At 41.2% G+C, this 72089-nt stretch overlaps 1 protein-coding gene across 1 annotated transcript; it reads left to right on the top strand.

Annotated features, from left to right (window-relative positions):
• The first annotated feature begins 21501 nt into the window (after positions 1–21501).
• Positions 21502–67640, top strand: LOC126199484 (lipase 3-like). Its single transcript, XM_049936406.1, has 10 exons — positions 21502–21594; positions 46000–46159; positions 48803–48918; positions 52686–52890; positions 57613–57727; positions 59144–59390; positions 60834–60992; positions 64936–65020; positions 65238–65380; positions 67476–67640. Exons 1-10 carry the CDS (start codon positions 21502–21504, stop codon positions 67638–67640), a joined length of 1488 nt encoding a protein of 495 aa, XP_049792363.1.
• Positions 67641–72089: the final 4449 nt, after the last annotated feature.

Here is a 72089-nt window from a genome sequence, read left to right as displayed (position 1 = left end):
TATTAACAGTAATGGAATCCATCACGTTGCACTATATCTCAAGCACCACCCTCTGTCTGAATTCAGTCTCGACACTGTAAAAATACTCCCTGTAGCCTCCTCATGTCGAGGTGACTGCAATGAGACATCTGCCCTAGAAACATCCACGCAATGTCTTTGAAATTTTTCTCAACATTGGTACTTTGTTTCCATCAAAACTGTATGGATAGCAGCAAATGTTAATCTTGTTGACGCCATCGCTCCATCTCACTACCTTTCCCAGAAGATTCTGCCTCACGAGGGACTGGGGACTAACACCGAAGCACTGACTGGTACAAAAATTTAATTGACGCCACATAATACCCAATGAAGGATACTTCACGCATCACATATTGCAGACAGATTGTCTTGCGCAAACCTTCCTTAGATAGGCAAGCATGTCAGACGCGTTTTCTCATGTGGGAGTGTATGTAGGACCGTTAGCACGCGGCCGGCCAGAGTGGCCGTGCGGTTCTAGGCGCTGCAGTCTGGAGCCGGGCGGCCGCTGCGGTCGCAGGTTCGAATCCTGCCTCGGGCATGGATGTGTGTGACGTCCTTAGGTTAGTTCGGTTTAATTAGTTCTAAGTTCTAGGCGACTGATAACCTCAGAAGTTAAGTCGCATAGTGCTCAGAGCCATTTGAACCATTTTTGAACCGTTAGCATGCGAGTGAGAAGGGATGATTCAGACTCGTGGGTCACCGTTTTGCATGACGTTTTCCAACGACGTTCTATATTGCAAATAAGGAGACACGTTTTAGACTTTGTCTAGACATTCTTAGTTCTTTAAAAAAATCGAGGTCAAAGTTGATGACAGAAAATCGTATTTGCAATGCTGTACATCGGAAAATGGTCTGAAAACCAACATTTTTATTAATGACGTATGGGGTACAAAGTTAATAATGTTTTAGTTATTAACGTTTTCGTGTTTTTCGTGCTGTAGCTTGGGTACCTGTCATTCGACGTGTCTAGCAGAAAGAGGTTGTCGGTTGAGTGGTGCACGCATTAGACTGTGTTTGACTCTGGGTCGTGGCATTATTTTTTTCATTTGATATTTTTGTTCGATGTTTGTGATAATAATAATCTGATTATGCGAATACCTTTCTTTCTTTTTTGAAGTAAACCATTGGCAGGTGTGACTGATGATCAAATAAGTATACATAATATACTGACAGCTATTTTGATCGTGATACAAGGCGCGTTACTTAGGATTTCCACAGAAACCGTAAAAGTGATACCCCTCTTTTTCAACTGTATGATGTTTACTTTTGGCGACAGATAAAGAACTTCATCGCACGACTTCAAAACCATACGACATCAGAGCATAGGAAATAATTAAAATACAGGGCGGCTGCTATCGAAGTTCATGCGTTGATCCATAACCAGTTGTCCATGCCTTTCTTTCAGGACATACTTTTATACGCTTGGTGCGCATCCAAACTGTTATCTGATAAATCTGTTCGTAGCAACGTAAGTCAAATGTATTCTCCACGAAAAATGTACTGGATGACATGTCAATGGGTCAACATTTCGTTTGCGTGTTGCAATAGAATTCGAGTGTCAGTCCATCTGGTCTAGGAGATTCACGCATCGCTGCCTTCTTGAGTGTTGTCCTTATGTCATCTTCCGTTACGGGTTCCAGTAACGTAGCTGCATTCGAAGCATCCACCTCAGTGTGCACCTACTGCAATACGTCTTCTCCCATCCGATCTTCCGTCGGCAGACGGGCGGAAAGAAGGCGATAACGTGCCAGAAACCCAGTAGCAGTGTCCTGTAGTGACTTGAAGGGCCGATCGTCCCCATCATGGAACGCTGTGATCAACGATACGTGCATGTCCCCTTGACACATGATGCATGGGAATACATTCTTCATCGACGTTGTCAAAGCACCTAGCACGGATCGAAAGGCTCTCTAATTAACGTCTCGTTCCAGTAAAATGCGCGACTGAATGCGATCGCCTTCCGGTTGATGCTCGGGCGATGGAGCACCGTTTAGGAACATTCAAGTGTATATGGGAGCCATCCCGCTTTTATTTCTTGCCATAAGTTATGAGAGCCCTTGCACGCTGTAGCCACCTTGAAAGAACTGTACGGTGTACCGGCAGACGGTGAGTGCATGTTTGCCACGTCTGTAGGGGACATTCGGGATCCACCATTAACGATGAATTCAGTTTCCAAAACTATGGCTTCATCAGACCTGCTGTCGTGGGAGGGCTAACGTGTATAAATACGCAAGGTGATTCGTAAAGGCAGTGGGCCAACGTTCGGCAGTCAGCACGTGATCTCGTAGTCTTTCAGAAGCATAAATCCGATCCAGTCTGCCCCCAGAGTGGCTAGTAAAAAATGTATAGCCCTCACGCTGCACAAAGATCTTTTTACACGTGTCCATCAGCGTCACGTCTCTGTAGATCGAGAGCAATGCACAACTGGAGTTAAAATTCCGGGTTTGATCCTTCGGCGTGAGATGTGATCATATCTGTGCCACGGAATAGGGGGGCAGTCTCCTCCGAACAGAACTGCGTACGGCTCCGTCGATTGTGAGATCTGGAGTGTGCGTAATTGTTGACAGTACGAATGCCGTTCACGGTCATCACTAAACGTAGGGTCGAAAGAAGATAATAGAGGTCGCACGCCGGAATCCCTTCCCAGGTCCGGGTCGCTGTGCCACGTTCTACTCTGGAATGGCCCTCGGTAAATGTTATAACCACGCACTTCTAAGACGGCAGCATTGCTGGTTTCCTGTACCAGCAGTGTATCCACGTCTGTGGCGTAGATCATGTACAGTTGCAATTTCATAAGCGATCGTGTGGCATTGATGTTCACTGTTCCCCCCTCGTATGCTTAGTTTGTTGTCGTCGTCATGCTTATTTCATTATAAACCCATAGGCTATAGTCCGCTATTCGTGCTCAGAGGGTTGCCCGCCAACGGACTTCCCTCCGCTGCTTTCGTCTTGTGGCGTGCTCCTGTAAGTGAGCCGTCATCGAGTAGGATGCCAACTTCAGTACCTCTTCGACTTGCACTGCTCAGTGACATCGGTCATCAAGTCCAGAAATACCATCTTCTGTATTTCTATGTGATTGCCGGGGCGCTGCCACTGACACCTCCATCGACGTTACCAGGTTAATCGTTGCCTAAAAGGCAGGACATCTGGTCGCCATAGGAAGGAATCCTTTCGACGTCTTCTAAAGGCACGTGATCCATGTCAGATTTCTCTTTGACTGGATGATCTTCCGTGTCCCTTAGGATAGAGGAGGACGTGTCGCCCGAAGCATGACAGCACTTGTTGCAATGGTTCGGTGAGCATTGTTTCCGCGTCCTGCCTCTTCCGCCGTAGGCGACGCCTCAGGTTGTTCTTCGGGCGCTAGTTGATCCATTGCTGCACCACCTTCTCTACCTCCAGTTCTATACTGCGTGAGGCTGCATAAGGTTACCCCCTCTTCTGCTGTGACGGGGGTGTAGGGGGTGTCCTCCCCTTCATCTCCCTGCTCGCCGCTCTTGCACCAAGATGTCTGCGTCACGCTCCGAACTCGGCAACACCTCCCGGCTGGCCACCGACATGTATGTCATCCGCAATGAGAACTTCTCACTGTGACGCTTTTCCACGTGGCAGTTGCATGATACGGCGTTGCGTGCACTCTGCGCGGGTATATCCTTCTGGAACCTAGCCAGGACATGTCCGCGGCTGGCTACCGTAAATCACAGTAGCTTGACATACTCCAGTGCGTAAGTTTGAGTTAACCTGTCGGATGCCGTTTAGCACGGGGTATCTCAAACGGCAGTCGAGAGATCCGAATGATCCTCACTCTCAAGCCTGAAGGAGTCACCATTACATCGTTTATATGGCCATCAGAGTGTCGAAATTTAAATCCTCTTTGTACAGCGGCGATAATGCTTTCACGTGCAGCTTCATTGGTCATCATGACGTATATTGTGCTGCTTACAATGGATAGGTGTATCCCAATGAGGTTTGTAGCAGTTAAGTGAATTTCAGCCCTCAGAAAACGCCCTAGCATATGCGTGGTCAAACATAAAAGTTATGTGCCGTGTCCATGGGTAAACATTTCCCGTTTCACGGCCGGGAACAGGTCCGAGCGGCGCCACTGCTGTGCAGACTGACCACCCGCCCACCGCCGTCTCTCAACTTGACACGTCTAAGCTACCGTATGAAAACACGAAAACGTTAATAAGGTAAACATTATTAACTATGAACTACATATTATATTAATAAAAATGTTTGTTTTTAGACCTTTTTTTAAAAGGACGAAGCACATCACTCTGCTATTTTCAGTGTAGAACTTCAGAGCAAAATTTGATCAAAATCGGTGACCCATATGTCACATCCTCCCCTTGTGAGTCATTCCACTTGGAAACCTCGCGCCTTCACACTATCCCACCTGGAGACATGGCCTAAAATTTGCTAAATTGTTCACATGTACAGGAAATTTGTATCTTTTCCTGCCTATCATTATGGGCATGCAAATAATCTTAAAATTTTTCGTATTCTGTGAATAGTCATGTGCCACAATAAAATAAGTGACCTTTTTGTCATTATACTTTACTTCGTGCAGCTGCGCACTAGAACTGTAGCGCTATTGACCACAGATTACATTTAGTCCGATTCAGAGTCTCCACACTGCTGTCTTCTTCATTCCAGTAATCAAATTAATTGGTAACATTCAGATACACGCTCCACCCGAGAATAACTTCTCCCGTCCTCTGAAGATACAATTTCCCATTTCTCCCATGTAATGAAGTTGATTTGGTGCCTCTGCCACCGCACGATTACAGACGTACCATTGGGAAGAGGTGGTTACATTCAGATACATTAAAGGACTGGTGCACTGAATCATCCGCGCAACTACAGCCGCCTTCCTGGAATACTACAAGTCGGCAGATTGAAAGTCTGTCCATACTACGTTTGTTTCACGTCAGTTTATACTTTTTTCCACCAAAACCTAGTACTGATACAACAAATCATGTTTCTTAGAAAAGTAACAATTATAATATTGATAATAATTGTGGTATTTTCGTGGCGTGGTACAGTCAAGATATACTAACAAGGTGTAAAGATAGTTATCTGTCGATGTAGTCATGTGTGTATCGTGGAGAGGTCGTATCGGGCTTTAGCTGTTTTGAAAGAAATGCAATGAATGGGAAGTCTGTTAATTACATGTTACATCTAACAAGGGAATGGTGCAGTTCAACATGTCGGAACCAGCCCTGAAATTTTGTATGCAGGAAGAATACGACTAAAATTTTAGCAGCTGAGGGGCACTGCAAGTATTTTTTAAAAGCTATTCAAGTTGCTCTTTTTGTCGGATGAAGAAGTGCTTATACAAGCGATTTGTACAGCCCTTCCACCTAGCGCGCGATCGGCTGTGACAAGAGGGCGTAGCACAGCGTAATGTAATTTCCGAAGTGACACACGCGAATTTGAAACTCCTAAACCATACAAAAAATGTCACGTATCATTAATGTTTTGAATAAGAGGCAGTTCGTATCGACAGCCAAACTGTTGCATATCCAATTTTTACAAAGGTGACGCAGAGAAAAGTGAATCAAGGCAGTGTTGATGTCCATTCCGAGCGGTCTAAGGCGCTGTAGTCATGGGCTGTGCGGCTGGTCCCGGCGGAGGTTCGAGTCCTCCCTCGGGCATGGCTGTGTGTGTTTGTCCTTAGGATAATTTAGGTTAAATAGTGTGTAAGCTTAGGGACTGATGACCTTAGCAGTTAAGTCCCATAAGATTTCACAGACATTTGAATCTTCTGATGTTGCATTACAACCGACTTCTATCAGTCATGACTTTAACTTACTGAAATCATATGTTTCTTACACATACATCAGTTCATACCACTTCCTCTAGTATAGTTCTTACGATACTTTTTGAATAATTTACGTTTTAATAACAATGTAACAGATACTGGTATATTTCCAACAGTCGTCACAATAATTCGAAGTAATTACATAAGACACGCCAGACGAAAGAAAAATTAATGCTTTGAGGCACATCACAGTAATTATCAGTTTTATTTAGAAGGAATTGCGCGTCCGCAGCTCGTGGTCGTGCGGTAGCGTTCTCGCTTCCGACGCCCGGGTTCCCGGGTTCGATTCCCGGCGGGGTCAGGGATTTTCTCTGCCTCGTGATGACTGGGTGTTGTGTGCTGTCCTTAGGTTAGTTAGGTTTAAGTAGTTCTAAGTTCTAGGGGACTGATCACCATAGATGTTAAGTCCCATAGTGCTCAGAGCCATTTGAACCATTTGAACAGAATTGCGGAGGACTAAGAAATTCCGCAAGGAGGACTAAGAAATTCTCCTTCCCCCATGAACCATGGACCTTGCCGTTGGTGGGGAGGCTTGCGTGCCTCAGCGATACAGATGGCCGTACCGTAGGTGCAACCACAACGGAGGGGTATCTGTTGAGAGGCCAGACAAACATGTGGTTCCTGAAGAGGGGCAGCAGCCTTTTCAGTAGTTGCAGGGGCAACAGTCTGGATGATTGACTGATCTGGCCTTGTAACATTAACCAAAACGGCCTTGCTGTGCTGCTACTGCGAACGGCTGAAAGCAAGGGGAAACAACAGCCGTAATTTTTCCCGAGGACATGCAGCTTTACTGTATGATTAAATGATGATGGCGTCCTCTTGGGTAAAATATTCCGGAGGTAAAATAGTCCCCCATTCGGATCTCCGGGCGGGGACTACTCAAGAGGACGTCATTATCAGGAGAAAGAAAACTGGCATTCTACGGATCGGAGCGTGGAATGTCAGATCCCTTAATCGGGCAGGTAGGTTAGAAAATTTAAAAAGGGAAATGGATAGGTTAAAGTTAGATATAGTGGGAATTAGTGAAGTTCGGTGTCAGGAGGAACAAGACTTTTGGTCAGGTGAATACAGGGTTATAAATACAAAATCAAATAGGGGTAATGCAGGAGTAGGTTTAATAATGAATAAAAAAAATAGGAGTGCGGGTTAGCTACTACAAACAGCATAGTGAACGCATTATTGTGGCCAAGATAGACACAAAGCCCATGCCTACTACAGTAGTACAAGTTTATATGCCAACCAGCTCTGCAGATGATGAAGAAATTGATGAAATGTATGACGAGATAAAAGAAATTATTCAGGTAGTGAAGGGAGACGAAAATTTAATAGTCATGGGTGACTGGAATTCGTCAGTAGGAAAAGGGCGGAGAAGGAAACATAGTAGGTGAATATGGATTGGGGGGAAGAAATGAAAGAGGAAGCCGCCTTGTAGAATTTTGCACAGAGCATAACTTAATCATAGCTAACACTTGGTTCAAGAATCATAAAAGAAGGTTGTATACCTGGAAGAATCCTGGAGATACTAATAGGTATCAGATAGATTATATAATGGTAAGACAGAGATTTAGGAACCAGGTTTTAAATTGTAAGACATTTCCAGGGGCAGATGTGGATTCTGACCACAATCTATTGGTTATGAACTGCAGATTAAAACTGAAGAAACTGCAAAAAGGTGGGAATTTAAGGAGATGGGACCTGGATAAACTGAAAGAACCAGAGGTTGTACAGAGTTTCAGGGAGAGCATAAGGGAACAATTGACAGGAATGGGGGAAAGAAATACAGTAGAAGAAGAATGGGTAGCTCTGAGGGATGAAGTAGTGAAGGGAGCAGTGGATCAAGTAGGTAAAAAGACGAGGGCTAGTAGAAATCCTTGGGTAACAGAAGAAATATTGAATTTAATTGATGAAAGGAGAAAATATAAAAATGCAGTAAATGAAGCAGGCAAAAAGGAATACAAACGTCTCAAACATGAGATCGACAGAAAGTGCAAAATGGCTAAGCAGGGATGGCTAGAGGACAAATGTAAGGATGTAGAGGCTTGTCTCACTAGGGGTAAGATAGATACTGCCTACAGGAAAATTAGAGAGACCTTTGGAGAGAAGAAAACCACTTGTATGAATATCAAGAGCTCAGATGGCAACCCAGTTCTAAGCAAAGAAGGGAAGGCAGAAAGGTGGAAGGAGTATATAGAGGGTTTATACAAGGGCGATGTACATGAGGACAATATTATGGAAATGGAAGAGGATGTAGATGAAGATGAAATGGGAGATAAGATACTGCGTGAAGAATTTGACAGAGCACTGAAAGACCTGAGTCGAAACAAGGCCCCGGGAGTAGACAACATTCCATTAGAACTACTGATGGCCTTGGGAGAGCCAGTCATGACAAAACTGTACCATCTGGTGAGCAAGATGTATGAGACAGGCGAAATACCCACAGACTTCAAGAAGAATATAATAATTCCAATCCCAAAGAAAGCAGGTGTTGACAGATGTGAAAATTACCGAACTATCAGTTTAATAAGTCACAGCTGCAAAATACTAACGCGAATTCTTTATAGACGAATGGAAAAACTGGTAGAAGCGGACCTCGGGGAAGATCAGTTTGGATTCCGTAGAAACGTTGGAACACGTGAGGCAATACTAACCTTACGACTTATCTTAGAAGAAAGATTAAGAAAAGGCAAACCTACGTTTCTAGCATTTGTAGACTTAGAAAAAGCTTTTGACAACGTTAACTGGAATACTCTCTTTCAAATTCTGAAGGTGGCAGGGGTAAAATACAGGGAGCGAAAGGCTATTTACAATTTGTACAGAAACCAGATGGCAGTTATAAGAGTCGAGGGGCATGAAAGGGAAGCCGTGGTTGGGAAAGGAGTGAGACAGGGTTGTAGCCTCTCCCCGATGTTATTCAATCTGTATATTGAGCAAGCAGTAAAGGAAACAAAAGAAAAATTTGGAGTAGGTATTAAAATTCATGGAGAAGAAGTAAAAACTTTGAGGTTCGCCGATGACATTGTAATTCTGTCAGAGACAGCAAAGGACTTGGAAGAGCAGTTGAATGGAATGGACAGTGTCTTGAAAGGAGGATATAAGATGAACATCAACAAAAGCAAAACGAGGATAATGGAATGTAGTCAAATTAAATCGGGCGATGCTGAGGGGATTAGATTAGGAAATGAGACACTTAAAGTAGTAAAGGAGTTTTGCTATTTAGGGAGTAAAATAACTGATGATGGTCGAAGTAGAGAGGATATAAAATGTAGACTGGCAATGGCAAGGAAATCGTTTCTGAAGAAGAGAAATTTGTTAACATCGAGTATAGATTTAAGTGTCAGGAAGTCGTTTCTGAAAGTATTTGTATGGAGTGTAGCCATGTATGGAAGTGAAACATGGACGATAACCAGTTCGGACAAGAAGAGAATAGAAGCTTTCGAAATGTGGTGCTACAGAAGAATGCTGAAGATAAGGTGGGTAGATCACGTAACTAATGAGGAGGTATTGAACAGGATTGGGGAGAAGAGAAGTTTGTGGCACAACTTGACTAGAAGAAGGGATCGGTTGGTAGGACATGTTTTGAGGCATCAAGGGATCACAAATTTAGCATTGGAGGGCAGCGTGGAGGGTAAAAATCGTAGAGGGAGACCAAGAGATCAATACACTAAGCAGATTCAGAAGGATGTAGGTTGCAGTAGGTACTGGGAGATGAAGAAGCTTGCACAGGATAGAGTAGCATGGAGAGCTGCATCAAACCAGTCTCAGGACTGAAGACCACAACAACAAGAAATTCTCCAGGCCATTGCTCTGCTTGTTGTACCGTATAGTCAGCATACTTAAAGCAATTCATAAAATGTGCCAATGCTAATTGACAATGCACACGCGACTGAAATTTAAGAATACTGTTCTCCTGATCAATCTCAAATGACATGGAGCTATCGGAAATTATATTGTCAGACAGTTCCCTTAGAAATACTTTCCACAATCGAAAAAGTTCTTGATCTAGAGTCAGACTGGTCGTTCTAGGTGAAAACTGAATTACATGAACGGTCTTTTCAACATCAACCTAAAGACAGAGGTATCGATATGTCCAGACCAAGAATGCAGTAAAGCCAACGAATTAATTTCTGCAGTTGGTAAAAAACCGTTTTGAATGAAATGTTGAAAATTAATCTTTCCTATTTTTCCAGATTTTGAAACGTTGATTGTAATGTTTTTGACACTAAAAGGTTCCTTTTCTATTTTAGATCCTACTATGCCTTGGTGTCCCTGAAGACAGATATAAATCTGCGGAAACGGTAATCCATTAATACTTATCAGTGTCATTGTTATGTATGAATGTAACCGCTTGCGCAACAGACTCTGTCTTTTTTCACCTCGGTTTCAAGAGACCTGACTAATCAGCGTTAGACACAGCAGTGTGAGGATAACAGCAATCTTTGTCTTCACATCGGGTATGAATCTCCTCCACACTTTTACTTGAAGTGCCACTTCCAGTACTGTATGATTCCTTGAATCTGCTTAACCAGATCGAAGAAGACCTGAAATCAGCAGTGTTCATCTCAGTTGCGATTCGGAGGTCCCTGTCTCCTAGACCTCCATTGTTAATGGTGCATTGCCACTCACAAGCAGCGCTAAAATGGTTCTTGTCTAAAGAAAACTCCTCTAAATAAGTGTTCTTCGTGTTATTTATACAATTTTGGGGGTTTATATTGGTTAGTAATGGGAGTAACAGCCTTTGTGGCCATCCTGTGCACAAAACCTTTCGGATAGTTTTCCTTTCACAGTATTGCGAGTTTCATATTGACCTGTATTTGTTACTTCGTATAAGTCTTGCTTCGATTTATAAATCAGGGTCAGATTGTCAGAAGCAAAACGGGTTTGAACGCTGCTTAACATTAATATTAAACACAGTGATTATTAATTTAGTTTTATCTCCATTGTTAACACTTACTCTACGCAAAAGCAACTGGGGACTATTATGGATATTTAATGAGTTGCCAATTTGAGTGAACAATAAATGCAGGCAATTGTTTCAGAGAAACTATCAGCGAAAGCTGAAATTCGTTTTACACATTACTATCGCGCCACGTCGTGTTGCCGTGACCGAGAGCAGAGGCGTTTGCGTGGAGTTTTCAGTGCCAATAGATTATCAGCACTGCGTTAAATAAACGCAGAAATCAATGTGGGACGCACAACGAACATATCCGTTAGGACAGTGGGGCGAAATTTGGCGTTAGTGGGCTATCGCAGTAGACGGCGTGAGTCCCATTGCTAAAAGCACGACATCTCCTGGAGCGCCTCTCCTGGGCTGGTGATCATGTCGGTTTGACACTAGACTACTCGTAAACCGTGGCATGGTCTGATGAGTCCCGATTTCCGGTTGTAAGAGCTGATGATAGGACTCGGGTGTGGCGCAGACCCCACGAATCCATGAATCCAAATTGTCAAGAAGGCACTGTGCAAACCAGTGGTGGCACCATAATTGTGTAGGCTGTGTTTACATTTAATGGATTTGGTCCCCTTGTCAAACTCTACCGATCATTGACTGGGAATGGTTATGTTCCACTCCTTGAAGACCATCTTTGGAATTTTTATGGATGACAGTGCGACATGTCACTGGGCCACAATTGTTCTCAAATGGTTTGAAGAACATTCTGGACACGTCGAGAGAATGGTTTGGCCACACATATCTCACGACATGAATACCATCCATCGAACGTTTATGGAACTTAGTCGAGAGGTCCGTTCGTGCACAAACTCCTGCACCAGCAACACTTCCGCAATTATGGACAGCTATAGAGGGGACTTCCAACGACTTGTTGAGTCCATGCCAAGTCGAGTTGCTGCGCTACGCCGCGCAGAAAAAAGTCCGATACGATATTAGGAGGTACACCATGACTTTTATCACGTCAGTGTATCATTACTTTCTGTTTCAATATCTCAAGTGTAAACCTGCCAGATAATGTCAAATTCACTGCTTACTATGAAAGCCAACGTAGTTGCTCTGTGAGTCGTGAAGAACTAGACTGAAATATATTGTGGAGGTTTACTGGTGCATGTGTAGCAGATTACATAGTTGCCACATCCCCTGTCACAGATAAAATTTACTTTTCCAGGGTCCAGTTTTGCAAAAGCCAAGTATAAGCAATCATATGGCTGCTCGATACAAACTGTAAATTGACAATGGTTACAAGTAAGGTGGATCGTGCTAAGAGCTGGTGGCAAATGTTGGGGTGCCTGGAGGCTGTACTCCGATTTGGTCCCAGGCAGGTAGCTGGCTGAACTGTTGTCAGCACCATCGTGTTGCTACTACCGCTACGAAAATCTTTGTGGCTGCCGAATACTCCTATTGCGCGTACTTTCAGTTTCCTTACTATGTGCAACAGAAAAAAGCCAAACGGGAAGGCATAGGGAAGACGCACTATGGATTTGTACCCCAGACGAATTTCGTAACTTTTAGTTGTTTTTTGTAGTATATGGAATCGTAAAGCATGGCACTAGTTATGAACTAAAAATTGAGGAAACTGCAACAAAAAAAAAAGATATCTTCCGAAGACTTATTCATATAAACGCAATGCGATACGTGTCTTAGCTAAGATCCATTGCCGAGTGAGGTAGTTTAGTTGTGTGCTAAAGGAAGTATTTCAGTGACTCTGATAGTTTTCTAAATATGACGTGACAAAATTTGAAGCTGTGTCTCGCACGGGAAAATTTCACCCATCTCAAAAAAATTAATATAATGGAATACAGTATTAATGTTCCACATCATTTATTTCATATTTTGTTGTAAACAACCTTGAGCACGCAGACACAGTAGTATTACCAGTGAATTCCTAGACTCCTGCTACCATTCCCTTCATGGTTCATTAATTACTATCTACATCACAGACCAAATCAGAGTTTGAAAATGAATGAAAATAAACAAAAGGAATTGGATGCAGTAATTGACAAAATACTTCGTAGAAAGAAGAGAAAGGATAACAGCATTTCTGTAGCCTCCTCAGAAGGCACTAAATCACACTGACAGCAAATGGTCTCTTGTGTCATATGTAGGTAGAACGTCACAGATACTTTCGAGCAATTTAACATCCAGGAAATGTACACCAGCTTTCAATATTCCACACATTCTGCTCTACAGTAAAGTTGAGATCCATCTCTAGAACAGAGTGGAATTTACAGGATTCCTAGCAATTTTTGGGAGAAATTATATGTACATCAATCAGGTAGGGCTATAATCTCTTCTACTGACTGAACGTCAATCAGGTAGGGCTGTACACTCCTGTACTGACCGAACCTCAAGAGAATTGGGGTATAAAAAAGGAAGATTCCACATTTACTGAGCATGCTCTGAAAAAATTTCGTACTTGTGATATTAAATGTAATGTTCTCCTCAGAGCAAAAAAGACGGAATGCAAGTATTGCTTAAGATTCTGGCTATTGACAGAAACCAATCACAGAATCGTGACTTAATCCTTAATCTTTAGTGTCCTAATAATCAACCTTGCTAAAGCAGCAGAAGTAATTAAAAATTTTTTTCTCACCGTGACATAATGTACCTCATATAAATAGTGTAGCTGTTCCCCATTTCCCACACCGCATTGACTCTTTCTTCCCTTCTGACACTCCTCTTTATCTCTGTTCATAGCTTTCACCAATAATTTTTTCCATATAACATAGTATCTGTCTCAGTACTTACTTGGTGTATTGTTGTATCCTAATATTCTTACTATTTAAATTTTTGAATATAATATAAGACTTATTTATTCTTAACTTCTTTGTATCTGTTCAATACTAATGTGCTTAATGATAGTTTATCAGTTTGCGTATCGTTAAGAGACCATAAATAATATGTGTATTAATTGTTTAGCACAATACATATACGAGATTGGGTTTTAGGATTTAAACATTAAAGATAAAACATGCAATACATCATACAGAATGTTTCTTATTTTGAAACCAAATAAAACTGAAGCTTTGGAATTATTTCCCGTACATATTGTTGTAAAACTGCCTCGTCTCTTTGGAAAAAAAACCTCTTTGTACGACAGAAGTTGTTTCTGATGTTGTGTGGACAGTCTGTTTAGTCTTAAGTTCTCTGATGATGGACTAGAAAACAGAACGCCGGTTTGCAATGAAATATAAAATAAATATGTTTAACTGTCAACTGACTAAAAAAAATTGAAATAAAAAGGGGTGTCACCCAAGGAAGCACCTTATCCATGCCCATGTTCGTTATATCGCTGGAACCTTTCCTGAAACAGCTATAGCACAGGCTGACAGGCATTACCAATCATGGAACAAAGACCAAGGAACAGAGACCAAGCACATGCGACACAACTAGAGATGGTAATTGCAAAATATTGTTCCGCATCAGGTGCGAGGGTAAATGAAAACAAAAGTAAATTTCTAAACATAAAGCGGCTTGCTACCCGCCAGGTTAGCCGAGAGCGCTAATGCGCTGCTTCCTGGACTCGGGTAGGCGCGCCGGTCCCGGATCGAATCCGCCTGGCGGCTTAACGACGGAGGCCGGTGTGCTGGCCAGGCTGGACGTGGTTTTAAGGCGGTTTCCCACATCCCACTAGGTGAATACCGGACTGGTCCCCACGTTCCGCCTCAGTTACACGGCTCGCAGACATCTGAACACATTCGCACTATTCCATGGATTACACTAAACGCAGACAGTTGGGGTGCACTACTACTGTCCCGGGGTGTACAGGGTTGCGGAAAGAAGGGCATCCGGCCACCCCTTAAATTAACCTTGCCAAATCAGATTAACCATGCCGACCCTGCGTCATTGCGGGAAAAAAGGCACAAGCAAAAGAAAGAAAGCGGCTTGCTAACTTGTGTATTGAGTGGGCGAACCATGTTGATGAACACAAGGCTCTTGGAATAGCATTTGCAATTTCCTTTTTAAAAATGATAGCAATAAATTGGTGGGAGGTGGTAAGAAAAATCAAGGGAGCTTTGACTGAAAACTGTCAACGTAGCATAGACCAGTTCCAGAGAATACTGTTTATCAACGCGTATATTTTATCCAAGGCCTACTACATAGCACAGGTTCTCCCCATGCCATCATTGGTGGCGAAGACGATCAGTCCACCTTGTCAAAGTTTATATGGAAAGGGGAATTGTTTCTAGTGACGGTGAAGACAGCAGTGTTGGATCCAACTAATGGAGGAATGGGACGGCCGGTGTAGCCGAGCGGTTCTAGGCGCTTCAGTCTGAAACCGCGCGACCACTACGGTCGCAGGTTCGAATCCTGTCTTGGGCATGGATGGGTGTGATGTCCTTAGGTTTGTTAGGTTTAAGTAGTTCTAAGTTCTAGGGGACTGATGACCTCAGATGTTAAGTCCCATAGTGCTCAGAGCCATTTGAACCATTTTTTTGAGGAATGGGACTAACCGACATAAACTCTAAAGCAATGGCATTGTATGTCAAACGAACATGGAGTATAATGTGTAACGATCCGGGGTGCATTACAGGAAAACTATACGACATTGTCAGGCCAGAAAGTGTAGAGCCGTCGATAAATATACAAAAAATAAGTTTTTAACTAAAACACATTAAGGAGTTTTATCTTGAGATAAGCTATCTCAGCAAAAAGCTTTTAAACTCCAAAAACGATATAGCAAAAGCGATTTTAGCAGAAAGACGGAAACATGAAAGGAATAATAACATAGGAATTAAATATGCTGGAATAGCATGGAATGTGGTGTGGAAAAACATCAGTAGTGATGTTCTTTCGTCTGACGTGACAACAACATGGTACAAGGTAGTCAACAACATCATCAGCACTAATGAGCGTCTCTTTGTCATCGGTTTAAGTGACACAAACCTCTGCAGCAAATAAAACCTCGTTGATAGTGTGCCTCATCGGTAGACGTGTGGAGATCGGATTATCAGCTGGATGTGGACTAGGGAGAAAATTGCTCTGATATCTAGAACTTCAACAAACAATGTACCGACTAACATTTTCTTCAGGCCAGAAGAAACTTACTACCCTCAGGCAAAATAACGCAGTGATTCGGTGAATGGGCAGATATACAAGTCACATTTTTAACAATGCTGGGAGCGATAAACATATTGAATACAAGATATAGGCCTATGTGGAAAATGAATTCGAGAAAATACTTAAGTATCAGAATCACAATTAGAAAAATGGTAAAATTCTCCAAATTATCTTCAACAGAATGGGTATAGGTTAGGAACACGTAGATTCCTCGGGGAGAGGGGATGGATTGTGTCACGTTCCCGACCCTAACCTCACCTGCAAGTCACACATGAAAAATAAATCAATAGTACAGCAGATACAAGAGTATAACGGCAAACATCTGGTGTCTGTCATAAAGGAAGATCTTGAACTCCCTAAGGATACGTTTAGAAGGCTGGAACTGACAAAAATAACAAGGCAGTGAAGGACTTTGCGACGTCGCTGTTGGGGACTGCTCTTCTCCCCACGTAATTTACCCTGGAAGAAACACACATCAGGGATTTACTGAATGATTAATCTGGGTCTGGGAAATGATGATGAGGAACCTCAGGCTACAGAAGAAGAAAATGTGCATGCTGAATTGTCACCAGTTGAAGGTTACAGTGAGGATGCTACAAGTGTTCTGTGAATGTTGTAATTTGTGAGTGCAATTATCTGTAACCTTATTTATGTCATTTCATTGTAAGCTAGACATTTTTGTTACTGTTTTTGCTGTTAAAAAAACTTAGAGAAGGACGTGGAAGGAATTCGGTCGAGTCCTTTTCATAAGAATCATAATCGTGTCCTCGAGCGATTTGGGGAAATCACTGAAAATCTCAATTTGAATGGCTCCATTCCCGAACGCGAATACAGTGTCTCATCAATCTGGCGCCTCTTTCGATAAGTGTGTATGTGTTTGAGTGTGGAGGGAGGGGCAGGGTAAAACTTGTACAAGAAGACGAAGGTTCAGACTGATGTAGGGTGCAGTAGGTGTGAAGATAGGATAAACTATCGTGGAGAGGTGCATCACATCAGTCTTCGGAGGAGTACCATGAAGGACTTAACAACAACTCAGGTATGTTATTAATATGGCGGATGCTTACTTTTTAGAGGAGCATTCACAGCGTTCAAATCTGTAGCATGTTAAATCTTTTGTGGCCGGTTGGAAGGTATGGAGAGAGAGGAAGCAGTATTAGAGTAAATGTTTGGGTCTCTCTGGGAGTTATAGTTCGACAGCTCTCTGTTGGCAGCACGAAGGGAGTCGTGTTCGGCTCCCGGATCTATAAACGTCTTCAACTAGTTTTACATATGTTTATCCACGTTAAAGATGGTTGATTTCCTTGTGTGTGAACTGAATTACTCGAAGAAATACGGAAACCAGCCACAATTATAATACTTTTATTTATACCAAACAAGTTTTTGGGCGTTCTCCCATCTTCGAGTGGCATAATATATTTATACCTTCGTCAGTATAGCGTTTTTATCAGCTGTAGTTTGAATGCTATAGTTGCGTTTTGTTCTGTAATATGTGGCTCCCTTTTCGGCCTCGATATGCACACCACAAATACTTTTTGTTTAAACACTTTCTTGAAGTCTAAGCGGCAGATGGTAATTATTTTATGAAATATGTGACACGCAGCTCTATATATGCCGCTTGTTATCACTACCGTTTCTATTAAGAACCATCATCACAGAGTAATGGTCATATTGGACTTCACCCTGACACACCACCTCGCGGATACCAGTTTGTTCTTCTGATGCAACTGTAGTAATAAAACTGCCATTCTGATCTACATCTACATCTCTACTCCACAAACCACCTTATGGTGTGTAGCAGAGGGTACATCGTGCATCACTATCTCTTTCCCTTTCCCTTCTCCGGTGGGGAAAGTTTCGCGTGAAGAAAGACTGCTGCTGACACTCGGTGAGAGCTCGAATCTCTCATTTTATATTCACGGTCTTTTAGCGAGATATACGTAGAAGGAACGTACATTCTCTGTACTTTAACAGTGGTGTAGAATGCCTCTCTTCAGGGTATGGTTTGCTAGAAACTCTTCGGTCCAATTACACAGTTGGCTGACATTCCGTGCACTCGTATTTTGTTCATTAGGTGGCAGTGGGAAATTGTGCCGAACGCCTTCCGAAAGTCAAGAGACATGGCATTAATTTTGGCACCTGTGTCTACTGCTTTCTGTGTCTCGTGGACGGACAGAGCGAACTGAGTTCGACACGTTCGTGTTTTCGCTATCCAAGTTGTTTCCTACAGAGGAGATTTTCGGTCTCCCGAAATGTCATAATAAGCGAGCATAAAACATGTTCCAGAATTCTACAGGATAGTATAACATGACGTAATACATAATTATATTTGAACTTTTATACTGTGGTGATTGTTATTAGCCCAGACGGGTAGTGACATTAAAGAATACACAGAAAGCTGCGTGTTATACGTTTCATTAAATACTTGGTAATTGTTCGCAATCGCTGTCAAAAATGTTTAAACACAACAAAGTATTCAACGTTTACTTTCATCTAAAAGGAAATCCAAACAGCAGAACCAAAAGCAATACAGGGCTCAAAATGCAGATGATAATAATGTTTCATTGACCAATACATGAAATACGTATTACGGGAAATGAAGCTGGATAATAGCCTGAATCCGTCTTGGCGTAAATAAAGCTATAAAACCAGCTGGTTTTCTTTATTTCTTCAAATAATGTTTTACATAGCCTTTTGAAGCTTTCTGAATGGGGTGCTACAGAAGAATTCTGAAGATTGTTTGGGTAGATCGCGTTACGAGAGAGGAGGTATCGAACCGAATTATGACGAAAGAAAATTATGGCACAACTTAACTAAAGGAAGGGATCGGTTGTTGTGGCAAATTCTGAGGCATCTAGGCAATGTCACTTTGGTAATAGTGTAGAGGGTGGGGGTTGAAACTGTAGAGAGAGGCCAGGGGATGAATACAGTAAGCAGGTTGAAATGGGTGTAAGTGGAATAGTTATTCAGAGATGAAGAGGTTTGCACAGGATAGAATAGGGTAGACAGCTGCATCAAACCAGTCTTCGGATTGAAGATCACAACAACAGAGTTTTACATATAGTAATGTTTCTGTGCAGCTTCTACCCCTTCTCTCACATTCCTGGAAGGCTTTTATAGCTCCAAGTTAATTAATCCTCAATATGGTATAACTGGAACTAAATTGTTCCTTCCTCTGACAGACGTTTTCTGCAGATCTATGTACTTGTCTGTACTTTATACGAGGGATATTCAACAATTAAGGAGACAAACTGATGTAGAAGAAAGCTGTTGTTTCCGAAATGAGACTTTTACTGCTTCTCAACATAATCCTCACCAATATCAATAAACTTGTCCAAACGATGACCTAGCTTTTTTTATACCTGATGGCAAAGAAGCCTCTGTTTCCTTTTTTGAGCCACTATCCCACAAATTTGGACGTCTTCGTTCTTGTTGAACTTTTTTCCACGCAGTGCCTCCTTTAGTGGACGAAACAAATGAAAATGCGAGGGAGCCAAATCACTCACGACTGTAGGGAGGATGACGTAGTACGTCCCAACCCATTGTTTCAGTGGTTTCTTGGATCTGCTGGGCTGCATATGTCGAGCATTGTCGAGATCCGCTATGTTTTTCCCTCATTGCTGGCTTCACTTTGCCCAGTAGCATGTGTGAGTAGCAGGCACTTTTTAGCATACGCCAGTCTCCCAAAAACTACAAAAAACGACTCCTAAGGCATCCCGAAAGTCAGTCAACGTCACTTCTCCCGCTGTTGCTTACGTTCTGAATTTCTTTCGAACAGGTAAGCTGGTGTACACATGCTTTGTCTTTTGCACTCTGATTCAAAACGGTGCACTCAAGTTTCATGACACGTTAAACTGTTGTTTAGAAAAAGCGTCATGTTTCGTTTCACATCGCTCTTTCGAGTGTGTAAACACTTAAGAGTTTGTTTCTTTGTGTTATTGCGTTAACTCGTCCTGTAGCCACCTTGCACGTGTTTTGATAAATTTGAACTTGTTACTGATAATGTTACGAACTGTGCTAGTACTTACTATAGTTGGTTTTGCTATTTGTGCAACTGTCACACATAGGTTTTCAGGAATAATGTAAGCCGGCCGCTGGTGGCCGAGCGGTTCTGGCGCTACAGTCTGGAACCGCGCGACCGCTACGGTCACAGGTTCGAATCCTGCCTCGGGCATGGATGTGTGTGTTGTCCTTAGGTTAGTTAGGTTTAAGTAGTTCTAAGTTCTAGGGGACTTATGACCTCAGCAGTTGAGTCCCATAGTACTCAGAGCCATTTGAAGGAATAATGTAATCAAGCGAAGGAGTTGACGCTTCAATTGTCCGGCCAGTATGTTCATACAGTTTCCACCACACTGTAAAGTCATTCGAGAAAAGATTTTAGTCGATTTTTTATCTTCAGCAAGCAAAAACTGGATCACTAAACGTTGTTCAACTGATGTGCAAACTTCGAGTGCACACGCTATCGTAAAATCCAATACTTTAGGTTATAAACAAAACATTTTTATACGTCAGCTACTGTCAGCTCATCCCAGTGATGCCAACATAAAGTAATGGAGGTACGAAATAACTCCTACAAACAGTTTCATTTCTACATCAGTTTGACTCTTTAATTATTGAATGTTCAAAAAAAAAAAAAAAAATGGTTCAGATGGCTCTGAGGCCTATGGGACTTAACTTCTGAGGTCATCAGTCCCCTGGAACTTAGAACTACTTAAACCTAACTAACCCAAGGACATCACACACATCCATACCCGAGGCAGGATTCTAACCTGCGACCGTAGCGGTCGCGCGCTTCCAGATTGCAGCGCCTAGAGCCGCTCGGTGACTCCAGCCGGCTATTGAATGTTCCTCGTAGTAGTTCTACATTTCGCACATGCAGTGATGAGTTACTTTTTAAGCTATTAACTAGTTCGTACATCTGAAATATATCGAACGTAATATTATTTATATTAAATTTTTAATTGTCGGTTACTTGGTGAAGTATTTTAAGTAAATCTGTGGGGAGAGAGTTTTTTTCACTTTGAGAAAGCAGAAACCGGATCACTAAACGTTGTTCAGTTGATGTGCAAGGGGACATGCTATCGTTAAATCCAATACTGATGTTATAAACAAAACATTTTTATACCTCAGCTATTCTCAGTTCATCCCAGTGATGCCAACCGAAAGTAATGGAAGTACGAAACTCCTCCTACGAACTGTTTCATTTTTACATCAGTTTGACTCTTTAGTTATTGAATGTTCCTCATAGATTTCGCACATGCCCTGGCCAGTTACGTTTAAGCGATTAACTAGCGCCGGCCGTAGTGGCCGAGCGGTTCTAGGCGCTTCAGTCTGGAACCGCGCGACCGCTACTGTCGCAGGTTCGAATCCTGACTCGGGCATGGATGTGTGTGCTGTCCTTAGGTTAGTTACGTTTAAGTAGTTATAAGTTCTACGGGACTGATGACCTCAGATGCAGAATAAGTAAAGAACGTTGTCGATTGGTTCAATTTAGTTTATCTGTAAAATATGTGGCAGTACTGTAATGACGTATCAGCTCCGAAAGAAACTGACATTTTTGTTCTAGTCTTTCTTTGATGACGAGAACAAAGATTAGCTCTAATTGTAGAAGAGCGACATTGAAAATGGAAAGACACGAAGTAAACTGACTACCTAGATGAACGGTGTACGGAAACAGCACAGCAGGAGACAAATGCAGACGGTGATGGGCCAGACAGCTTTTCGTGCCACGCTGCACGTGGTTGTTCGGGTAGGCGCTGATTGCAGCGGATCAAAGGTCTCACAGTTGCCGTAGCAAGGGTCGGTGCTGACGACTGCGCAACTCTGAAACTGTACTGCCTACGTCACCGCTGTCAGGCGCCCGCCGGCCTCGGCGAGAGTCCCCTGCGGACAGCGCTTTGGGGGCACTCTCAGTGCGCTAATGAAAATAACAAATATGGAAACAACAGCGATCGCTACAAAGCACCTCAGGAATATGATCTACAATTCAGTATCAGCGTCGTCAAGGGCGTCAAGCTACTATAGCGGCATTCATGGAACGGAAATATGATAGCATTAGATGCAGTGCCCAGCATGTTTAATATCTGTCTTGTTGATACTCGCAGCGAATGCAAGTCGCATGGGAAACGGCAATCGCTTTAAATCAAAGGGCATACTTAAATGACTGGGTATCAACGGAATGGCGAGGAATGGAAACTTCCTAATCTGTGGCATACCTCGTGACGATGATGGCCTCTGTTACTTTCTTCAGTAGTTTCATGACGGCCAGCCTTGTTCCGTTGCATATCTAACAACGACAACTAATCAATAAATAAGAGTTTGTAATGATGTTTCCGTCAAATGCTCGAGCTTTCGCTCGTCCCGCGATCTAGTGACATTTGATGGTACTATTGTATTGCCGCTGTAATTTACTCTCGCGACAGCAGTGGTTCAAATGGCTCTGAGCATTATGGGACTCCACATTGGAGGTCATCAGTCCCCTAGAACTCGGAGCTACTTAAATCTAACTAACCATAGCGGTCGCGCCGTTCCAGAGTGAAGCGCCTAGAACCGCTCGGCCACAACGGCCGGAGCGACAACAATCATAATCAGGTCACCACGATGTATTCCTGCTGTTAGTAATTTAATTTTTCACTAATTTTCTTCAGTACTTCTTTTGAAATAAATCGGCCAAGAACTTTGAAGTCAATCGGTCAATTACTTTTAGAGCTGTTTGGTAACAATGTTTCTCCTATATATTGTGTAAATTTAAAAAAAAGAAATATGTAGCGTATGGCCGTCAAAAAGTTCGTTAGGGGATCGTACAGAAATTTGAAACAATCAGTCGAGAACTTTTAAGGAATTCTGCTACCGACCTTTCCCCTTTATATACTACATACGAGGGTAAGTCAATTATTATCCGCAAATTAGTTATAAAATTTTATTGTAATCAAATAGGAAACGTACAAGAACATCAATTTTCGACATAGTCTCCTTGCGTTTCAACGAACTTGGTCTATCATCGTACAAGCTTCCTGATACCCTCATAGAAGAAGGTTTCGGTTTAGCTGCATGCTAGGAATGCACCACTTTTCTCAAAAAATGGTTCAAATGGCTCTGAGGAGTATGCGACTTAACTGCTGTGGTCATCAGTCCCCTAGAACTTAGAACCACTTAAACCTAACTAACCTAAGGACATCACACACATCCATGCCCGAAGCAAGAATCGACCCTGCGACCGTAGCGGTCGCGCGGTTCCAGACTGTAGCGCCTAGAAGCGCTCGGCCACTCTGGCCGGCCAGCTTTTTTTGTAACTTCGTCCAAGGCAAATCGAAGGCCCCTTAATGCCTGTTTCAGTGGACAAAAGAAGTGATGCTCAGAAGGGGCAAGATCGGGACTATGTGGAGGAAGATCCAGTACTTCAAATTTGAGTTTCTGGAGCGTTTCAGCAGTGTGGGCAGGAGCATGCGAACGGGCATTGTCGTGCAACAACACAACACCTTTTGACAGCAATCCTCGGCGTTTGCTTCGAACTGCAGGCTTTAGCCTGGCAGTAAGCATCTAACTGTAACGTACACTGTTTATTGCTGTGCCCCTTTCACCACAATGTTCCAGTACTGGACCTTGTGCGTCCCAAAAAACCGTAAGCATCAGTTTTCCTGAGGACGGTTGGGTCTTGAACTTCTTCTTGCACGGCGAATTTGGATATCCATTACTTCCTTCTTAAGGCTGCTGTATGTTGTACCGTCCATCATGTCATCAAGTATCTCGAATCTCTTCCTTCCTCGCTTCCTTTTCCCTTCTACAAAACCTTCTAAAATTGTTTTTATCAGTCCGTCATTCTTTCTTAATATATGCCCAATCCAATGTCTTTTTTTCTCTTTATTACATCTAGTAACTGTCTTTTCTCTCCCACTCTTCTCAGTACCTCTTCATTTTTTGCTCTGTCCATCCAACTTATTCTTTCCATCTTCTGCCATGTCCAGATCTCAAAAGCCTCCAGCCTTTCTCTGTCTTTTTTCCTCATAGTCCACGTTTCAGCGCCATATAGAAGAACACTCCATACAAAACATTTTATGAGTCTCTTTCTGAGTTCTCTGTCCAGACCGCTGCAGATAATTCTCCTTTTCTTATAAAACGCCTCTTTTGCCATTGCTATCCATGCTTTAATTTCTGTGGTGCACTTCCAGTCGGTGTCTATCCTGCTTCCAAGATACTTAAAATTTTGCACCTGTTCTAGTATTTCTCCATTCAGCATAATTTTTATTTCCTTATTTCCTCCTAGTGCCAATACTTTTGTTTTATTTGTGTTAATTTTCATTCCATAGTTTTTTCCGTTAGTTGCAATGGTGTCCACCAAATCCTGTATTTCTTTTTCCCCTGTGGCTAGAAGGACCATGTCATCAGCAAATCTCAAACACCCTACTCTTCTTCCTCCAATTTCTACTCCTTTGTCATCTAATGAGCATTGGTCAATCATATTTTCCAAGTAGAGATTAAAAAGAGTAGGTGATAAACAGCATCCTTGTCTTACTCCTTTTCCTAGTCTGATCCAGTCTGTACTTTCTCCTCTCACTTTAACTGAAACTTTTTGATTAAGACATAATGAGTTTATAAGTCTTCTGGTTTTCCAGTCCACTCTCTTTTCCCTCATTATAGTCGCCAACTTGTCCCAAACCACACTGTCAAATGCCTTTTCTAGATCGATGAAGCACATATATAGGTCTCTTCCTTTTTCAATAAACCTTTCTCCCAAGATTCGTAGGAGCCCTATTGCATCTCTGGTGCCCATATTCCGTCTAAAGCCAAACTGCTCCTCGCCAAGATTCTCCTCCATTACTTTTTCAAGTCTTTTATTCATTATTCTTAACATCACTTTGGCTGCATGTGAAATGCAGCTGATTGTCCTGTGCTCACTGCCTTTCTTGGTTCCTTGTTTTTTCGGTAATGGAATCATTACTGTTGTCGGAAAGTCCTCAGGCCATTCACCACTGTCATATACTTTATTACATAACCTCAATATTTCTCTTATTGCATCGTGGTTCAAGCATTTTAGTATTTCTCCCGGTATTGTATCTGTAGCTACCGCTTTGCCATTTTTCATTGCAGCTATGGCAGACTTTACTTCTTCCATTATGATGGTCGGTCCTTTCTCGTCATCACTTACACTGTTGTGTGATTCAAGTTCCAGAGTTTCTGGTTTGCTATTTGTGTCATATAGCTCTTTTATATATTCTTCCCATCTCTGGAGGACATCGTCACGATCTTTGTACACTACCTCTTCGTCTTTACTCAAAATTTCCATAGTAGCACTTCCTGCTCTGTTTTGTTCCCATGTCATAGTCTTTACTCTGTTGTATAGTAAGTCGTATCTTCCCTTCCTGTCCAGTTCTTCAATTTCATAACATTCCTCTTTTAGCCATTTTTTTCCTAGCCTGCACTGTTTCTCTTCGCAGTTCATTATTTATCCTTCGGTATATCTTTCTTGCATCTTCAGTGTTCTTGTTTTTCAATTTTCTTCTCTCCTCCATCTTGGAAATCATTTCTTGTGTGACCCATGGTTTTTTTACCTTTTCCCTTTTACATATCCTATATTTTGCTGTCCTGCTTTAATGATACCTTCTTTCAGCATATTCCAGTACTCGTTGGCATTATCAGGTGCTTCTTTGTCTCGTAATGTGTTTAGGAACTCCCGAGACAGCATTTCTGTAATTTGTTCTTTGTTGGATCTTATCTTCTCTAAATCCCACTTCTTCACCATGGTCGCCTTCTTCAGTTTTTTCATTCTTATTTCTATTTCTGCCATAAGTAAGTTGTGGTCACTATTAATATCTGCACCTGGTAATGTGCGCACCTTCTTTATTCCATTGCTGTATCTTTCTTCTACCAGTATAAAATCGATTTGGTTTCTGTATTTATCCCCTGGTGATTTCCAAGTGTAGAGCCTCCTCTTGTGGTTCTTGAACCATGTGTTTGCCGCTATCAGCTGTCTTTCCCTGCACAAGTCAATTAACCATTCACCTCTGTCATTTCTCTTTCCAAGACCATGACTGCCTACTATGTTTCCCTCTTTCCCTTCTCTCACAATGGCGTTCCAGTCTCCCATTACTATTTTGCAGCATTTTTTTTTTAATTTTCGTCCATTATTCTCTCTATTACATTGTACGTTTCCTCTACAATTTGGTCATCATGTTCTGAAGTTGGCATATACACCTGGACAACCAGTAAATCTTTTTGTGCTCCTTTCAGCCTTATACCAATAACCCGGTCATTTGCATAGTCTACATATTCCACACATTTAGCCAATTCCTTTGTCATAATCATTCCTACTCCATTAATTCCTTTTACTTCTCTTCCTGAGAAGTAGAATACATATTCATCTGACAGCAACTCTCCATGTCCATTCCATCTTACCTCAGCAACTCCTATGAGGTCCATATGATTCTTTCCCATCTCTCTTTTAAGGTTTTCTAGTTTTCCTGCTTGTAGCAGAGTTCTGACATTCCAGGTACCAATTGTCGTTTTGGTTTTTTGCCTCCTTTCAAGTTGTCCCCTCCCCCCACCCCACCCCACCCCTGGAGATACGAATGGGGGACTATTTTACCTCCGGACACTGATTTAACATGAGAGGAAGCCATTTTTTGTGCATAAAATGGAGACTGCATTATGCAGGGAAGATAATCTGCGGAGGTATTCCGTTGCCTTCCGCAGTTCTGGAGGCCGCCCCTAACATGGGATACAGACGCTTTTTGCAGCCGGCCGCTCCGGGTCAGACCCTGCATGAGAAGTATAGGTTGGAAAATGAAAGACCCCTAGCCCTCGAAACCTAACAGCATCAGGGTCGGAAAAGAACAAGAGCTGGCCGAGGGTGGCCAGATAGGAAAGATAAAAGTGAGGAGCCTGGCATAAGTAAGTGGAAGCAATGCCAGGACTCAGCTCGGGGCCCCGTGGTCGCCATAAGTCGCCAGCCACGTATCACTAGGTGTAACTCCCAATCCATACTCTGCCATTTACTCTCCGGCTCGTAATGATGGATCCATGGTTCGTCACCAGTAATGATCCTCTCTACGAGGTTGTCCCCTTCGTTACCACAGTGATCCAATGTTTTTTGCAGGTGTCCAAGAACGATTGTTTATGCAACTGTGTGAGTTGTTTTGGGACCCATCTTGCACAAACTTCATGAAACCCAAGTGCATGATTTCGTAGGCAGGACCGTGACTAATTTGTAGACAATGTACCACTTCGTCGATAGTTAATCGTCTGTCTAAGAAAATCATTTCACGTGAACGCTCAATGGTTTCTTTACTTGTGACGGTAAACGGTCGTCCGGGTCCTTCATCGTGCATAACACTTGTGCGACCATTTCAGAATTTTTCAATCCATACGTAGACACTCCGATGCGGCAAAACAGTGTTCCCGTATTGTACAGAAAGTCTTCGAGGAATTTCGGCCCCTGATACCCCTTCCGACCACAAAAAACGGATCACTGAACGTTGCTCTTCTGTGGCGCAAATAGACAGCGGAGCAGCCACGATTAATAGCACGGCAACGATAACGAAACTAACCTAGCAGCCTGAAAATTAAGAAGATATAACATTAAAAACACAAAGCATGCGTGATCAACGTAAAACGACAGTACTACCACAATAAAATAAAATATAATTAAATTTCGGATAATAATTGACTTACCCCCGTACATGCATATTTCAAATCAGAGAATGATCTTCCTCTTGTCTCGAAGGAAGAGAGAGAGAAAGAGAGAGAGAGGTATGGTCCTAAAGCGTGTTTGGCACGGAGTAAAAGTGATGAGCTCTCAGTCTGGCAGTCACAGACCATGTCTCCTTTTGTCTTTGCTCCCTTTGACTCACTGAAAAAAAGAAATGGACAAATTGCTTTCTCCATTTCTTTTTTCAGTGAGTAAATATCTGTCCTGAAATGTAATTCTCGAAGAATGGCAAAATATCACTGGTAAATACGGCGTATCTGCCAACAGGTTTTTCTTTTCTGTCTGATGCGATCCTGTCAGTACATTTATTGTCTAACATGCAATTTTGTCGCTTGCTGGTTGTCCTGATGACTGCAATCAGGGCTCTTCTCATACAATTTTCAGTCAAGGTGCTACAACAGCGCCGGCCGGTGTGGCCGAGCGGTTCTAGGCGCTTCAGTCTGGAACCGCGCGACCGCTACGGTCCTTAGGTTAGTTAGGTTTAAGTAGTTCTAGGGGACTGATGACCTCAGATGTTAAGTCCCATACTGATCAGAGCCATTTGAACAATTTTGCTACAACAGCACTAGGCAGTTTGTCACTTGGTCCGGAGTTTTAACTTGTCATTCCCCCACTCTTCCTACCCCTCCTCGCCCACAAAAACTTCAAATAAAATTTTTTTGGGAACGAATTTCTTGATAAAAATGGGTAAATGTGCAATGTACGTGTGGTGTCACCGCCAGACACCACACTTGCTAGGTGGTAGCTTAAATCGGCCGCGGTCCATTAGTACATGTCGGACCCGCGTGACGCCACTGTCAGGATCGCAGACCGAGCGCCACCACAAGGCAGGTCTCGAGAGACTGACTAGCACTCGCCCCAGTTGTACGACGACGTTGCTAGCGACTACACTGACGAAGCCTTTCTCTCATTTGCCGAGAGACAGTTAGAATAGCCTTCAGCTAAGTTAATGGCTACGACCTTGCAAGGCGCCATTTGTACCATTGCATGTATCTCAAGATAGTCTCACTTGTATCATCAAGAATGCTGTATACCAAAGGACGATATAAAAGTTAAGTGTTCTAGTAGCTACGTTCTTTTCTTTATCACATTCATTACGAATCCTGTTCCAGACTTCGCGCCAGTCGGCGTGTGTGTACGTGTGCCCTCTCGGCTACCCGTCACTGTGGACTGGCTGCCTTGTCAGTCCATTACAGTACGAGTGTAATGTTAACCGTTATGTAAACTGTTTTTACGAGTGGAAACAAACAAGTAAAACGCATTTTTATACATAACACAGTCTAACTGATAATGAAAAGTGACAAAGAGGTTAAAAACATAAGCTGCCAGTGCGCATTGATTTATATTAATGGGGCAAGTTGAAAGTTTATCCCAGACCAGGATTCGCACCCAGGTCTTCTGCTTACTAGGCAGATTCACTGGCATCTACACGATCCGGACACAGCAGTCCCCACACCTGCACAGAGTGCCCTAACACGCCCACTCTCAGCTTATGACGCACGCTACTCGTGTAGTGCCACTGCTCATTAGCCTCACTACTCGAGACCTCTCGCCGATTTCCGTAAGAGTTCGAGCTTTGTGTGCATCCCCACTGAAAAGGGGTCTTTGGCCGTCATCGCAGTAATCATATGTTACTTTGGACATGTCCGAAAGAACAGACGCCACATTATATTAATGATAAAGTACTAATGACCAAAGACGTTCTTAGTCATAATTGGCTTTAGCATGTAGCTTAAAATAGTTTCCTTAGAAACTTCTTCTGCTGAAAAATTTTGTAATGCTTCATCTAAATCGAGATATTTGGCAACACTATATTCTTTTGACAAACCTGACTAACTCGAAAGTTGTGCTTGGCTCATATCGGACCTTAAATAATTCTAAATTCGTCTTAGTTTTGAATAACTCCTCTCTTAATACGCTACCGAAACATATAAAGTTAAGAGAAATCCCATTGCCAGAATAAGAATGGGAACACATTCGGAAAATTCATATTTAACCATGAGCTGCAATAATCTTAAAAGTATACAACCATAAGACTCTTCTTTTGGATCTTTTATAGCTTGCAGAAATATTAAGAGTGGAGTTTCTGAAAGGGTAACATTTACCGTAATCTGATCGTAACTGTCAAATAATTTTTTTTACAATCGTGGAATGTTCCGTTTCTGAGGTTTTAATCTGGGCTTTGTAACAGCAAAACCATTTGATGTACATACTATGGTTTTATTATGTGTATCGATTTCTTGAAACCTTGTAGTTACATCGATACATATAGCCGGCTACATATTTTGGGGAAAAACACTTTTTTTGAATCCACGACACACTAAACCAGATGTCTTCCCCATCCATAGTCTCAATTTTTTACAATCCAGAATCTTCGCTAAGAGAGGATCGATTTTCTTTATTTTACAATTTTAAATATCTGTTTACAACAAAATAATAACAACAGGAAAATCTTCACAGCCCAGCGAAATCATAAAACACTTCAGAAACGAACAAGCTATGTTAACGGTGTCCCATGTACAAAGAAATGTGAAACTGACCTAATTGACATCATTATCTCAAGTCGTGTCGAATAATAACTCCTACTTAGCAATATTTTAGCGATATAGTGAGCGTTTGCGTGCAAAAATGGTTCAAATGGCTCTGAGCACCATGGGACCTACCTTCTGAGGTCATCAGCCCCCTAGAACTCAGAACTGCTTAAACCTAACTAACCTAAGGACATCACACACATCCATGTCCGAGGCAGGGTTCGAACCTGCGACAGTAGCGGTCGCGTGGTTCCACACTGTAGCGCCTGGAACCACTCGGCCACTCCGCCCGGCAGCGTGCAAAAGAGTCAGGCCCAGTCCATAAGCTCTCTCAATGCCGGCGTGCTCCTGTGACTCTCAAGAATGAAACGACGAAAAAAACAATATAAAATATTTTTGTAACTCGTACCACATAGCCTAAGAAATTCTGTGACTCCCACGGAACTGGTACCCCGTTGCGTATCGCATCCCCCGCAACCCCCTGGCTACACCGCTATACACCAGATTACTTGTGCAGCCGCGCGGGATTAGGCGAGCGGTCTTAGACGCTGCAGGCATGGACTGTGCGGCTGGTTCCGGCGGAGGTTCGAGTCCTCCCTCGGGCATGGGTGTGTGTGTTTGTCCTTAGGGTAATTTAGGTTAAGTAGTGCATAAGCTTAGAGATTGATGACCTTAGCAGTTAAGTCCCATTAGATTTCACACACATTTGAACATTTTTTTACTTGTGCTGAAACGCCCCCTTAGAAAAATTATACATGACTGTGCTTAAACTGACACACAATATTTTTAGCGCAACGGAATCTGACATTCAATAATCCCTGCAAAAGAATGGCCCTGACTAACATTAAACTATACCTTTCACAAATCACTTACCTCACAAAAATCTTCGTTACTCAAGCTACTGCAATACAGCGAGCGCCACTACTGCCAGCTAAATAAAAGATTGAAAGTACTGAAGGCACTAACTACTGACAGGCATAGTTAGCAAATGAAAGATTTTGATAGAGAAAAAAGAATGTATTTACCTTAATATTGTTCAAAAGTCATAATATATATAGCAGTTCATGACATCCAGTCTTACAAATGCACTGTCTCTGATGGACACACGTCCAGATCATCAGCTCTCAAAACGCCGCCATTTCTCTCCCCACATCCACCACTGCTGGCGGCTCTCCTCCAACTGCGCAACGCTACGCGCTGTTAACATCCAGCTGCCCAACACTACAATGGCAGACAACAATGCAAACTAGCCACAGACTGCACACAGCACAGCCAGTGATTTTCATACAGAGCGCTACGTGGCGTTACCAATATAAAAACCTAAACAGCCTACTTACAGTTTGTCTCTGAACAATTGTTTCACGCTTAATGCCAACCGTCATAACACATGTATTTTGAACGCAGGCTACTGTGTCACTAATGGCTGAAATAATAATATCAACAGCAAAGTTTTTCCATGAGTATAACGACGTGTAACTGATTCGCATTTTCAAGTGCCGTGAAAGTTTGCATAATTGTTGCATATCTGTGTTTTTCCGCTTCTCTTTCCCCATGGTCGTCTTATAATTTTCTCAGAAGAATCGGAAAAAAACGAAAAAGTCATCTTCTGAAATTTTAATAATTGTGATGTTTGGTACATTTGATAGATCTACAGCAAAATACACAGACAACAAATGAAAAATTTTTCTAAAATCGCACATCACTAAAAAATTTGAGTAAATTAACTAAACGTGTTGTCCCTCGCATGTAACAATTTAAATGGTGCTGCAACTTTATTATTAACTCATTATTGTTTTGTATTTTTCAAGGTACACAATGAACATGAGGAAAGGTCAAACAAGAGTAATGGAGTGTTGTCGAATTTTGTTAGGTGATGCGGAGAGATTTCGTTTGGGAAGCAGACATTAAAATCAGCAAATGAGTTTAAACGACGAAAACAGACGTGAAGAGGATCTAAGATGCAGACGTACCGTGACAAGGAAAACTTTTCTGAAAAATATTTCCACATCTAATACAAATCTAAAATTTCACGGTAAATGACAGCCCAACAGTTGCAGGATAAATATTTATTGAAATCCTTCACCACGGTTTCGGTATATCTAAATATACCTTCATCAGACGCAAAAATACACTAAAATCACATCCTGCAGTGGAGATACATAAAACAATCGTACCAAAGGCAATATTTTCAACAGTTGTTGCTTCAGCCATGTTTAAAATTTTGACAAATCTAAAACAATTTTTTTATTCGGGAATCTGTTCTGGATAGATGTGTCTGGATTACAGGTTTAACAGAAGTAAAACGTGGACGATGAAATGTACAGACAAGAAGAGAAAGAAGCTTTTGAAATGTAGTGGTACTGAAGAATGCTGAAGAGTAGATGCGTAGCTAGAGTAACTAACCGAGATGGACGGATAGAACCTAGTAAAAAAGAAAGGATCGGTTGACAGGACGCCTCCATTGGCAACACGGCATTTCTTGAAGATGGAATCGGATTCACCTACTTTAATGCTGGGTTACGTGTATTCACCATCTGCTTTGCTTGTTATCTGTTTCTGGCGTGACTTCACGAGCCCACATCTTACGTATAACAACAAATAGGGAAACGATATACTTGTATATTTTATTCAATAGACATTGAACACGAAGCTCCCTCATATGTAACTTCCCATGAAAAACATACCTTCTGTTTCTTCTGATGTGTCCTAGGATTCAGATATTTTGTGCAAGTTTAATGACTAATGCTTCCACACCGCGTTTTGCACTTTCTCGATATTTTCATTTGTGGTTAAAGTATTTGGATGTTCTTCGCGTTGATCATATTCACGTTATGGAGCGAGCTCTTTAACCGCCTAAGATCTAAGCCGTCACACCGCCATTGATCTTCGTTGACTGACCTCTGACAATACTATTTTCGTTGGATGTACCTAGGAACATATGATCACGTATTCTATCGCAAACTGACACAACAATCTAAAGTGAGTTGAACTTCACATCCTAATCAGTAAGGAAGTCGTTTAACACTGTACTAGCTTAAATCGGCATCTTGTATACAGCATTCGAATCAACACTCGTGGAGGAATGTTCTGTGCGATACAGCATGAGTTTTTGTGTCTACCCACGTATACCACTACGGCAGTAGTCTTATTTTAAAGCGTTGACAAAAAAAAAACACTTAAATAGAAAAACGAAAGAGAAGAGCAATGAGACATTTGTTATTGCAGGTTTGAGGATCATACCGTCAGCAAGTATATGTATAAATTATTGTACCTGGTATAATCTGTCCTGAGGACAGTGTCCTCTTTTTAGTAGCTATTATATATCTGTCTGAACAATATACTGAATAGCTTATACTGTTTTTATAAACGATTATTTCAAAGGGAGCTTGAAAGCAGCCTAAGGAAGAAGCAAATTAAAAGAAAATGTAAAAAAGTGTATATTTAATTTTCAATTACTTTTTTTTTATTTTCTCACTGTTGTGGCACGCTTAAACGTCATAACAAAAGCCCACATATTAATACTTTGCAATTTTTTTCTTAACAATTTTAGGTGAGTCTAATGTTTCTCGATTACCTAAATTCAGAAAGGCAGAGAGTTTCCCTCTCTCATGCATAGTTTTCTCACAAAGGAATGTGTACATTTCTAACGAATAACGATGTAAATTTACTAGCGCAAGACTACGCACTTCAAAATGACAAACAGCTGAAACCAGATGATTGCGATGTAAAGGACAGGAATTATATAACATCAACAGTGCAATATGGAACAGTCTTTCAAAACTTGTGGCTGTGGCAACTGAAATGTAGAAACGTATTATGTAGACTAGTTATCTATTTTCCTTCTTACTTTTTATACATTAAAATTGTAAATTTTATAATGCAGTAGCTAAATTGCGGCAGTATGACTGCTACCAGCCTGTCTCCCTTACAGGAAATGTAACAAAAAAAAAAAAAAAAAAACACTTAAATAGAAAAACGAAAGAGAAGAGCAATGAGACATTTGTTATTGCAGGTTTGAGGATCATACCGTCAGCAAGTATATGTATAAATTATTGTACCTGGTATAATCTGTCCTGAGGACAGTGTCCTCTTTTTAGTAGCTATTATATATCTGTCTGAACAATATACTGAATAACTTATACTGTTTTTATAAACGATTATTTCAAAGGGAGCTTGAAAGCAGCCTAAGGAAGAAGCAAATTAAAAGAAAATGTAAAAAAGTGTACATTTAATTTTCAATTACTTTTTTTTATTTTCTCACTGTTGTGGCACGCTTAAACATCATAACAAAAGCCCACATATTAATACTTCGCAATTTTTTTCTTAACAATTTTAGGTGAGTCTAATGTTTCTCGATTACCTAAGTTCAGAAAGGCAGAGAGTTTCCCTCTCTCATGCGTAGTTTTCTCACAAAGGAATTATGAAGACCCCGAAAACCCATACAAAACAAATACATTCAAAGAAGTCATTAAACAAATTAATAAAATAAGGCACTCCTACTATTATAATGAGGTATTATGTTCTTCAGTGCTAATACCAAAGCTGTTTTCTTCGCCTTCAAATTCCATTGCGTTTTTTTTTTCTGTGCACTGACTGAGGACACTCCCTGTGCGCCGGCCGGTATGGCCAAGCGGTTCCAGGCGCTGCAGTCTGGAACCGCGCGACCGCTACGGTCGCCGGTTAGAATCGTGCCTCGGGCATGGATGTGTGTTATGTCCTTAGGTTAGTTAGGTTTAAGTAGTTCTAAGTTCTAGGGGACTGATGACCTCAGAAGTTAAGTCCCATAGTGCTCAGAGCCATTTGAACCATTTGAACTCCCTGTGCAGCATCCAGTGGTAGTCGGCAAGTATCCCATGGTCCTGGCACCCCTGTTACATTTGTTTGATGTTTTGATTGAACCAGTTCTTCCTATTCCTCACTCACAGCACCGAGATTTTCTAGAGAATATCTAACAGGAGAGTCCAGAAAGGGCAGCTTCAAGTAGTACGCGTACGTTGAAGTTATCCAGCATGTTTCTCACCAACTCTCGTAATCAAGGTCTTTGCAGTCACCATGAAATTTATTGACAACTTGTTTGAATGAAATCCAAGATTATCTTTAAATTTCGTTCATTTTGTCTTTCATTAGTTTCAAAACCTGTTCAAGCCATGGAAATCACAAAAGCAGACACCATTCGGTTCGTCACCCGCTGCTGAAGTATGCAAGAAAAACGTTATGTAAAACAAACATATAGGTGACGACATTACTATATCACCGAAATATATGGGTAGTTGTGTTACAGGCTTCAGAATTAAACAACTTTTTATAGCAGGTTACATTGCAAACCCTCACAAAACAATAATGTAGTTATTATAACGATTAAACAGTTACTCACAGAAATCCTAAATCTGTGTCAAAACTGAACGTGATTGAACATTCTAAGTGCTCTACCTGAAATCAGAAACCAAAAATACAGCATAAAAACCCCTCAGCTTTAAGAAAAAATTTTCATTGCCATTCAGTGTAATCGCCCTTACTGTCAACATCTGACGATGTGAAAGTTCAGAGTGAAAACTGTGTGTGTTCTACTAATGTGAAATCGTTTTCTACCCTCGACCACGAAGCGAACATTCCATTTCGATCACTAGTCCTGATAGGAAATGAGGACATTGGTATTTAAATTTAAAACAGTTTTTCGTGTAGCTACTTACTGTGCGCTTCAGTAGAGTTGTTAAGTGCTTTTCCCATACGCCAAATAAATGTGGTGTGCTTGTAAAGAAATTTTAACTCCTATCGTACAATGCACTATTTAAAAGAAAAATGAACTGTTAGCATACCAAATTATATTTAACACTTAGTTTCCCTAAAGAATACTAAAATGGTTGCCTAAAATAGTGGCATCTGGAAAGTTTTTGCTGTTGCAGCAAGTCATTTCGTATTTTCATTTTCGATGTAGCCTACTTCAAATTATACTTGAGTTCTTAGGGTAATACTTCACGAAACGGTATAGATATTACTACAACGCAATACAGTTTTCTAAATTTGACGCTCACAGACTTATTTCAAAGTCCAATTTAATATTGTACGGTGCAGGTTGAATAGTTTCCCAAGTAAGATTACGTCAGTTACGAAATACTTATCAATGGAACTGACTAACCTGATAAATTTGGAATTTTCATGCCCCCCTAGGATACAGTAAGCATGTGAACATGGCGAACTGGCGACTTTTGGTGTAAATGTCTTACTTAACGTCCTTATAGCTGCCAGGGCAGTATGGAGCCGCGACGATAAGGTAGTGTGACAGTTGTCGTCCGTGTTCGATGCAAACTAGATGAAAAGATCTTGAACTCATCACATTGTATAAGTACAAAGGGCGTTAATGAGTAATGCAACACTTTTTTTTCTGAAAGCAGTTTGGTTTTATTCAGGGTTCAGTACACCACATTATTCCCCATTCTTTTGGCTGTAGTACCCTATCTTTCAACGTAGCCTCCGTTTAATGCGACTGCCTTACGCCACCTTACTGTAAAGGCCTGTATGTCCGCATGGTAGCACTCTACTGGTCTACATCGGAGCCGACGTAATGCTGCATCAATAATATCTCCGTCACCACGTACTGGTTCCCTAGGATTGCATCCCTCATTAAGCCAAACAAATGTAAGTCGGAAGATGAGAGATCCAAGCTCTAGGATGGATGAGGAAGAACAGTCCAATGAAGTTTTGTGAGCTCCTCCCGGGTGTGCAGACTTGTGTCAGGCCTTGTGTTATCGTGGAGAGGGAGAAGATCGTTTGAATTTTTGTGGCGACGAAAACATTGAAGTCATTTCTTCTATTTTCTGACGGCAGCACGATACACTTCAGAGTTGATCGTTGCACCATGAGGGAGGGCATCAAACAGAATCATCCCTTCGACTGAGTGTCCCACACATGTCAACACTACTGGAGTCACAGCTGTGTGCAGCCTGCCGGCACACAGGAAATCACACAGGTTTCCGCGACCTCGTCGCGATGATGACAGACGCTGCGCTCAACGACTCACCGTGCTTTTGTTCACTACCATGTCTCCGTAGACATTCTGAAAGCGCCTATGAATATCGGCGATGCTCTGGTTTTCCGCCAAAAGAAACTCAATGACAGCTTTTTGCCTGGAACGCAACTCTGTTACAAACGCCATTTTGAAGCCTATGTATAGCGCCACGACCAATCGGAAACTTCATAAAACTGTAAGGGCTGAAGTGGGAATACTCCACGATGTCCCACAACAAATTCCACAGTTTTTCAATCAAAGCGGTCGAGAAAAAAATGTGTTGCATTACTTATTGAACACCCCTCACATTTACAGTTAATACTAAGAAGCGAAGTACAGGGGGACGAACACAAATTCAGCACACATCTTCTGCGAGTTAATCTGGTCTTGTACGAGGTCCGGTGTAATCAATATTCGCTAGATTTATTTGATTCAACTTTGCCGTCAAAAGCCCATCTTGCCGCCACATTCGTCGCCTGCCTGGGGCACGGAAGCCGTGTGCGCTAACTGTCTGTAAATTGTGTAAAGTTTATTCTGTGTGAGATCGTTCTATAGCTATCCGTATATCGTATTTTCTGATGAGGAAAGTGGGGACCATCGCAGTATTTGCCTAAACGAGCGTGGAACCCGCTTAGAAAACACACTCAGACTGACTGGTGCACCAGCTAAGGTTCTGAATCCACTCCTCGAATTCGATACGAATCTGGCCCAACTTCCCGTCTAGGAACTTGGGCGCTGCGTGTTCGCTGTAAGAGCAGTTTCATGGTAGGCGAATTGGGCATTTAGATGATCTGGAAAAAATGCTGTGTGTCTGTAAAGGACATCGACTACAATATCCTTGTGCGACCAACTGTGGTGTATATACGATATTGCACTGCCGACGTTATTCTGATGACGATGCATTGCGGCGACAACAACCGTTACTAAACACATCAGCTGTAGAATGGAATGACGACAGTGAAAATTTGTGCCGGACCGGGACTCAAATCCGGATTTGCCGCTTATCATGAGCGGTCCCCTTACCATTTGGCTATGTGTTTAGTAGAGACTGTGAGCGCCGCAGTGCACCGTCAACAGAAAAACGTCGGCACTGCAATATCGTATTTGTCTGCCGATACCGGGCATGCGACCTTCAAGCACAACGTCTGAGCTGTACAAGAATACACGTAATGGATGGATGTGCGAGTACAGATCGTAGACGTATGGAAGATAGAGTCTGGCCGTGAGCCGTGCGCAGGTAGCCAAATGGTTAGGCGGCCGTTCGCGATAAGCGGCAAATCCGGGTTGGAGTCGCGGTCCGGCACAAATTTTCATTGCCGTCATTCCATTCTACAGCTGATGATAGTAAATGTTCGCAATTGCGAATTCATCTGAACTGTACACTATTGTCACATCATTTCAATTCTTTATCTCGGCAGTACAACAGACTTCAGAGACGCGCTAATAGAATTGTAACAGGTCAATGTAGGCCATGAAATAGTAACAGGTTCTGACTGAGCGTTTAACACTTTTGGTACCTAAGGTTTCCACCAATTTATTAATTTTATTTTCAAGTGCTAATGCCTTTCGCATGCAGACAATAATGCTGTTGAGAGACAGAGACATCTAGTGGTACACTGAAGTACTCCTGGGAATGGGGTGCATTGTAGCAGTCACTTAACAGCGTTCAAAACAACAATCAGCGCGGAGATTGTGCTACGTGATTGTAGACGATTGTGACAAGCGAGATTTTCTTTATAGTGGTCATAGTGAGGAGATCATTGACAGTGGAAGTAAGAGTATATAAAGTTACTAAACGTAAATTTGAGTTTGTACTACTGCTTTTATGAGTGGTTTCGAAATGAAACCACTGGGCCAGTATGTAGTTTTGATACAAAGTTGATTTTAGGCCCGTTTTTGCTTCTCATTAAGGCTTGTAATATGTTTTAGGCATTATGAGTTTACACAAGTGTCGAGATGTCGGATTGTTTCTAGCATAAGTGCGAATTTGCTTTCTGATGCATCATGTGAAATGATGGGTGGTTGGAAACTGTATGTCATAGTGATCCCAAAATGAAACCAGGTCGTTAAATCAATTTAATGCTTAGTTTATGGCAATTTCTTCTTGTATGTGCTGCTTACTATGTTAATATATGTTAATTTTTTTGAAAAATTCAAAAAAATTATCCCGAAGTGAAACAATTTCCTGAAACCAATAGAGTGTTTACTTTTAGCCAATTCCTTCTTGTATGCCTTGTTTACTATTCCAGTAAAGGTACGTTGGAGAGAGATTTTAAAATTGTGTATTTTTCATATCGCTGGAACTCAAACGGTTTAGAACATCGAACAGCTAAGGTCAGCATTCTCCTCTTCAACCTTCCCCCCCCCCCCCCCCCTCTCACTCTCTCTCTCTCTGGTCAACGAATCCGTCTGCATATAGAGCAAATTCTGAGCGCAAATTTGAGAAAGCGTTCTACCTTTTCTGAAACGTGTATTCGAGGCGAAACATGGTAACCGCCCCTCTTCACACCTGTTAGGGCGTGGGAAACCGCCCAAAAATGACATCTGGGCTGTTCGGCTCACCAGTCTTCATCATTCATCCGCCAGGCTGATGCAATCCGGAGGCAGCGCATCTCCCCGTCCCAAAAGCGGTCACGTCAACGTGCGCAGCTAACTGGGCAAGTCTGCAACGGCCGTTCTAGGGGTACATAAACGGAACTATTTAGAAGAAAGGGGAGATAGTAATCGCAAAACCTTGTTGAGTAAATTTAGAGAATTTGTATTCGTGGAAGGCTACATGAAGCATCTGCCTCCACTATTCTACACTGTAATTAGATTAAAGAGTACCTGACGGCTCAACACAAAAGTTTTCTCTCAAGTACAGATAGTGTTGAGGATCAGTGGACAAAGTTCAAAACCATCGTACAATATGTGTTAGATGAGTATGTGTCAAGCAAGATCGTAAGACATGGAAAAGAGACACCGTGGTACAACAACCGAGTTAGAAAACTGCTGCGGAAGCAAAAGGAACTTCACAGCAAGCATAAACATAGCCAAAGCCTTGCAGACAAACAAAAATTACGCGAAGCGAAATGTAGTGTGAGGAGGGCTATGCGAGAGGCGTTCAATGAATTCGAAAGTAAAGTTCTATGTACTGACTTGGCAGAAAATCCTAAGAAATGTGAAAACGGTAGGTGGATCAAAACAAAATGTCCAAACACTCTGTGACCAAAATGGTACTGAAACAGAGGATGACAGACTAAAGGCCGAAATACTAAATGTCTTTTTCCAAAGCTGTTTCACAGAGGAAGACTGCACTGTAGTTCCTTCTTTAGATTGTCGCACAGATGACAAAATGGTAGATATCGAAATAGACGACAGAGGGATAGAGAAACAATTAAAATCGCTCAAAAGAGGAAAGGCCGCTGGACCTGATGGGATCCCAGTTCGATTTTACACAGAGTACGCGAAGGAACTTGCCCCCCTTCTTGCAGCGGTGTACCGTAGGTCTCTAGAAGAGCGTAGCGTTACAAAGGATTGGAAAAGGGCACAGGTCATCCCCGTTTTCAAGAAGGGACGTCGAACAGATGTGCAGAACTATAGACCTATATCTCTAACGTCGATCAGTTGTAGAATTTTGGAACACGTATTATGTTCGAGTATAATGACTTTTCTGGAGACAAGAAATCTACTCTGTAGGAATCAGTATGGGTTTAGAAAAAGACGGTCGTGTGAAACCCATCTCGCGCTATTCGTCCACGAGACTTAGAGGGCAATAGACACGGGTTCACAGGTAGATGCCGTGTTTCTTGACTTCCGCAAGGCGTTCGATACAGTTCCCCACAGTCGTTTAATGAACAAAGTAAGAACATATGGACTATCAGACCAGTTGTGTGATGGGATTGAGGAGTTCCTAGATAACAGAACGCAGCATGTCATTCTCAATGGAGAGAAGTCTTCCGAAGTAAGAGTGATTTCAGGTGTGCCGCAGGGGAGTGTTATGGGACCGTTGCTATTGACAATATACATAAATGACCTTGTGGATGACATCGGAAGTTCGCTGAGGCTTTTTGCAGATGATGCTGTGGTGTATCGAGAGGTTGTAACAATGGAAAAGTGTACGGAAATGCAGGGGGATCTGCAGCGAATTGACGCATGGTGCAGGGAATGGCAATTGAATCTGAATGTAGACAAGTGTACAGTGCTGCGAATACATAGAAAGATAGATCCCTTATCATTTAGCTACAAAATAGCAGGTCAGCAACTGGAAGCAGTTAATTCCATAAATTATCTGGGAGTACGCATTAGGAGTGATTTAAAATGGAATGATCATATAAAGTTGATCGTCGGTAAAGCAGATGCCAGACATTCATTGGAAGAATCCTAAGGAAATGCAATCCGAAAACAAAGGAAGTAGGTTACAGTACTCTTGTTCGCCCACTGCTTGCATACTGCTCAGCAGTGTGGGATCCGTACCAGATAGGGTTGATAGAAGAGATAGAGAAGATCCAACGGAGAGCAGCGCAGCAGATCATTTAGTAATCGCGAAAACGTTACGGAGATGATGGATAAACTCCAGTGGAAGACTCTGCAGGAGAGACGCTCAGTAGCTCGGTACGGGCTTTTGTTAAAGTTTCGAGAAGATACCCACACCGAAGAGTCAAGCAGTATATTGCTCCCTCCTATGTATATCTCGCGAAGAGACAATGAGGATAAAATCAGAGAGATTAGAGCCCACACAGAAGCATACCGACAATCCTTCTTCCCACAAACAATACGAGACTGGAATAGAAGGGAGAACCGATAGAGTTACTCAGGGTACCCTCCGTCACACACCGTCAGGTGGCTTGCGGAGTATGGATGTAGACGTAGATGTAATCAATCGTTAACGCAACCGCTTACACAGCGAGCTGCCGGCCGGCTGGGCCGGTTGCTGTGTCTGAGGCGCGGGTGACTGGAGGTCTGCAGTGAAGTACAGCACCGTTTGTCGCAGTTATTTCTGACATACATAACAAAAACACCTAAAAGAAAAAGCAAATTGGTCACGCATAATAAGCAAGGTGACGCTGGTACCGCCTCCCTTCGTTGTTCAAGCATTTCTGACATCTGCTCACGAAATTTCTCATACACTCTGCAGTTCCCTCTCAGAAATGTAGAAGTTTCTTGGCGACAGCTAGTTTCATGTGATCTAAAGTCTCTAGATATAATTAGTACCATTTTTCTTTTAATTCGCGGGTTAAATCGGGGCAACAAGGAAGCCATATTTTGTCAGTGAAAACTATCTTGAAACACGTCATAAATTATCTGTAATGAGAGGTTGATTGTATTTGCCGTCGCAGAATCCGGCTGAAAGGTTGCAGAAGCACTTTCTCTCTCAGTTAACTGGCCAGAAATGTTTTCCACACATGTCTCCCTCTTAATTGTTTCCTGGGGAAAATAGAGCCTATTATTCTCTCGCCGCTAATAGCGCACCACACTCCCTATTTTTTGATCACACAGGGGTGCCTCATGTCTTACGTTAGGCATTTCGGAACTCCAGTAACGGTTATTTGGTGAATTACATATCCATTTAGGAGGAACCATGATTCGTCAAAAAAGAAAGGTGACGGCCAGTTACTCCGTCGTGCACTCTATTCTAAATCTATTCACAAAACCGCACCCTTTTTGCAGTGGCACCCAGTCTAAGTAATTACACTGCAGTTGTTTTATATGGATGTAACTTCAATAATTTGGTAGCCATTTAAACACAGCCACAGAAAAATTGCATTTGCTGGGAAAGCCATCATACTTATTTTCTAGACACGTTTCCAGAGCAAGAACATAAGGAAATTCCTCTTAAAATAATATTATTCCTGCAAATGATGATTCTGTGTGCATGCGCTAATAATACATAAATACACATTTTCAAATACAATACCTGTATTTCGCCTTTTCATTTGAAACACATTCACTCAATACACTATATTCCATTGCTCAAAAGCACATACTACCTGTGCAGCAGTTCTACACAAACAAAGGTCTCGCAGCAGAGGGTAATGTACGGACAGCACACTTTACATGCGACGTCCTCATGCCAGCTTACTGGGAGAGCCTGTATCCTTCCATGGTACTACTCTACCGGTCGACGTGGGGAGCCAACGTCTTGCTGCATCAATAACCTCCCCTTCATCCACGTACCGCTTCCCGCACGTGCGATAACCGAGCTATAGATCGGGAGAGGAAGAAAAGTCCAGTGAAGTCGTGTGAGCTCCTCTCCAGTGCACCGACTTGTGTGAGGCCTAGCAACGAGGTGTTTGATTTTAATCTCTCGATCACCTCGAATGAAGGTGTCCACACGTATCAACACTGCAGGAGTCGCAGCTGTGTGCGGGCGGCCAACACACGGGCTACCGGACAGGTTTGTGCAACCTTGTTGCGATAATGACAGAGGCCTCGGCAAACAACTCACCGTGTTTTTGTTCACTAACCAAGTCTACGTTGGTACCCTGCAAGCGCCTATGAATGTCTGCGATGCTCTGGTTTTTCGCCAAGAGAAACTCAAAGGCACCTCTCTGTTTGGAACGCACCACTGTCACAGACGCCATTTGAAGGCTGCGCATAGCACCTCCACCTATCAGAACTTCATGAAACTATATGGGCTTAAGTGGGTATGTTTTACGATGCCACACAACAAATTTCGCAATATTCCAAGAGAAATTAGCCGACAAAAAAGTGTTGCATTACTTACTGTACATCTCGCGTATCAGCATTAAATCGTACTGGTGCCCCGCCATGCACCTGTCAAATTTCCTAACCACTGGCAATGGGTGAAATTTGAGTACAGCTGAATCAAAACTTCATTGAGAAATTTAGATTTAAAATATATTTGTAGGCATTCGCAGTTACCTTGCAAGCGGCTTATTTGCGGACCCATGTTCGCACTAACGTTTCTGTTACTGCAGTAGGCTTTAGTTAAATATATTATTGTTTTAGGATCTATTAGAGATGATTCGAAGCCGGTTAGGACTCCTAGTGAAATATCTGTACAACTGGTTTCTCCATTAAGTTACAAACTTTCACGGATGATGAAGAAGTGTAGATGTATGAGTTTGAGGCAAGGAACCCTTGTCAGGAAGCGACCGAGTCGAAAGTTATAAGCGAAAATCGTCCTGATACCTCTGACAGTGGACCAATTCTACTGCAATTTCTTCGATTTCCATATTTTCGGACGAGGCCGTATGGATAAAAACAAGAAAAAATTGACTGGTAAACCTGAGTTACAAACTGCATAATTTAGAGTATGAGCACTTATTCAGTAGAAGAAATGCTTCAGAGCAGCAAAGATGAACAAGTGCTCATAGCTCTTAAGTCATGCACTTTAGAGCCCATATCTATTGGACATTTTTCGTTGTTTTGGTCGATACTACCTTCTCGCAAAATAAAGTGAGCAACGAACTTGCAGTAGAAGAGGTCAGTGTTAGGGATATCAGAACGACTTTCGCTAATATCTTTCGATTCGGTCGTTTTCGAACCAGGGTTCCTTGTCTCATATCGATACATTTACCCTTCTTCATCATCCCTGTAGGTTTGTAAAATCATCAAGAAATCATCCTTTATACTGCACCTTAGTAGGTGTAGCTGGTTCAGACCGACATTTTACAGAAAGGTCAGTGAAAATGTGGAGTGAGATTAAGAATAGCACTGGTCGCTTTAATCCATTTTGTACCAGCTATGTGTAGAATTTTAAAAAAATATTTTATTTTCTTTTTTTTCCACTGGTGTGCGCAGTTTTCAAGTGTTGAGAATAGAATTACTGAAAATCTTCGATTTGTGTGGGGTCCATACGATAAACGCCAGTGGTCAATACTTTTCGCCATTACCTTAACAGCCAATGATTAAGTTTCAAATAAAATAATGAAAACAGATATCTGGCATGCACACCATCTAATATATTTGAGGCACTACAAATAAATGCACACGTTGTTTTCTCGGTTGTGTAATCATTCGATAACGAACATTCACGAATTCATACGTTCATTCACTATTCACAATGTTTCGAATGTTCCATCGGAAAGCAGAATTTTCAGGGAAGCATATTACGTCATAGTACAATATGAGATGTAAAATTGGTTATCAGACTAATACCGTAGCGTTTACAAACCATTAAGTATGCGTGAGCTTTTGTATTAAACTTCATTCAAGAAACCTATAAATTAAGAAAATAAAACATGCAAGGAGCCAAAAATTGAGGAAAAAGCTACCTCATCCATAGCTACACTAATCAAGTGTTATATCTCTTCTATTACTTTGTAATATTCACAAGACTACACTGATTATTAAAAGGTAACTATTAACACAACTACTGAAAGAGCAACGGCGTACTTACATAGAACATTGTGACTTTCCTATACTCATGAAAAGTGCCTACAATCGCTGAAGCTAGATAATCGCACAGGTTTTGGAGATAGTCGAGAAGCAAATAACGAGTAACCAGGGCACAACGCAAAATGCATATTATGCTAGCAGTTACTTGGTCCATAAATTTTATTTTTACGATCTAGTGCATTACTTTCACCCTTACAATCAACTTTCATAGCCTTATGCTCAATAAGTTTACCTCTGCTCTTCACTACTTGCTCTTTCACAATTATGTGGTAAACAAACTGGAATCACTTCGAGATTTTTGAGACAAATAACATTTATCTTTCTCTTAAATACCGTCTAAATGGACTCGAGCAATATCAGAGAAATCCTGAAATAAGAAAGTGCACAGGAAATCGTTCTTTCCGCTATCCGTCCATGATTAGAAATTGAGTGCACGATTTATCGACATCATATGAAGTCTCTACTGCAAATCCTATGTTGCTTGAGAACTGCTAGTATATTACACTTTACAACAAACTTGTTAAATCGAAATCAAGTGACAAATTGTAACGAAAATGAAATTATTCACAGGTGCCGGCGGCACGTGGTATGGATGGCGCGGCCGAGCCGCCCGCCTCGTTCGGTGCTGATGTCTGCGTTCTCAGCGCTTCACACATCAGCTCCGGCGTTGGTGTTTATAAAGGCGAGAGCTCCACCGGCTCCCTACACAGATTCAGAGGCCAGCAGCCGGGTGAGTGTCTGCTTATCCTAATATGAAACGTATCTTTATTTGGTTCTCATCTGCACTATCTTGCACTCAATTACCGTTGCATTATCTCCATGTTTTACTATGTTACCACTATTAGTTTCGTTTATACCTAGAATGGAACATGTTCTTTGTTTTATTCGTTGTACCGAATTTGCTTCTACACCAATCATTAACTAGCGAAATTTGGATATTCTGCTCCAAGTTGTGTACTTTCCTCTGATGTGAATCTCAACCGGATCACTGATTAGATAATGTAGAAGTTTACGAATATTCGTCGTCGAAGCTGCCTCCAGAGGAAAACGATTCTTCAGGTGACCACCATGATTAAAGGATCCATAAAACAGTAGTTGCACCGTCTTCCGTACTGTTCTATGCTCTCTGATGGTAGAATTGCTTATGGAGCATACGTCTGTCCCTAAATATTTACTTACAAGTTTCCTCGGTATCATTTCATCGTTCAGTTCCAACTTCCTGAGCAATGTAGGTCACATTTAGGAATTGTGACGTATACAGCACTGAAGTTCTCACTAAGTTACCGCAGAGCTTACGATAATGGTTTTTACTCTTGCGTATGCTCGCAGAGACGTTAAAACTTGTTGAAACTTAAGAGTATCTACGTTTTAACATAATGTCGTTCTTGACTTCCGTGGTTCTCCATTCTGCCATGTCTTTTTAAAATAGTTTAAGTACAGCCAAGATTATTTCACAGTATGAGTTGTGTGACACTAAGTACTTAAAACTTAGCAGACTTACGATTTATTGCGATACAGCTTTAAGGCTATCACCAACAGCGTGGAAAACTCTCACCCGTATTTCCCGCAGCAGTACAGCGACTATTTCTGCTGCGCAGTTACCTTTACGTTATATGTTACATAATTACAACACGGCTGTTTCTTAGTTTACTGTACTATCAAGTACTTGTAGTATCTCTCGTATACTGTCGTTAAGACTCTCAGCTTATAATCTGAGAAAGTCTTTATGTTTACTTGACATCGTGTCAATATTTTACAGTCTACATATCGGCGCGTTGGATGCCAAATGGTGTACGTCACAAAAACTGAAAAATTGGCTGACACCACTTATCGTTACTTGAGGGGGAGATCTTCGTAGCCGACGAGCAGCGTGGGTCCTAGTTCAAAGTTCGCGCATACTGTAGGGAGCTGCTGAGCGCCCTGGCAGTCGAGCGGTAGTCGAGCGCTGTCTTTCTGGGAAAGACCTTCAGGAGTTTGCCACGAAGAGGAAAGCAATGTTGCTGCAAATGTGTAACATAAAGCACGTTAAAGCGCATGGAACCTGAATGACAAGGTCGAATTCCAGCGGCTTCATCTCACAACTCAAGCTTTCAATGAGCTTTCCTCGGTGGCAGTTTCAAACTTCCCCTGACTAATAATCCGTGGCGGAAGTATAGAAAAAAATAGACGGAGCCGTTGGATTTTATGCAACCTTGCATAGGACATTTCTTTTTAGATTTAAAATGTGGTCGTGGTGACGTTTCAAAGACTAACCAGCAATTTCATGAAACTATGAAATTGTCTGATTCTTTATTTTATGTTTTTTTTCCCCTTCTTCTTAATATCTCTTGACGATGACTAACAGTTCTTCCCAAACAATTTTCTTAAGTTAATGATTTTCAAAATTTTAATATTGAGTTAGTTGAAACCTTTCAACAACATTTTATACACTGTGACAAACAATTTACATTTACTGCGATACCATAACGTATGCAAGAAATGTATGTTTATGAGCCATAAATTTTAAATTTTCTCTCCTAAAAAGGGCTACATTTTGGTCACATATCGGTATTCAGCCAAACCACACCTCTGAGGACCGTGTAAAACTGCTGCATTTAGAATGCAATAAATAAGACTTTACCAAAATGAGTGTTAAAATTTCCGAAGAACGGTTGTTCTCCAGCTGTAAAATTAGTTTGCCTAAGTTACTACACGCAGATACGTTTGAAAACTTACTCTCGTGATCAATTTCTTTCTGTCTGTTAGTGCAATTCAAGCGACTAAGTTTGTAGAGATTACCCCTGCGCTCGGTTGTATTATCCCGATATCATACTTCAACTAATCTTCAGTTATCCCACTGTCGTCTTGAGATAGCTGGTACAACGCTTAAAGCGCGTCCGCCTCGCTATCCAGGTTTTGTTTCACCGTGGCTTCGTTTAATTCGAAAAGTACTTGGATTACTTCCTCCCCGTGCTTGTCGAAACTGATCATAATCTCTGTCCCTCATGACTTTATTGTCATCAGGACGTTAAACACAAAACTTCTTTCATTTCTTCTTCTGTCACACGCTGCTCTCTTTAGTTCCGCATGGTATCATAGGACGCCCACATTCAATTTACTTAAACACGTATCATGGGCGCATCTTACACCTTCAACCAAAGGGAATGTTTAGAGGTATCTATTTTTATTTTTACTTGAGAGGAATTCTATCGCTGGGCCAGATCACTGTGTATTTGTCGGAATAGATGTCTAACAGTGTATTCCTGTCTCAATATAAATTTCAGATTTGCTCTGTTGCTCTCTACTTTACCTTTGGCTCTAAATAAATTTCGCATGATTTTTCAAAAAGGGTATCGATACAGTAATTTCTCAACCTGTTGTTTCGTTTCTGCAGAAATGCGTACCGGAGCGTACCTGCTTCTCGTCCTATGCGCCGCCGCCTGCACCCGGGCGGCAGACAGGCCTCTGGAAAGAGCTGAAGATCGGGACGATGACGTCGACATGGACACGGTAAGCGGAATATCTTCGTAAAAAGGATGGCAATTCTGGGAAGTAATGAGTTACAAAATTTTCGATCTCCTACGTGGCTGAGCACTGTACTACATCTTAAGCTGAGATGGAGCATGCGTAAGAAATCAGAGTTCATGAAAATAAACTCCGATTCCTGCCATTGGTTCGAGACGGAGTAGAAAGCAGGACTGGAAAAGGATGAATAATTTCTCAGAATGCAGGATCTATCTCTCAAGAGGACTCTCTTGATCATCAGCGGCGAAAGATCAGTGAACGAGAGATATGGCGCAACAATTAAGACAATCATTCGTCTCGGCAGCAATGAGACTTTCATATTGATTTACATTATTCCTAAATCACTTCATTCGAAAGTCACATTGCGTCTACGTAAGCGTAGCTGTTGGAAATGGAAATGCCGTGTAGCTAAGGCCTCCCGGCGGGTAGACCGTTTGCCTGGTGCAAGTCGTTCGATTTGATGCCACTTCGGCGACTTGCGTGTCGATGGGGATGAAATGATGATGATAAGGACAACATAACACCCAGTCTATGAGAGGAGGAAATCTCCGACCCAGCCGGGAATCGAACCCGGGCCGTTAGGTATCACATTCCGTCGCGCTGACCACTCAGCTAGAGGGGCGGACAGCGTAGCTGTTCATCCTTGTTTAATCCAAGGTCATACTCCGTCTAGAATGATATCGAAGTCTAGGAGCTACTAAACGGCAAAATTTCTTCAACTCCATATTTAGTTACATCAATAACTTCTACAATTTCTTGCATCTACATACGTACTCTCCGAATCACAATAAACCGTGTGACAGAGCGTTCTTTTCATTCCATCATACACTGTAGGGCAGAAACGACGCACCACAAAGGAATTTTCGCTATGGTACGAAAATTGGTAGATATAATTTACATGTACAGAAAAACAAATGATTACAATTTAATAAAAATTGAATGATTTATTCAAGAGAAAGAGCTTCACAAATTGAGCAAGTCAGTAAGGCGTTGGTCCAAAAATGGTTCAAATGGCTCTGAGCACTATGGCACTTAACATCTGAGGTCATCAGTCCCCTAGAACTTAGAATTACTTAATGCTAACTAACCTAAAGACATCACACACATCCAAGCCCGAGGCAGGATTCGAACCTGCGACCGTTGCAGTAGCGCGGTTCCAGACTGAAGCGCCTAGAACCGCTCGGCCACAACGGACGGCGGCGTTGGTCCACTTCTAGCTCTTACGCAAGTAGTTACGCGGCTTTGCATTGATTGGTAGACTTTTTGGATGTCCATCTGAGGGATATCGTACCAAATTCTGTCCAACTGCCGCTTTAGATCGTCAAAATCCCAAGCTTGTTGGAGTCCCTACCCATAATGCTTCGAACGTTCTCAGTTGGGGAGATGTCAAGCGACCTTACAGGGTTTGCAAAGCCTGAAGACAAACAGTAGAAACTCTCATCGTGTGCAGGCAGGCATTATCTTGCTGAAATACAAGCCCAGGATGAAGTGACATCAAGGGCAACGAAACGAATATCGCCGACGTACCGCTGTGTTGCGGATTAGCTCTGGATGGTATCCCACCGCTGTCTTGGGCGTCCACAGACACGTCTTCGGCCTGAAATATCATTAACTGGACTTGAATTGTCTTTAGTGATGAGTCTTGCTCAGAAATGAGCCCCGATGACCAGCGAAGACGTGGCTGGAGAAGCCACGAACTGTGTAGGGATACCGACATGACTGTCGCCGACTACCAGAAGTGATGGTCTGGGGTTCGATTCCCTTTCGCAGCAGGACCATTTTAGCTGTCATCCGTGGCACCTTTACAGCACAGCGGAATGTCGACGATATTCTACGCTCCGTTTTCTTGCCATTCATGGCTAACGATCCTTGGCTTACATTTCAGCAAGATAATGCCCGCTCACACTGCTTGTCTTCGTGCTTGTCAAACACTCCGTTGGCCAGCAAGGTCACCGGATCTCTCGCCAGTTGCGAACGTTTGTAGCATTACGGGCAGGTTCCCCTAGCCAGCTCGGGATTTGACCATCTAAATCGTAAATTGAACTGAATTTGGCACGATAACCCTCAGAAGAATATCCAGCAACTCTAACAATGAATGCCACGCTGAATAGCTTGTTGGATAAAGACCAGACGTAGGCTAAAGCGTTATTGACTTGCTCAATTTCTGAAGCTCTTTCTCTTGAATAAATATTACAAGTTTTCTGAAACTGTAATCATTTGTTGTCTGTGCATCTATGTCACATCTACCGATTTACGCCCTATGCGGACAATTCCTTTGTGGTACGTCATCCTCTTTTTTCTGTCTTAGAGTGAATATGAAAATTTCATCCTAGTTCAGTGCACATGACGAACGTGTGAAGAATTCAATCTACAGAGCGCTGAAGAGCTGTCGTCATTTCCAAGCTGAAATCAATATTCCTGGAGTTCTTGAAACAGATTTTCGTGGCAAGTGCAGAGTCTTTCTATGAGATCCTATCAATTTATGAAATGATAATTAAATCAAGACCTTAAGCTGTCAAGATGCGTTGATATACATCAACGGGGACAGTTGAAAAAGTGTACCCCGACTGAGACTCGAACCCGGGATCTTCTACTTACTTGGCCGACGCTCTATCCATTTGAGCCAACGAGGGCACAGAGCATAGTGTGACTGCAGGGCCTTATCCCTTACACGCTCCCGTGAGACCCACATTACCAACTTAATGTCCACACACTACATTCGTAGTGCCCCTTCCCATCACACTCATTACTCGCGACGGACAATCTTACCGAGTCCCGTAAGAGTTCGGGCAATGCGTGTGCAGAAGAAAGAATGTCCGAAAGAATAGATATCATCTTCATAAATTTATCAATTTATTCCCATTGCAGTCTGATGCCAGTGACACAAGCCTGTGACCATTCGTTCCGTTCTTGTTTGTATACGTTGTACACTATGTATCCTGTAAATCTGACCTGATATAGATATAACATATTTGAGCAGCACTTCATTAAGAGAAATTCATGTCTTTCGAATGTTCCATAATTCCTAGGCCAACTGTAGTTTTTCTATTTTCTTCATCAGCAACTGAATTCATGTGTGGTCATTTTAGTTCACAACAATACACAGTGTCACTTGTAGGAGTTTGTAGGACGTGACACACGCTATGTAAGACTAATTAACCGTGTAGTTGAAGGTAACTACGTTTCTACGTATTGTGAATTTCGTTACTTGACAACAGCTCATCTTACTGTGCTGATTCCTTAGAACCGAGTCGAACATACACACCTCTTCACTGCCACTGTCACGTGACAACGTGGTACTAGATCCACACCATCCACAGCGTCCAAACTGAACAGCGTGATCGGTTAAGGGCGCATAGGTTGATCGAACGTATAATACTTCGTTAAAGAGTATCAACAGCCATATTCATACAAAACTGTACTAATAAAATGAATTTATCATTAACTAAAGAATTCCAGCAAATAGTGCTTTATGTTAATTTTCACGTCTGTGAATTACCTCAGCAAGCAAGGTTTCGCAAAGAAGTATGCCAAGGAAACTTTCGTAATTTTCGATTACAAACCGAATAGCAAACCTCATTGATGAATTCTGAAACTGGATCAACAACGTAGTTGCAAAATCTACTTCCACATGGAGGTTTCGTTATAGCCAGACAATCATTTTACTGTGCCTACTAATCCCAGATGTCAACAAATATATGTGTAACTATCCGTCCTGCACAAAACCAAGCTGGTATTTCTCTTCATTACAGCCAGAGTTGCTTGAGAAGTACGGGTATCCCTGTGAAGAGCACATCGTGGAGACTGAAGACGGCTACATTCTGCGGATGCTCAGGATCCCCTACGGTAAGGCCTCGCCTCTCGTCCCTGGACAACGCAAGCCCGCAGTGCTGGTGCAGCACGGCCTCATGAACAGCGCCGATGACTGGGTCATTATGGGGCCCAACGCCTCTCTGGGTGAGTGACTTTATGGTTCTTTTCACGTCGCATTCATTTTCAGCAGCATCAGTCCGGAAATTAGATAATTTTACATTATTTTAGTCGAACGAAACATATAGTATGTACCTGATGTGGGCATACGTATTTTCACAGATTATTGACTGATTCACCTGATTTGAGGTGTCCAGCCGAAATACCCAATTCCTTCTACTGATATTATGGTAGTATCCGTTACGAGTCAGCTGACAGACAGAAGCTGCAGCACTCGCACCGTTACTTTAAGGGGACTGGTCCGTGAATACCAGTGGAAACCCCGAAAAAATTGTCAGTTTTCTAAACAGTGCCACTCAAAGAAGATTTGTATGCCCATATAATGCTTACCGTCGTTTAAGACATCTTTTGGGAACATTTTTATGTATGAACCACAGATTTAGCTCTCAACACTTTTTTAATTCTTTTTGTTTCACGTGAAATAAACCATGCTAATTATTTCTGTACATCATAGGTACACATTATTCAAAATATAAACAAAGTATGTTAATTTTTCCCCTGTAAGTTCTACATCTACATCTACATCCATACTCCGCAAGCCACCCGACGGTGTGTGGCGGAGGGTACCCTGAGTACCTCTATCGGTTCTCCCTTCTATTCCAGTCTCGTATTGTTCGTGGAAAGAAGGATTGTCTGTATGCTTCTGTGTGGGCTCTAATCTCTCTGATTTTATCCTCATGGTCTCTTCGCGAGATATACGTAGGAGGGAGCAATATACTGCTGGACTCTTCGGTGAAGGTATGTTCTCGAAACTTTAACAAAAGCCCATACCGAGCTACTGAGCGTTTCTCCTGCAGAGTCTTGGGCACTGGAGTTTATCTATCATCTCCGTAACGCTTTCGCGATTACTAAATGATCCTATAACGAAGCGCGCTGCTCTCCGTTGGATCTTCTCTATCTCTTCTATCAACCCTATCTGGTACGGATCCCACACCGCTGAGCAGTATTCAAGCAGTGGGCGAACAAGAGTACTGTAACCTACTTCCTTTGTTTTCGGATTGCATTTCCTTAGGATTCTTCCAATGAATCTCAGTCTGGCATCTGCTTTACCGACGATCAACTTTATATGATCATTCCATTTTAAATCACTCCTAATGCGTACTCCCAGATAATTTATGGAATTAACTGCTTCCAGTTGCTGACCTGCTGTTTTGTAGCTAAATGATAAGGGATCTATCTTTCTATGTATTCGCAGCACTTTACACTTGTCTACATTGAGATTGAATTGCCACTCCCTGCACCATGAGTCAATTCGCTGCAGATCCTCCTGCATTTCAGTACAATTTTCCATTGTTACAACCTCTCGATACACCGCAGCATCATCTGCAAAAAGCCTCAGTGAACTTCCGATGTCATCACCAGGTCATTTATGTATATTGTGAACAACAACGGTCCCATGACACTCCCCTGTGGCACACCTGAAATCACTCTTACTTCGGAAGACTTCTCTCCATTGAGAATGACATGCTGCGTTCTGTTATCTAGGAACTCCTCAATCCCATCACACAACTGGTCTCATAGTCCATATGCTCTTACTTTGTTCATTAAACGACTGTGGGGAACTGTATCGAACGCCTTGCGGAAGTCAAGAAACACGGCATCTACCTGGGAGCCCGTGTCTATGGCCCTCTGAGTCTCGTCGACGAATAGCGCGAGCTGGGTTTCACACGACCGTCTTTTTCGAAACCAATGCTGATTCCTACAGATTTCTAGTCTCCAGGAAAATCATTATACTCGAACATAATACGTGTTCCAAAATTCTACAACTGATGGACGTTAGAGATATAGGTCTATAGTTCTGCACATCTGTTCGACGTCCCTTCTTGAAAACGGGGATGACCTGTGCCCTTTTCCAATCCTTTGGAACGCTACGCTCTTCTAGAGACCTAGGGTACACCGCTGCAAGAAGGGGGGCAAGTTCCTTCGCGTACTCTGTGTAAAATCCCTTACGTGCTAGAACAGGTTGTGCATCAAAATTAAGGACTGTTATGACCTTGAGGGAATGAAAAAGGCAGTATGGACTACCTTTTTTTTCATAGATCCTCCACAGATTACAACCCATGTCAAGCACTCTGCCAACCTGGCAGTGATTCATGGTATGGCTACCAGAGGGCTGTTACTCAAGGTGAGATCTACACCCATAAACATTCTTCATCATATGCTATAATGGAAGTTATAAAACCTATGTATACGGATCTTTACACTATTATCTTTAAAGCAGACTACTGAAAAGATTGTGCCGACACAAGCTGTGGTACAAAAAATTTAAAGTATGATTATCAAAAATTTTGGAAATTAATTTATGGTTTTTTTCAAAAAAGCATTATCTTTTCAAAGTTAAGTAACAAGAATAGTTCAGTTTTTAGTTATGCATGTTTTAAGACAGTATACAAAATTTCTGCTCTCTATCTTTAATAATTTTTTAGCCAAAGTTTACCAGACAATGCAGTAATTTAACCTCTGGGAAATCCAAGTAAAGTTAAAACTTGCTTTTTCTATTAAACTTTCATGGCACTAACGCATGCCAGGTCCATATTCATCTAGTTTCCTATGTTGCTCTTCTTCTCTCCTCTTCTTCACACTTCTTCTTATTCTTGCTTCGCTGGTGGCTTCCAACACAGATTTTTTGTGCTTCAGAGAGTCTCCTTTGGTCAGTGGCTATTAGAGCTCTATGCATATTTAGTCCACCAGGCACTCCCATCAGCTCCATAACAATAAGCCTTAACACTGTCACTGAAACACAGAACAGCAATTACCACACATAGTTTCAGAGTATTTAGTCCTGCTAGAAAGTTTTTGTATCCGTTCACATATACAATTGTTCAAACTTGCGTTTGGATTTTGAGTCCTACCGTGTAAACATTTCTCTAACAATCTTGTGTCACTAAGATCCGTATATATAGGTTTTATAACTTCCATTATTGCATATGATAAAGAATGTTTATGGGTGTAGATCTCACCTTGAGTAACAGCCCTCTAGTAGCCATACCATGAATCACTGCCAGGTTGGCAGAGTGCTTGACATGGGTTGTAATCTGTGGAGGATCTATGAAAAAAAAGGTAGTCCATACTGCCTTTTTCATTCCCTCAAGGTCATAACAGTCCTTAATTTTGATGCACAACCTGTTCTAGCACGTATGACCTCAACTACCTTCACACCACTATTGCCACAATCGTTAAGTTGCAAAGCTTTATTTATTAGTTCAGACAGAGCAGGGAGTTCAACAATAATACAACTTGAATCAATACTTGGCTTCTCTGCATTAACAGCATTAATACTTTCAAGCCCATTGTCCAAATATTTCAGTTTTAGTTTCGAAGCATTTGGGCTAGTGAAGCTGATTAAAGTGTTGTATCTCGTTGCATTTCAGTATTACCAGAGTTAATCCGTTTGGTTGACCAATTTCCATAAAATTTATGTTGTTTAACACCGAACTTCTTAATTCTTCTCATTGCTTTCAAGTGAAATACGAAACTCACGCACGCAATAAGGAACTCACACACACATATTACTTCCATGTAAACAAAATATTCGCATCAAAACAACAGCAAACAATGACTTAACTCTCTGTATAAACAGAAGATAAGCATCTGTAAAGCTTTCGCAGGTTAGCCAACTTAAGGGACTAAAAAGTCATAAAAAGGAAACAAGTGAGAGCAAAACTTTATTTCTAACAGAGATGACCGTGTGCCATGGGGACGAGGTGGTGCTTGCAACCACTTTTAAATTGCTCTACTTTTGGTACTTCCTGTGGTTCATTTTCCACGAACTAAACTTTTTCTTGTTCAGAAAACTGTAGAGAATTTTTTAAGACAAAAATTAAAAATAGAGTTTTTGACTGTTATTCAAGTACAAGTTCCCTTAAACGCGTGAACCACGGCATCGGGTTAGTGCCACAGAATACACAAGTGTCAGAGATGTTGTTTTGTGACCAAGAGCTTTGTGTCAAGCGAATCCACGGTCATGACGAAGTTCCGCCTCCTCGTGTAATGTTCACTCGACAGATGCTCTCAAACGTCACTGGCAGTTTCGGCTTTTACTTTCAGTACTTCGTCCGGATATTTTTGAGAAAAGTTGCGCTCCAGATAACTTAATAGAAGGATATATTGTTAAATTCCTTATTTCAGGAACTATGGAATTCCGTTAAACAACCAATATCGTTGCTGTTAAAAACAAATCGTATCATCTTCAGTGTCTCTGTATGTAAAGAAATTACGAGTATAACTCATAGACTAAAATATTCTTTCTTAAGCTTCCACGGATAGTATAAATTTGAATAATATCCTTTCCGGCATTATGCCAGGTGATTTTCGGATTCAAAACTACAATTAAAACGGACGCCTGTACTTCAGGCGACTGAAGAAAACTTTTGCAAAGGTTCTGATACTTGCTTTTAGTTTCATAATGACGCGACGCGCGGCGCAATGCTCAAAACTACTTTATTCACGTAGGATTTGACCTCTCCGCTCCCTTTCTTCGCCAGTCTCCTTTTATAGGATTATTGTATACCTGATGCTACTGAAAAACCCGAAAAAACCGGAGCACTGCAACTGGGGCATTCATTTTTGTTATTTTCCAGATATATAACTACGTTGCCAATAAGACGTTGAAGTGGTTTTATTGTTCTTCGTGAACGTACAGAAACATCAATACATTTCAAGACTGCACGTACTGTCTTTTCGTTTCAGCATACATTCTGGCTGACAAAGGGTACGACGTGTGGCTCGGCAACATCCGTGGTAACTGGTACTCACAGAGACATCGTACCCTTTCTCCAGAAGAGGACAAATATTGGCATTTCAGGTACGGCTACAAATATACAGTAGGCTGTGAATCACACTTATTCACACATCATCCTTCACTGAAGGCAGAACCATCCTCAGAGACTCTATATGTCGAGCAGTCTGTTCTGGAACGTTTTAACTTACCATTACATGATAGGGGAACCGTTTGTCCCAGCCGAAACCACTCACCTACCATCCTTCTCACGGGAAAATACACTGATTGTAATTACCGTTTATCTGGTTAAAAATCACCTCTTCGATACAGTGACTAGAACTTGTACTCTGTATCTCTGTCAGTCACTCTTTCTTCGGCGCTTTTCAAAAACTGAAAACTGAAATCAAACATGTTTCAAAGAATTGTCTTTCCATTTCTGCGGTCCCACTTAATTAAATAATAATTCCAAACCAGAAAACAATATGATATAAACGGGGATGTTATGAATTGTACAACACTGTAAACATATTATGTCGATGCACCGAAAGCGCTCACAATAGTAAATAAACACGACTAAGACTGTTTTTACAATCAGTATATTACAATCGCTGGAATTCGGCAAAGATTATGTCTACATTTATTGCATAATTACGTTCTCATAATTTCTATAGTTCAGACAAAACTAATAATTTCTTAGGATCCTCGGCAGTACCAGGCACGTTAGTCCTCGAAAAAGTAACAATCGAACGGCAATCAATTTTTTAGTCCTCTAATTATCACCCAGTAGAGAAATGAAAAGTGGCTCCTAACTGGCGAATTTCGAGAATCTGTGTATGAAACAGGTAGAAGAATCCTTAGCAGAAGATTAGGAGTGAAAAGTTTCCCTTGAAAGCATTTATGCACCAACCATACAATCCCGATCTTTCCGGGTGCGATTTGCATATTCTTGGACTCTTGAAGAACGATATTGGTGGCCCTTGGTTTCCTTCGGACCAAGAGGTGCTCGCCTGGGAACAATCATGGTTCCGTAAGCATCCGAAAACATTTTTCCATGAAGACATTGACCGTCTTGCCACTCAGTGGGATAAGTTTGTAACAGTTATAGCGATTACTTTTGAAATAATAAACAGTTTACTTACTGTTTTCCATCTGTCTCGGTTTCACTTGACTGCCCCTTGTACAATACCGTAATAATAAGTCATTTAGTTCTCTATGTATTTTATAATTATATTGAAGTTATCATTTAGTATTTTGTGTTCTTGATCACCGTCTGATGACCATCGCAATGGTAGAGTCTACGCAATCCTTATTACCTAAATTACGACATATCATTGACGTGTACGTTATGCAGTTAGTAACATAAATTGCTCCGAATGGCGTTACTGAATTTCACGGGCAATTATTACCCACTTATTCATTGATTTTGCTTTGAATGTTCCCTCAGGAGCAAAAGGAATGACATTTTTTCATCGTCGTAACAGTCCATTTTTCTGTTTTTAGCTGGCACGAACACGGCATTTATGACATGCCAGCACAAATAGATTATGTCTTAAACGCGACTGGCCACAAGCAGATCTACTACATAGGACATTCCATGGGCACGACCATGTTCTACGTCGGAATGTCAATGAAGCCTGAGTACAACGAAAAGATTCGTGCCATGTTCAGCTTGGCGCCAATTGCTTACATGAACCATATGATCAGTCCACTGTTCCAACTTTTGGCACAATTTACAACATCCGCTCAGGTAAGAATCTTTTCTAACATTTTTTGTATTTGATCTATGCACGCACTTTTAACGTGAAATTTAAAATATTCTTTCTTCACTTCTTGCATGAACGAACTGTTATTTCTGTATACTGACCTTTTATCTCTTTTGTTAGTTGTACGTTTGTCATTTATGGAAACCAAGTGTCTTTTGTCTGACAAGAATGCGAAATAGCGTAAGAAAATAAAATCTCTTTTGGAACTGGTAAGTAACTGTACCTAGAACTGCTTAAAAGAGATGTTTCTATTTAGAACCATCTGCATTAACATTTGATTCCTTCTCATTAACGTAAAAAAGTATTTCTGTTTTGTAAACCAGCCTTTTGGAATATTCATAAATTCTCTCTTCAAAGTTTGAAATTTTCTGCATCACTTATGCGTGCTTTGCCTTTTAATGGGATCGTTTAGAGAACAAATATTAGTGGCTATAAGTAGATTAGCAATGCAAAAGTCGGTCAACAATTCATTGAAGTAAAATTTACTCCTAAATACGAAACGAAGATAATTGTAATCTCTACTGAAATAATATTTTTCATGGAAACACTACATGTGAAACAGCTACTGAAGAACTTAGAACTGACAACAGACTTGTACTTTTGCAATATTTCTACTGTAACGGTATTCATCCTTAAATTTGTAAAGACAATGAATTCACTGAATTTAGGATCCACAACAAGAGTGTGTGAAACTTTTAGAAGTACTGATAATAGCATCTGTAAAGAAATTAGTTATGTAGAGAAGGTGTGAACAATTCCGAGGTGTAACAGACCAGTAGATCCAATTGTTAATTGCATGATGATGATGATGATGATGATGATGTTTGACATAGGTACCTGTACGGATTTTGCTTCCAAATTCAAGCAAATCTAAACTAAAGAACAGTATTCATTCGAGATACATCAGTATATTGCTATGAAAATGACATTACTATTCTGTATTAAGTACATATGGCACCCATTATGTACATGTAATTTCATGACAGAACAATACTAATGACGATGACATAGGTGCTACAGTGAAATAAACAATAGTTTCACAAAAAAGGACTTTAGCAATAGGTGTGCATGAAGTAATTATTTATGAGTAATGGAACTACAATAATAGCAGAAATAAACTGTTTAATAAGATTCAGTGTTTGCACTAACATTAATCAAACAATATTTCATGAAAAGCTGAGTCACAGACTTCCGTGACATTACATTGCCAAATGGTAACTGTAAAGAAAAGTCCACATAGAAGTATGCCTATTTTTTTAAATTTACAGTGCCACTATAATCTTCTGACTAGCAAATTCAATTAGTCCATATATAAATGTACTTCATTTTACCTTTTGTTCGAAGAAACGAATGATAGTTGACTGTGCACATTGTTCTAGAAGTAAATAGTTAAAAGATCCATCTGTATTTCTGTATGTGTGTTTCAGGTGCTGCTGCATCTAATTGGAGCTAGCAAATTTACTCCCAGCCAGGAATTGATAAGGCTAATACAACCAAAGATCTGCAATGACAAAGCCATTACTGAACCAATATGTACCAATGTCGTATTTATGATCTGTGGTTTTGATAAGGAACAGGTCGTGGAGGTGAGTTACTACTATTCGTTTCTTAGATAACTGAACTAGGTGTAATGTGGAACTACGACTTCGACAGTTGCTACTTAACATCGCTGAAATTTACTGTCTCGAGCGTCTTTTTGAACTCCGCTTCTTCCCACGTTCTTTGTACATGTATTCATTTCCAAAATTGATTGTACCGTTAAAAATTCCATTTTAAGTCTCTTTGTGTTTCTTAGAGCATCTTCCAACTTTGGTTTCACTGAGATTGTTTCCTTGACCTTATCGTCTAACTGCGTAAAAGTTTTGTATGTCTTCTCTGGTGTAAACATTCCATAGTACATCCTTGATTTCGTATGGTATTATCTTTTTAATTTACAACAGGCAACATGACCTTAGTAACCGATGCGCAGCGAAGGTTGTACCTTGATGAAAATTAATTAATACGCAGAGATAGTAAATGAGTACCGATAAGTTTTTAATTCGTTCTTTTAAACACAGCGTTACAAAAATTCATTTCAGTATTATTGTCGTCAACTATCCAGAATTTGGTTTCCAGCTTGTTGATGTCTCATCATTCATTCTACCGCTTGCGTGCTCAGCATGCATCTCTTCCCCTGTTCGGCACTCTATTACATTAGGTAGGCATTCCCTCATCCAACTTTTCCATACATTGTAGACAGCGTAATTTGTTGACCTTAACGTAAGTTAGTTTACGGTAGATTAAGTAGTGTGTAAGCCTAGGGACCGATGACCTCAGCGGTTTCGTCCTATAGGAACTTACCACACATTTTCACTTTTTTTTCTATTTATAGGGGACCTTGTTTAGCACTGGTTCTCTTAGGTACCTCTGTGTGATGTGATCTGCAAAACTACAGTCATTTTAAATTGTATTTTTGCTGCCCCAATTTTGTTTTTATAAGCTCTGCGAAAGGGCCGTACTCTAAAACCACGCACGAATGTTTGAACTATCAAATTTGCATAAATTTCAAGTTACGACTATGTCTGTTTCCGTTTTGAATCTTTCTGGGTACTTACCATTGTTCAGCAGCTGGTGTGGAGTCTTCTCAGGTTGTGAATGATGCGTCTACTTTGAAGCTTAAGCCTTATTCCAACTATTTCACGTGTGACAAGTCTTCAACTGACTTGTTACGTAGCACCACCTGGTCAAACATACTATTAGGTTGGTGCATACGTTCGTAGCGTTGTTGTTTAGCATGTTGGTATTTCGATTGCTGTGGGTTCATTTATCGATTGTCATTTTTTATCCGTAGTTAACTGTTGCTATTCGAGGTTATATATAGTCATTTTGCCATTTGGAGTGAGTGGAGCTCTGAACGCTAGGAAATGGATTCGTAAGTGGAGAAATCTGGACATTCCCGTCATATTCTTGTATTTGAGTTCAGTAGAGGGGTGACAGCAGCGTAGGCAAGCAGAAACATTTGCGCCGTGTATGGGGATAATGCCATTGGATACAGCATGGCAATAAAATGCTTTTCTTGTTTTAAGGAGGATCGCTTTGACATTAGTGACACTCCATGTTCAGGAAGATCTTCAGGGTTTGGCGAAGGTTGTTTAAAAGCATTAATCCACAATGATCCTCGTCACTGTACTAGAGAACTGGCAGATGTGATGAACTGTGATCATTCTGTCGTCGTGCGACATTTGCATGCAATGGGGAAGGTTCCAAAATGGGGTTATAGGTACCGCATGCTCTAAGCAAAAATCACAAAAATCGGAGAGTGGTCATATGGGCTACTTTGCTTGCTTGTGATCAATTGGCTCGTGAACAAGACCAATTGTTCCTATCCTGTATCGTTACTGGATATGATAAATGGTTCCTTTATGCTAACTTGTGGAAAATAAACGAAAGGTTGAGGCCAAACAAAGCAGCAACTCCCCGCATGAAGACCAGAGCGCACCACAAAAGATATTTTATTATGCATCTGGTGTGGTGTACTACAAATTGCTTCCCCGAGGTGTACCTATCTCTGCTGACAGTTATTGTCAACAACTGAGACGTCTTGCAGACGGAGCTCAAGAACAACAATCAGGAGGACTGCGTGAAGCGATGCTACTCCACGATAAGGCCCGCGTGCAAGCTCCGAAACTGACAGAAAACACTATACAGGAGTAGGGTTAGGAAGTCATTCCGCACCCACCTTCTTCACCTGATACTACGCCATCAGATTTTCAGATTTTCTGCTCTCTATCGAACAACCTTCAAGGATTTCCTTTCCGGATGAAAACGCGCTTCGAACATGGCTCTTGCTTCAGAACCATGTGACTTTTGTACTAGCGGAATCAAAAAGTTACCACAAAATTGGGAGACTGTAGTAGATAGTAAAGGTAAATACATTAGTGATGACTAAGCCTCTGTTATGTATACCTATTGCTTTCATTAAACTTATGGAAAAAGCTACGAACTTTTGCATCAACCAAATACAATACAACGGAGTTTAATTACACTCCACATGATCCGAGAGATGCCATGAAAATTCCTGTACCCGTGCCTTGTATGCCCAGTTATATGTCTCTGTCTTTCGCCACGTGTACTTCGTTGGTTTCTCAGTAATCACTGCCTTGCTTAGATCATGAAGTACCTATTATACGGTAAAACACAAGTTCTGATTTATCTATTATTTTGGTTGTAGCGATCTGTGATAAAAATTTTATATTCTAAAACTCTTGCTCCATTGCTACTGTCCGCCCAACACTTCACGCTAATTTGCCCCCAATTTTGCATTCTAGGAAAGCGATTCAGCACTTTATAGTGTTTCATTCTCATAATTTATACTACGAAAATTAACATAATGGCCATTACTCCTTATCTGACGCTACAGTAAACGCTCATTTCGTGACTGTAAGCTATTTTTATTTTGAGACTTCCTGCCAGCTTAAAACTGCTTTCCAGCCAGCTACTCGAAGCTGAGACTTTTCACCTTCGTGGTCGAGAGCTCTGCCGGCTCAGCTGTCCAACCACGACTCACTAACTGCCCTAACAGCTAAATTATCTCCATCTCTATGAAGACGGCATGCCGCGCCTGCACCTAAATTTCTTTCTTTACAACAGCCACTTTATTTATTATTTTCCTATTGTCATACTGCCGTCGAAATACTGCATATAGTTTTCTGTTTCATTTTATTTTTAATTTTTTAAGTTCACTCTGTCTAATGTGTACTAAGTCCAAAATGGTGGCAAACATTCAGTCACAAATCATCTCCTCGAGCACCTCCGCTGGAAACCGTATCGCATACATAATGAAGCTATTCAACAATATGTTCAAAATATTAACCAGACCTTAATCATATGTCTCGTTGCAGAGGCTGCAAGTTTTTACTCATTTTATCACATGTCTGTACCGTTCGAGTACCGATATGAGGCTATTTATTTTTCATTTAAATTGCCTGTTTCTCGCCCTGTCTGCTTCGCTTGTCGTATCCCTTCTAACGTATCTGTAAGTTCACCTCTTCCTCCCCTATGTCTTTCATCACGCCCATACTGCCGTGGTCTAGACTCTCCTCGAACAGAAGTAAACTACTTTTCCTAGTGTAGTTATTTCTATTTTTCTGTCATTATTTGTAAATGTTGCACCACAAACTACATATATCAGATACTGAAACGCAAGTGTCACGATAGATTTCAAGATAAAATAGGAAAAAGACCCCAATATTTCCGTAATAAAAAATCCGAAAAGAAATTAATTTATAAGCGAGAAGAACAACGAAGATTACTATCTTATAAGGTTGTGTCGTCACCGCGTGAGTCAACACTGCTTCGTACATATAAAGAATGTACTGATTATATTATTCACATCACTTGCATTTTGTATACCTCTAATTATCTTGTCACCAAAGGGACCTGAAATATTAATCTCGATTCTTCCTTGACCCTTGATGGTAGATATGTAAGTAGCATATCGATAGAGTTCTTCCAATCAACTTAAAGAATATCTGTGTTTTTCTTCCCTAGGAAAAGCTAGCAGCAATTTCCGCACATATCCCTGCTGGATCCTCCACCAGACAGTTCATACATTACGCGCAAGGCATAGACAAAGGTAAGTTTGTGATAAACATCATCTTTCATGAGGTGAAACGCGAGCTACTTTCAGAAACATATCATGGTTTTATTATTTTTGTTTTTGATGTCTTACAACCTGTTTCAGGATAATATACAGAAATTTTTGTTCATTTTCAGAGTGACTATTCGTACATTTGTAGTCAGTATTCAGTACGCCAGATTATACCTTACACACACAATTTTTTGCATTTCAGGCCATTTCAGGCAGTACGACCATGGTCTGGTGGAAAACATCAAACGTTACAAGCAGCCTACACCGCCTGATTACAAGCTTATCAACGTCAAGGCTCCGGTTTATCTGTTCTACAGTCTAAACGACTGGCTGGCGGGACCTAAGGTAATCAACAGAATGCAGAACAATTACCTACTTTTACTTTATGTATCTGTCCGTATATACTCCCGACTGAATTAGTCAGTTTGGTAAGAGAGACAATTCCAGAACTAAATGTAAATACTGTTAAAATTATCATTTTATCTTGACACTCGTCCATTGATCCGTGTTTGCATAAAAACAACAATATGGGATTGTTGGTCCATCATGATTTACTTTATTTTGTTTCCCAAACTATTAAATGAAACAACAAGTCTACTGTTACCAGTCACTGTTTATTTATCTCCACGACTCGTTTTAAAGGTTTAAACCTCCTTCATCAGGTGGTTTTTCATTTGTTAATATGACATTTGTGTGTGTGTTGTGTTACGATGTTTTGGGGGAACTTGTAGCACTGTCTCCAGTGGTCACAGGTTCCTTTCACTGTTGTAGCACGTCACATGTATACTGTCATATTATGTACAAAATATGACCGTATATATGTGATGTGTTACGACAGTGAAAGGAACCTGTGACCACTGGATTTTGTACAAAATATGACAGTATACATGTGATGTGTTACGACAGTGAAAGGAACCTGTGACCACTGGAGACAGAGCCACAAGTTCCTCCAAAATATCGTAACAAAACACATACACAAATGTCATATTATCAAATGTAAATCCACCTGATGATGGAGGTTTAAACCTTTGAAACGCATCGTGGAGATAAATAAACAGTGACTGGTAACAGTAAACTTGTTTCATTCAGTGTCAATAACAGTGACGGTAAAGCCTAACCTAACATGTTCGCATTTAAAGTTTCCCAAACTAGTTTCAGCGACAATACCGCTATGATCAGTGTTTCTTTTTCTTTATTCTAGAACATGAGTAAATAGCATCGTTATAAACATTATTATAAGTCTACGGTTTGGTACCAAATATTGTGTTCTGTGAATACTTCCATAATACTTCATTTACTTTAATTCATAGCATGGTTTTTGTGTTTGTTGCCGTTATTTCCGGCATATGTTTTCTGCGTTTTTATTGCTGTTTCTTCGGCATACAGTTTGAATGCAGCAGTACGAGCGGCTAGTATTGAACAAATATGGAAAAGTGAATTTTCGTACGTCAGCGTTATACTACTGGGAATTGCGGTAGTGTCGTGGCTACAATTTTGGTGCGTACTAGGCTTTTACGTAATTTGTCATGTACTCGCGTTCACTCGCCAGCTTGCAGTTGCGTTTAAACACAGAAAAACGTAGCTTTCGCACCTTGGTGGCAATTCAAAACGTTACGCCATCTTGCTGTTCGCATATGTTGCTATAGTGTATTGTATATTATAAAGTTTGAAAATTGTAGCGGGACGCTTCTTCTGTTCCTTATTTATGACTCTGTATGTGATTGGGGAAGTGATATATACATAAACATATGGGGGGAGGGGTGTTCCTGTTCTGTGACTTGTCTCAGTTGTCTTACATCCGCAAAGAGTGTATTGTTGCACAGTGTTGTGTTTTAATTTATTACGTTTTTCCGTTCTGCTGTAGCCTTTTATATGTAACAATTTTCTTCAATTGTTCGTTTTCGGAGTAAACTGTCGCCGTGTTTCGGGATGTGTAGACCAGTTTCGCTTTTAATCTTATTTATATGTTGCTAAAGATCAATTTCAGTTATATCTAAATTTAGTTTAATAATGTCGAGCCGGCCGAAGTGGCCGTGCGGTTAAAGGCGCTGCAGTCTGGAACCGCAGGACCGCTACGGTCGCAGGTTCGAATCCTGCCTCGGGCATGGATGTTTGTGATGTCCTTAGGTTAGTTAGGTTTAACTAGTTCTAAGTTCTAGGGGACTAATGACCTCAGCAGTTGAGTCCCATAGTGCTCAGAGCCATTTGAACCATTTTTGAATAATGTCGAAATACTTCACTTCTAATTAAGAACTATCTCAGATAGTAATTGTACTTAAAATTTGAAAGGAGTTGGTAATCTTGTAGTAGCATAATGCACAGCACTCTTGAAAAAGTGAATACTTCCTAATTTACTTAACATAGCTTCTTTATTTCGTGACATTACAATAGGTACAACAACTACGCAACACTTATCCAAAATTTATCTGTTCTTTTGCAGGACATCGATCGGTTGTACACTCAGCTAGGAAATGCAAAGAGGAAGTTCAAGATTGCGTACGAGAAATTTAACCATCTCGATTTCACATACGGAAAAGATGCGTATGATTTGGTGTACAAACATGTGTTGGACTTGATGCACAAGTATGAACAAGGAGACTTGTAAACAGATGACCCTTGCAGGACGAATGGCAACTTCATTGACGCTCATACAACCATTCTCTGAAACATATTCGATTATCATTGCATGTAAATTTTCAGTTCCTTAAATAAATCATTTAGCAAAAATGTTTGTTAATATTTTTTGTGCATCACTCATTGTTTTACGTGTAACGGCTTATCCTCAATTAATGAATTGCACATATCTGTCTATACCACACGATGCCAAAGTCTATGAACTATTTCAATAATACTGTAAGCGACTCAAACAGACAGCATATTCGAATTTTCAACGTTGTTTATAATTATTCATTATTTTCGTTAAAACAGCCCAGTGGCATAACATTTAAAAAATGCTCATACACTATTATTCATTTTAAGTGGATACGAGCAAATCATAATACACCGAGTTGACAAAAGTCGTAGGTTACCTCCTAATATCGTGTCGGACCTCCTATTGCCCGGCTTAGGTTCAAATGGCTCTGAGCACTATGGGACTCAACTGCTGAGGTCATTAGTCCCTTAGAACTTAGAACTACTTAAACCTAACTAACCTAAGGACATCACAAACATCCATGCCCGAGGCAGGATTCGAACCTGCGACCGTAGCGGTCTTGCGGTTCCAGACTGCAGCGCCTTTAACCGCACGGCCACTTCGGCCTGCCCGGCTTAGTGCAGCAACTCGACGTGGCACGGACTCCACAAGTTGTTGGAAGTCATCTGCAGAAATACTGAGCAATACTACCTCTTTAGCCGTCCACACTTGCGAAAGTGTTCTAGTGCAGGATTTTGTGCACGAACTGAATTCACGATTTTCACGACCCATTTCGGGCAATCTGGGTAGCCAAATCATTCGCTCAAATTGTCTAGAACGTTCTTCAAAACAAACAACTGTGGCACACTGACATGTCACGTTGTAATCCATAAAAGTTCCATCGTTGTTTGGGAGCATGAACTCCATGAATGACTTCAAATGGTCTGCAAGTAGCGAAATGATAGGTTCAGTTGGGCCTCTGTTGGACCAGAGAACCTAGTCTATTCCGTCTAAACATGCATGTAAAGTCTTTTAATTGCAGTCGTGCAACCATAATCACGTCGAAAACCTTATCGCATGAACCACCTGAGTACGAATGATAGCTCCGCCAATGCACTGTGCTTTTGTACTTTGTGAACCGACACTATCGCCATCTGTACATGTGTATATCGCTATCCCTATGGCTTTTGTCACCTCAGTTTACAAGATAGGGGAAATTTTATTCAAAGAGCAATGCTCTAATTCCTAAGTAATTTTAATATATTTGCTAAATGGACAAAGACGGCGGTATTAGCTGAAAAAAATTAAGGTAGAACCAACATAGCGACTAAGAACTGGGTACTTCAGGAGTTACAGAGCTTTGGTATTCAGGAGATGGATGCAGTACACAATTTAAATCATGATACTTATGATGAAAATAATATATTTACAACTATATGCTATAGGGGACAGGGGAGGGGGAGGTGAGCATGTTTAGCGTTGGAACATTTTTCTGACTTTCGCCCCTAGACAGCCCTGTAACAGAAGACTAATACATTTTCTTATTCCATTTTTAAAGTATAGCACGTGTAGTACAGGCTTTATCCTAAATTACAGAAATTACTCCGGAAAAGTTAGGTTTTCGAAATGTGAAAAACTGTTCCAAGATGCAAAATGGTTAAGTACCCAGGGTCATGCATTCTATTCAAACTTGGAAGTGTTGCAATCGAAACGATATTGTCAATCCCGTTTTTGGGAGTCTGTATGGGCCATTATGACACTACTACAGATCAATAATCAGTAAGTGAAAGGAAATTACGAAGTGTCATGAGAAACCATTTGCAAGTTAAAAAATGTTTAATTTAAGGTAATGAGACTGAGCAAAAATTTCTATTTCCAAAATAGGGTAATTTGTTAAGACATTAAGGGAACTGTTCGTCTATAAATACCATATGTTCCATGGTAGACGAACATCTTCGGTTTCAAGGTGCAAGACTGTACAAGACCGACGAATTATGTATTTGCTGTCCGCAAGTTATAGAACTAGATGGTCAAGTACGATAGTGCGTGGTACCAATACGTTCGTAAAAGCCGCTTGCGGAAATGCGATTTTCCAGGGGATCATATCTCGGCTTCAGTTTCTCATAAAAATAAGAGGTCAACTGTTATGGATAGCCCTTGTCTTAGTGACAATCTGTATCCCTGTCGGAAAAAGGGCATACTGTAGCAGTCCTAGAGTACAGGGTTAAAATTTAAACACTACGCACTTCCTCCAGACCACGAAAATTGAGCATTAGTTATGGTTTAGAGTTCACCTTAGAAGACTTATAAAAACACCATTTGTTTATGGGCCGTTCCTGAGAAAACCCCGAAAAACCTTGATTTCTGGGTACGCAAAGTACCAATTGTGGGGATGGCCGCTTTTGAAATTTCTGTTCATGTCAAATCGTCAAAATTTTTCCCTTACGCTCTTAAGAACTTTTTCCGATATCATTATACTGTATACGTTCACCTAGAACCTCCATTTTCCTGTTTTCGAAAATCTGTACCTATAATAAAGATACACCCTAAAAACCATTGTTTTTGGGCACCAAAACTAATAATTCTGGGGATGACCAGTTCTGTATCTTCTATTCATTGTGAATCGGCGACATTTTTACAAAATGTTCTTAAGATGATGATCTCGGGGAACGTCGAAACTGGTTTTGGTATCATTATTCGTTACAGAGATCCAGAAGTTCTAATTTTCCTTACTTATGCGGGTAATATTCGGTCTCGGTTGTAAGTGTACTATTAACTGGCGTAGTGAACACATAGAAAGGTTTCTAGGATCATCGCAAGGGTTGTGAGGTCGCCATGCTATGTTTTTGGTCAACGTTTTCACGAATAAAACTTTGACCCACTGCTTCTGTGTAATGGACACGTCATGGCTATACAAGTATGCCCACAATGGTACTACAGTGAGGAAAAAATAGGCTAAAAGAAATATCAACTTTTCTGAAAAGAACTTAAAATGATTGCCAAATATTACGCTAAACTGAAAAGACTGGAAATTCAGTAAAATATTTCTAATAACACTTTTTTTGTCTTAAGATACAAATCATAAGCCGGGCGTTTCCAGTGAATTGCGATCGATTATCAAAGAATCCATAAAAATTGTAAGGCAAAGAATTTTGATTTAATCTTGTATTATGCGTACTTATTTGGTGTTCATATGTGTCAAATTATATCAATATGTCGAAACCTAACTGACTTGTATTATTCGTTTCACACCTGCATAAGCAGCACACCCTTTTCTAGCAGGGAAAAGAAGGGAACCAGCGTAAATAATGGGAAATATGTTGGGCTTTAAAAGACTGACAGAAAGGTGGGGAACTAGCTGCCTTAAACGTCATTCCGACTTGCTTAGCCAGACATTTGTCATGCGAAGATATTCAAGCTTTTTTTTTTTTTTGTGAAACAGATTAGCAGATACAGAGACATAGTAGTAGAGAGAACACATTGCAGGACAGCGAAAGAGAGAGGAGACAGAGGAAATGAGAAAAATACAGATGATTAGAGCCCAAACATAGGCTTGTGGGGACTGGATCCTCATGACAGGCGAGCTTTGACACATAAGTATAGGGGAGGCCACATCTTGGACTTAAAATTTTAATAACGGAGGTACAGAGGAAAAAGCAAGTTGCAGCCCCTAGAATTTTTAAGCTGCTGAAGTATGGCGGCAGTGGAAAGAAAGACAAAAGGAGTGCAAGTAATGATATCTGAAGGGAACCACACATACAGTCACAGATGCAGAATGCCAGAAGGTATTAATAATTATCAGTAAAATGGCAGAAGATGTGTAGATCAGCTCAAAAGTAATGGGCATCGTACGCAGTCCGCAATCAGAAGATGATGGCGATGATTTTCGTTCAGCTCTAAAAGCGGTTCACAAGTATAGAGTTTTCTAGGAATCCTAGTACACTTTCATCTACATCTACTTGGATACTCTGCAAATCACATTTAAGTGCCTGGCAGAGGGTTCAGCGAACCGCCTTCACAATTCTCTATTATTCCAATCTCGTATAGCGCACGGAAAGAATGAACACCTATATCTTTCCGTAGCTCTGATTTCCCTTATTTTATCGTGTTGATCGTTCCTCCCTATGTAGATCGATGTCAACAAGATATTTTCGCATTCGGAGGAGAAAGTTGGTGATTGGAATTTAGTGAGAATATTCCGTCGCACAGATAAACGCCCATCTGTTAATGATGTCCAGCCCAAATCCTGTATCATTTCTGTGACACTCTCATATTTCGCGATAATACCACTTTTCGATGTACTCCGTCAGTCCTATCTGGTAAGGATCCCACACCGCGCAGCAGTATTCTAAAAGAGGACGGACAAGCGTAGTGTAGGCAGTCTCCTTAGTAGGTCTATTACATTTTCTAAGAGTTCTGCCA

This window comes from Schistocerca nitens, chromosome 8 (assembly GCF_023898315.1).
Source record: "Schistocerca nitens isolate TAMUIC-IGC-003100 chromosome 8, iqSchNite1.1, whole genome shotgun sequence".
NCBI classification, from domain to species: domain Eukaryota; kingdom Metazoa; phylum Arthropoda; class Insecta; order Orthoptera; family Acrididae; genus Schistocerca; species Schistocerca nitens.
This window is presented reverse-complemented; position numbering and strand designations above follow the sequence as displayed.

Coding starts and splice junctions, on each gene's coding strand:
- LOC126199484 (XM_049936406.1), top strand. CDS start 21,502: ATGAACGGTGTACGGAAACAGCACAGCAGGAGACAAATGCAGACGGTG. Junction 21,595..45,999: donor CGCTGCACGTGGTTGTTCGG/GTAGGCGCTGAT, acceptor AATTATTCACAG/GTGCCGGCGGCACGTGGTAT. Junction 65,381..67,475: donor ACTGGCTGGCGGGACCTAAG/GTAATCAACAGA, acceptor GTTCTTTTGCAG/GACATCGATCGGTTGTACAC.